The sequence below is a fragment of the Crotalus tigris genome, unplaced genomic scaffold, assembly GCF_016545835.1.
Source record: "Crotalus tigris isolate CLP2741 ecotype Arizona unplaced genomic scaffold, ASM1654583v1 scf7180000024279.507856, whole genome shotgun sequence".
In the NCBI taxonomy this organism is placed as follows: domain Eukaryota; kingdom Metazoa; phylum Chordata; class Lepidosauria; order Squamata; family Viperidae; genus Crotalus; species Crotalus tigris.
In genome coordinates, this window is record NW_024100451.1 from 236,421 (window position 1) to 308,509 (window position 72,089).

Genomic DNA, 72,089 nt, shown 5'->3' on the forward strand with positions numbered 1-72,089 from the left:
CTAGGTAATACAGAAAGTCAAAAATGATACTCCAAATTATTTCATTAATTATAGACAAGTCTGTGTCACAACATCAAAGTGCAGCACATCCTTGAAAAAATGGGAATCCCGAAACAACTCATTGTCCTCATGAAAATTCTATACACAAGACAGAAGACACGGTCTACTACACAACATGGACGAAGAGGATGAACTCAATTATTATAGTGATGGATGCATCGTCCTAAAACCTGAAGGGTCAGATTAGGGATACATCATTCAGAAGAAATTACCCACGTGGATGGCAGCGACTTGATGGCAACTAGTCGAAAAGCGATTAGTGTAGTAAAAACATAGAAATCACGGAAATAGGTGGCAAAGCCTTTAGTTGGCGCCAAGAATTTCGGGGTGGAGGACACGTAAACTCCCTTTCCCATTAGCCAGTTAGCTAAACTATAAACCACGCCTCCCAGCGATCCAGCGGCGGAAAGGCCAACCAATCCCCAAGTTCGCAAAGGGGATTGCAATATCGCTCCGCCCAGAAGCTAACCCATTCTTTCTGATTGGCTAAGCCGGGTCGGAGGGGGAAAAAATCGCAGCGTGCCACATCACTCTTTCTCAGCTAAAGCCCTTCCCTCGCGGTCAACGGCGACAAGCATCTTACGCTGACGTCATTTTTATCCGTCTGCTCTTTGCTCCGGAAGTTTTGGAAGGCGAATCCAAAGACGTTCTCCGTGGAAATGTCACAATGCTTCCTTTCTAACTCTGCCTCCCCTCCGCCCGCGGCCGCCTGTCACACCCTTCGCTCTTAAAGGAAACGCGTCACTCTTTGGACCGAGGAGGAGTTGGGGGAGGCGCTGCGCGGCTTCGCTTTCGGCCCCCGCCCGCGCTCCCCAGGCGCGGAGCGTTCCGAGTACAACTTCCGCGAGAAGTATGCGCGTGAGAGGAGAGCGCGGAGGCTGTGGCGGCTGCGACTCCTCCGACCATGCAATGGCGGTCGTTGGTGTTGGCGCTGCTGGCCCTGAGACTGGCTGGGCAAGCCCTCCTGTGGCTGGCGGGGCCCAGCTTCGGCTTCTACCAGCAGCGCCTCCGGACCTTTTCCTGCGGCAGCCCGGCCAAGGAAGGAGACTCCTCCAACTCGCGGTGCCTCAAAGCTCCTCATTGGGCCTCTTTCTTGGGACGAGTTTGGGGAGGCGATAGCGGCGGAGGCGATGGCGGCCGCGGGGAGAGCCCCAACCCCACTGCTGCTTCTTCCTCGTGGTCCCGCCGCAGTGGCCACGACGAGTACGAGCAGCGCTACAACCGGGCTTTCCCCCCTCAGCTCCGGGCCCAGTTGCGCGACGCCGCCCGCAGCATGTTCTCTTTCGGCTACGACAGCTACATGGCCCACGCTTTCCCTCAAGACGAGCTGAACCCCATCGACTGCCGCGGGCGCGGGCCCGACCTAGCTGACCCGTAAGTTGCCACGCCGGGCTCGGAGGCATTGGAGCGGCCGAGAGGGCAGGGGTTGCCGCCGTGGCTCTCGCCTTCCCCTAGCCCGGTTGTGTTCAGGACATGGGGTGTGGGTTGGCGAGGAGAGGGTGGAAAAACAGGCGTTAGGTTAGCATCCTCAGGGGAGGTAGCTGCTTTGCCTGTAAGTTAAATGGACAGGGAGTGTCTGTGATACGGTAATTTAAGGATTTGGCTTGAGAAAGAAAGCGATTGCTGTGTGATGACTGAGGGGTACATTGAAAGTACATTTTCAAAAGTTAAGAATGGCTTTTATCCTTTTGATTCAGTCCTCACAGTGCTTGATGTGTTTCCAGTTCATTGCTGTTCATTGTATGTATAGGAACAATTAAATGCCACAAATACCCCGATTTAAGAGGCTGACAATAAAAATAAAAGTCCCAGTAATACGTGTGAAAGTAGTGCAAGACTGCAAGATTCGCAGGATATGAACAGATGAAAGAGTAAAATCATGATAGTAATAATAAAATATGATTATTGTTTACTGAAGTCTACCACTTCTTTGAAGCAGCGTGTGGAAGGATTTAGTAGGTGATAACCATGATTTAGCGCAGTCTATTTCAAATTCCTTTTCTTTGTTAGATTTTTATAGTTCAGTGTCTGACAGAATTATGTTGAATTTGGTGATCATATCTTGCATGTTGTTTATACTTCTAAAGATCTTTGACCTTGAAAATTGCATAAGCGTTGCTTCATTCCCCCCAAGAGGAATCTTTCTCAGGTGTAAATACTAAGCTTACTGCTTTGAAAGTATTAATAATTTCTATGTATGCCTCTCTCTTGCAGCCACATATATCAACCTCAGATTGCTTTTGAATAGTTGCATGTGAATGTTGAGGTGCACTTTCTAGATTAACAAATCTAAGAGGACATGTCTCATTATGTATATTTTTGGGCAAGTTGATTTAGAAGTCAGTTTTATGATATCTTAAAAATAGTGTATTGTTTTCTAATTAATGCCAGCCTGAGAATATAATAAAAAGTGTGGTGGATAATTCTTCTATCTAACCTTCTCATAGAATTGCTATCCATAGTAATAAATAATATTTTGGGGAGCAATAGGCCATTCTTTGTGTAGTTCCCAACAATTGGCATTGATATTGGGGAGAGAGTATGTTTATGTGTATAAAATCCATCATAACCAGTAGGGCTGTGTAAGTCACTTGGAATAATTCTATGTAACAAAATCATGAGTAAAGCATTGATGATTTAAGTAGTTGACTTTGCCAGAGGTTGGTGTGTCCACTTTAACAGCTGTTCCTGTGAGAGTACATTCATAGAAGTCATATTTGTTGGAACTGCTGAATTAAAGCAAACTTCTCTAGAAAATGTATATTGCCCTAATGATAAATAGCTATTGATAGTTGCTAGTTCAATATAGGCTTATTTTCCATGACTATGTGATCCTTTTTTAAAGTGATCACACTTTGCACTATTAGATTCTGTAGTTTAACAGGACATAGTGTGATTGTTTTTGACAATTCTGAATGCCTCTGTACTTCATTGGATGCTTTTAAAATTTGCTGGATGACATATGAAAATAGGGCATTCTTTTTTTTTTTACATATATTTTTTACGCATACCCTTTACTTTTTGCAGCTCTAAAATCTCTTTTCCTAATCTTGGTGATTAACATTGCATATAGTATTTCAAATGCAGTTGCATTTTTCATGCATACTGTTATTATACTGCATAAAATATTGGCAGCCTTTTTAGTGTCACTTTTAATCTTCCCTATATAGAATTTATATAGACAGTTGCCCTAATAGTTTCCATTCTGCTATGTAACGCATTCCTAAGGAACTTTAATCAACTTGGTCCTTGTAAGAATATTTATAATGTTAACTTTTTGCTTCCATGTGCATTCCATTTTATTTTGTGACAATGATCTTCATTGCTATTTTATTTTCAGTTTTGAAATATTCTTCTGAAACCACTTGCGTTATTTTTTGCTTTTAGTAATCCTAAAACATTAACTCACCAAATGTAGTCATCTCACTATTAATCCTTAACTCCAGAGATGATTCATGAAGAGCTTAAAAAGCACTGGACCCAATATAGTCTATTGAGAAACACTAGTTATGGTATTTATCTGTAAAAAAAAAATAATGTACAGCTGTTGCTGCTTTTTCCTTCCTGATTAAGCCAGGAGTCCCCAACCTGTGGCCCACTACTGGGCTGTGGCCTAATTGTCACTGGGCCATATGAGTGGCTGGCTGGTGCCTGCATGTGCATGGCCCTTTCCCCACAAGCAGCACTGCTTTGTGGGTGTTCGCAGCCCCACTCGTGCAAGCATCATTGTGGCCCTCTGCAGTCCCACTCACGTGAGTGTCACATAGGCATTTCTAGGCCCACTTGTATGAGCATTGCCAGAAACATAGGTGCTTACACCCACACACACACATGCCTGCCCCCCCCCCAGATCCGGGCCGCCAACCTGAGAAGATTGGGGAACTGATTTAAGCTATGAGTTCTCAGATTGCTACAGATTTTGAATAGTTTCTAAATAGAAAATATTGGAAAATGGCAATTTTTCTAATAAAATATTTTTTATGGAAATAATATATATCTGGAATAAATTGTTATCTGGTAACTGATACATATGGTTACATATAGAAATAATAAATGTGAGGTTGACTTTCAGATTTGATCAGAACAAAGATTCTTGGAGCAAGTGGAAAGCTGTTCATTCAGATTTATACATTTTCATAGTGGACTTAATGTATCTTTATGGGAAAATATTAAAAGTTCTTCAAAAATTTGGCTGTTTATTGGAAGTGCATTTTATCACTATAAATTTGAACTTTTATTAGAAATAAAGTAATATGTGATGTTGGCATTCTCCATGCTATTCTTTTAGAAGTTATAATTGTGGCTATTTTCAAACATATGTGCCATTTAGAAGTATAGTTCTCTGATTTCTGTCATCATTCTTTCCAAATAGCCTAGATTAATCTGATTAAACAATTAGTGTAATTAGCGTAACACATTAGGCAGATAATGTGTGTGTGTGTATGAATATAATTGTCATGGTTCCGACAGATGAAACTTTTCAAAGAACTTCAAGGCATTGTTTACCTTAAAGAATCTTTATGGGAGTAGCATAGCTTCGGCACTAATATAGTTGAAGCCAAAAACTGGATTCCCCTCCCCTGAGCACATAGTATCAAAGCACAATTCCCTCCTTCAATTAACAGTTATAAATCACATTGTCCAATTAGTTTGAAATGTAGGCTTTCCTTCCTGTTCTGCTACTGGCTAGTTCTCCAGCAGGATGGCTGTAGAGTCTAATGGATGGGTTCTATGACAGCCTTCCTGCCCGGCAGACTGGGTAAAAACTTTGGCCACACCCCTTCCTTTGGGCGTGACCCCAGTTTTGACTCAGTCTCGAAGCCTGGTAGAAGTGCGAGAAGCAGCTCTTAGAACACAAAAAAGGAATTTCACTCCAAAAAAAGAGAAAAAATCTTCTCGTCCTTTCGATTTGAAAGCAGGGATTTCTGGCAGCTGATTAGGAACTTTGACGGGTGCAGCCAGGATCGTCGGAGTGGTGAGAGGGGCTTCAGGGCGGCTAGCTGGGGAGGCTTGGACCTGGGCCGGATCGCTCGCCGATATCCGGCCCGCCGAGCAGCTATTTGGCGCAGGGACCGTTCAGACCGGATTGCTAGCCGCTCTCCGGCTCGCCAAACAGCTGAGTGGCCGACTCCGCTCGGCTGACGGAGCCGAGGCGCCGCTCGGCGCTAAACAGCTGAGCGGCGTGGGAAGCAGCAAACCGCGGCGCCGCTCGGCATCGATCAGCTGAGCGGCGCAAGAAGCACGCCCTGACCAGAGCAGAGCTCTAGCGCCGTTCTTTCTCCTCAGCGGAGAGGCGCAGCCCCCTTAAGGCCAAAGGAATTACTGAACCGGGAATCACCTTATTGCTGAATTTAAAGATCCGCCATTGTTTGAGCCTCGTGGCTTCTCTGGCTACTATTGGGAGGCGTGGCTTCCTCCCATTCGCCATTTTGAACGAGCAGATCAACCCGCTGTTTTCCTTTGTGGGTGGGTCTACCATCCGGGCCTTTTTCCCCTGCAGATAAAGAAGTGATCCTTTATACAATTGCCTGACCGAGGTTACCTTAACACATTGGGGCAAGAGGAAGGAAGAGGGAAAAGAAAGAGAACTACCATCAGTTCTGATCGTGGTCTGTTGCCACAGCCACAGATTGGGGGAGAGAGATATTAACTGCATTGAGCCTGGACTTAGGTGAGGAGGTGAGGAGGAATAATTTCTCTAACTGTTCCTATAGTGACCTTTAGTCACTGCCTTGCAGGATCTCCTGTCCAAAGAATCCTGTCTGTCCGGCCATTGTTTGTATAGGCAGAAGAGGGCATCAGCCCCAAGCATCTGCATCTGATCTGCGTATCTTATTCCCCCACTCCAGGCATTGCCTACTCGGGGTGCCTGGCACAATGGCAGACAATGTCTCGTATTCAGTCACACAGGTCCCTCAATTGTCCCCCCCACAGCAGCAACAAAAACGCAGATCTTCTGAACCAGAGGTGGGGGGGAAGAAGAAGGCTAAAACAAAGCACCTTACTCAGAAGGGACAATCTAAAACGGCTGAGCGAGAGGCTTTGAGGAGACATTTGGCTTTAGAACGACAAATTAGCAGAGCACAGAGAACCAATTCCAATGGGACAAGTATGGTTTCCCCTGTCCCAGTGGTGGCACCCAGCTCAGAACCTACTGCCCAGGAAGTTCTCAAAACTTGATCTCCTCCTGGGGAAACTGAACAGTTAGATTCCTCCAATCCCTCCTCACCAGCTTCTTCACCCGACCACACTCCAGCGTGTCACTCCAGCGACAAAGCGCAGGAGAACATATGGTCGGCACAATTTCAGGCATTCATGCAGGATGCCTTTTCCCAGTTCATGGCTTCTAAGGGGCAAGTGGCTTTTCACACACCCCATAAGGGACGAACTAGGCCGCCCCCTACCAACATTTCTGAGACTTCCTCTCAAATAGGAGAGGGTGACTCATTAGACCTTGATATGTCAGACATGCCCCTTTCGGAGGATGAGGAGACCGCACCTGAGCAGGCGACGAGCTCTGGCCTCTTTAACCCAGCGCTCCTAAAATCACTCCTGATAAAGGCAGTCTCCACGGTCAGCCTGACATCAGTATAGGAAGAGAAGCCCTCTACAAGCAAGGAGGCCAATCCTCTATTTGCCAAAAAGGTTCCACAGGATAAGTACATTCCATGTCCGGAGGTCTTCGTGACCACGGTAGAGGAACAATGCTCCTCACTTGCAAGCCCACCGGCACCCAATAGCGTGGAAAGAAAGCTTTTCAATCTCTCTCCCTCCTTCTTGAACAAGTTAGAGGTTCCTACGGTAGATAACCCCTTGATCTCATTATTTTCTACCTCCGCGATTCCAGGGGACATGGCGGAGGCCTTGAAACCTGAAGAAAAGAAATTTGAACACTCCCTCCGTCGTTCCCACATGGCTGCAGCCTGGGCGGCCAAAGCAGCCACTTCATCATCATTCTTCGCGAGGGCCTGTATTATGTGGTTGAGGGAACTGCAAAGCACGGTGCCTCCAGATCAGGTCAGAGTACACCAGACATTGGCCAAGCTCCTCGCGGCCTCTCAGTTCATGGCTGACGCTTCGCTGTACGCAACAAAGTACGCGGCAAGATCCATTGCGGCCACAGTGGCCTCGTGTAGACTACTGTGGCTCAAAAATTGGAAGACAGACCTGAGGTCCAAGTGGCGTCTCTCGACGTCCAAATACAGCGGGGCATTCCTATTTGGGTCCATACTGGACCCGCATGTCAGTGAAGGCAGAGACAAGAGGAAGATCTTAGTACACCCATCAAAGAAGTTTGATAGGAGAAGCAGTCAAGACTTCCGGAGACAGGGCTCCCGCCCAGGAAGCCCCTGGGAATGGAGGCAGCCCTTTCGGTCAGGGCAATCCTGGGACTGGCCCAGAGGCTCGCGATCCTTCTACCCGAGACAGGATCGACCCCAGGATCGCCAAAGCACAGGAGCCAGAGGCCAGTTCCAGCCCAGACGTCCATATAGGGGATCGGGAGGCAGATCCTTTAAGTGCACCAAGTGACGCCAAACAGGACACTCCCATCGGGGGTCGGTTAGGAAATTTCATCGAGGTCTGGGAGCAGACCACTACCGACACCTGGGTCTTGGAGACGATCAGACATGGTCTGACCTTAGACTTTTGTTCTCCCCCATCAAACCGGTTCATCAGATGTCCCATCTCCAGAAAGGTACACAAGGCAAGGTTGTTAACTTTGGCCATAGCTCACCTCCTGTCAATTCAAGCCATAGAGAGGGTACCAAAGGGAGAGGAAGGAAGAGGATTTTATTCCATCCTCTTCGTTATCCCGAAGTCATCAGGAGGATGGAGAGCAATATTGGACCTGAAGGGCCTGAATTATTACATAAAATACAGGAGGTTCAAGATGCACTCCTTGAAATCCATCCTAGCCAGCGTCAGGGAAGACGATCTACTATCCTCAATAGACCTGACAGAGGCGTACCTACACATTCCCATTCATCCCAGTTACCGGAAATTCCTCAGATTTACCTACGCGGGCCGACATTACCAATACAGGGCCCTACCCTTCGGGCTATCCTCAGCGCCAAGGGTATTTACCAAGATCCTAGCTGTAATAGCGGCCCATCTCAGGATGATGCCGGTTCGCGTACAGTTTTATCTGGACGCATCTTGATCCAGTCCAGATCTCAGGAACAAGCAAAGGCAGATCTCAAGACCACAATCCGAACCCTACAGGGGCATGGATTCTCGGTCAATTTGGCCAAGAGTCATCTCACTCCCTCAAGGAGACTGCAACACCTAGGCGCAGTAATAGACTCGTCACAGTGCAGGGTATACCTTTCCCAGGAACGACGAATCAGCATATCCAAGCTAATTCACCAAATTCAGAGAATCAGGAGAGTGCCCTTGATACAGCTCTCGAAACTCCTGGGAAAGATGATATCTTGCATGGGCAATATACCATGGGCAAGGCTCCACTCGAGGGAGTTGCAGTGGTTCCTCCTACCATACCAGAGGAGGAATCTCAGCACCTCCAACAGGAAGGGCTTAGTACCAGTACAGGTGATGAGATCACTGAAATGGTGGATATCTCCCAAGATACTCAAGGGGAGTATATTCAAGGAGCCGAACAGGGTCACGCTCACGACAGACGCGAGCCTGTTCGGATGGGGAGCCCACCTGGGAACCCAGATAGCACAGGGCCACTTGGACCAGAAGGACCTTTCACACAGTATCAATTGGCTAGAGCTCTGGGCCATCCACCTGGCTCTACGTCATTTCTCACACCTAGTAACAAGGAGGCACGTCCTCGTATTAACAGACAATGTAGCAGCCAAGGCACATGTAAACAAGGAAGGAGGAACGCGATCAGTGGAACTAATGAAGGAGGCATTAGCTCTGGCTCGGTGGGCAGAAACCAATGTGAGTTCTATCAGAGCAGAACACATCTCGGGGGAGACAAACACCCAAGCAGACTCCCTGAGCAGAGCCAAGGTGGATCAGGTGGAATGGCGCCTGGATCCGGCTCTCTTCGAGGAGATCTCCCGGAGATTCGGACAACCGCATCTGGACCTATTTGCCAATCACAAGAACACTCAACTTCCCAGGTTCTTCTCCAGATTCCCGTCTCCGGGGTCGGAGGGAACGGATGCCCTCAGGTGTCGGTGGCCGGCGCATCTCCTGTACGCCTTTCCACCGTTGCCCTTGATACCGGCGACCATACGCAAGTTGATTCTGGAAGGCGCAGAGATAGTCTGCATTGCCCCGCATTGGCCACGGCGCCTGTGGTTTGCCGACCTCGTGGACCTTTCGATATCACCCCCGTGGAGGATTCCCCCGGACAGAGTAACTCTCAGCCAGGGCAAGTTTGTACACCCAGAACCCCAGTGGCTACAACTAGCCACTTGGCATTTGAGCGGCAAAGTTTAGCCAAGCAATCTTACTCGGCAGGGGTGATATCGATCATACAAGCTTCACGACGAGCGTCCACGAACAGGATTTACGATGCTACATGGAAAGGCTTTTGTAGGTGGTGCGTTTCTCTGCACCTAGATCCAGCTGCAGTATCTATCCCCAATATTCTAGATTATCTCCTGGAGGATCTTAATAAGGGCCTATCAGTCAACACTATTCGCAGACAGATATCGGCTCTCTCAACTGTACTCTCCTGCGACAACTTAACATCCCTAGCGCAACATCCAGCAATTAGCGCCTTTTTAAAAGGGGCGACCAACACAAAGCCCCCGGTCATACACAGGTACCCGTCTTGGAACTTGCCTAAAGTCCTTCTAGCCTTGACATCAGCACCCTTTGAGCCTCTTGAATCATGTTCCCTTCATCACCTATCGCTGAAGGTAGCCTTCCTTGTGGCAATTACTTCAGCAAGGAGAATTTCAGAACTAGCGGCACTGTCAGTAAGAAAGGATCTGTGTACCTTCTTCAAGGACAAGGTCGTTCTTAGGCCAGACCCGGCCTTCATTCCGAAGGTGAACAGCATCTTTCACAGGTCTCAGGAACTGACTCTTCCTGATTTCTGCCCAAAACCCAAACATAGGGTAGAGCATAGATGGCACAAGCTGGACGTGCGTAGAGCGCTGTGTTTCTACGTGAAACGCACTTCGGCCATCCGCAAGACAGAAGCATTATTTGTTTCCTTCCAACCATCAACTATGGGAAAGAAGGTGTCTTCTTCCACCATAGGTAGGTGGATCAGGGCCTGCATAGCCCAAGCCTACGTCTCGCAGGAACTACCAGTACCCGCACATGTGACTGCACATTCAACACGGAGCGCAGCCACATCTGCGGCGTGGCTAACACAAGCGCCGGTGGAAGAAATTTGCAAGGCAGCAACTTGGTCTTCACCGTCCGTCTTCATTCGGCATTACCGTTTAGACTCCCTTGCCGCAGCAGATGCTGCCTTTGGTAGAAGAGTGCTACAGCAAGTCGTACCTGCTCAGAATTCGGTAGCCTAGACATTCCCTCCCAGGGGGACATGAGGGCTTTGGTATGTCCCATCCATTGGACTCTACAGTCATCCTGCTGGAGAAGGGGCGTTGTCTTACCTGAACGCCTTTTCTCAGCAGGATGATGTAGAGTCCAAGCCCACCCAGGGGTTAGGTCTAGGCAGGTATATAAGAAAGAGCTGCAATATCAATTCCAACAAAGTTTCTCGCCTAAGTCAAAACTGGGGTCACGCCCAAAGGAAGGGGTGTGGCCAAAGTTTTTACCCAGTCTGCCGGGCAGGAAGGCTGTCATAGAACCCATCCATTGGACTCTACATCATCCTGCTGAGAAAAGGCGTTCAGGTAAGACAACGCCCCTTCTTATCATCTCTTATTTCAAGGTCTGAATTCACACACTAATACAATGTCTAACTACTGTATTTTCCGACGTATAAGATGACTGGGCATATAAGATGACCCCCACTTTTCCAGTTAAAATATAGAGTTTGGGCTATACTCGCCGTATAAGACTATCCCTCTTCCAACGCACACCAAATAAAAATTAAAAAACATCAGATTTGATTTCAATATGGTACCGTAATTTTAATTAAAATGCTTATGACATGCACACACACACGCCTCCTTTCCCTCCTCCCTCTCCCTCCAATCCTTCCCCCCCACCCCGATTTGCAGCTCCAAAAGTGCAAAGCAGCAGGGAGACAGATCGAGTTTTGTCGCTAATTTCCCAGGGTGAACATTTACCAGCCTGTGACTTCAAGTCAGCAAAAAGCAGCTGCAAACCACATGCCCGCTAGAGCGAGCCATGGGGACGGTGGCGGCTGACGATGCCTTCGCGACCTTTGTGAGCAGCGGCTGCAGGGCGAGATGAAGGAGGAAGAGAAGGAGCGAGCGGGTCCCTTCTGTTGCCTCCCCCGGTAGCGAGCTCCAGCTTGGAGCAAACAGACTGCGTACCTAGATCTCCGGAGACGGGATCTCCTCCTCTCGGTCTTCCACCCCACAAATCCTCCACAGCCTCCCCGAGCCGAGCTCCCCCCCCCCGAGTTTGGTGGGATGTACTTGCAAAGCTCCCCCCGTTTGAAACGACAGATTGGGATATGGAGCTGGGAGCGAGCAGAAAGCCTGCCTGTTTGTAAGCTGGGAAACTTCGGGGCTCTGCCTTGTCAATCGCACACACACCTTGATGAAAATTGCCCTGCCTGCAAAAGGACTTCTCAGCAGTTTTTTAAAGCAACACCTCCAAGAATGAAATTGGCGACAGCCAGAATGTTTAGGGAGGAAGGAAAGGAAGCTTAAAGTTAATAAACCGAGTAAGAAAGGCATTCGCCCTTCGAAAACTTGCATTTCCACAAATGTGATAAGTTGCCCCCTTTTCAGGTAATGGGGGGGAAGTAAATGCTTTCCTTTTAATTTCGGCTTTCCTTTTAATTTGTTATTAAAACTCAGTGCACTACAGTACTTATTGACGGGAGCCAGATTGACCAGCCAGGATCTGTCATAAATAACACCACAAATGCACCATGCAAGTTTATTTAGGTGGGGGGAAACCGCTGGCATAAGCTCGGTGGAAGTTGACGGGCGAAAGGACCGTGTAGCTGTTTTCTGTCCCCCCCTCCATTCCTGCTTCGTAAATCCAAGAGGAATTTAGCTGACACCCCTACCTCCCCTTCCAGACTCATAGCCTCCTCCTTCCTCCCTACCATGTGGGGCACGAGGAAAGAGGGAACGCCTTGCGCCGCCGCCTGCCTGCCCACCTCCGCAGCCGCCGGTCGCACGCTCAGTATGAGCTGCCACTGCATCCCCCCCATGAGCATCTCCTACTGCCCCGCCTCCTTTAAAGCTCCACCTCCCCCAAGCTACTCCCACCGGGGGTGAGAGGTCAACGCCAAAAAGGCCCGGGATGATGGCGGAAGAAGTGTTGAGAAGTGCCTCGAATGGACGCAGATGCTTAGGTTTGTTTTCATTATTAAAAAAAACCCATCCTACAACTCTTTTCCCCCCCTTCCCCATTACATGGGCCATCTCTTTCTACTTCATTCGAATGAATTAATCACGGGGCGGCCACTACCAATCCACAGTTCTGGAGGGGTGGGCAAGGGATTGGGATGTCGAAGGAGAGGGAAGAAGAGAGAAGGAGGCGGTATGCAATGTAGTATTATAGAATGAGGAATAAACCTCCAGGAAATCTTACCGTCATGACAGCCAGATAATGCCTATCGTACTCCCAGTATAGAGGCCGGAAAGAGATACCTTTAGTTGATCGATTGGTTTTAATAATGATAACCCTAGGACTCTTTTTGAGCGAGGGGGGGGGGAGAGAAAGCCAAACCACATGTGTAAAGGAATAAAATAGAATACCCGTATTTTCTGGCATATAAGACAACTGGGCGTATAAGACGACCCCTGACTTTTGAGAAGATTTTCATGGTTTAGAAAGTCGTCTTATACGCCGGAAAATACGGTAACTCCCACCACATTCTGCCTCCTTCCCCAGCATCATCTAATTCTAAAAGTAAAGCATAAGAAAGAAAAAGGCTGCATCTTCATATGTTGTCAAAGCAAGAACATCCAATGTTAGCAGTGTTAACAATGATATATGCTGAATAGGGAAATATTTGTGTAATCTCAAATTTTCACAGATTAGGTTTATATAATGTTGACGTATCTTTTAACAGTGTTTCTGGTCTTATGTTATTAGAATAATGAAACAATAAATACTAAAATTTTCTAAATAGCAAACTGCCATTTTGGTTATTTTTTCTATGTATGTATAAAATCCCCAGTTCTTGGATGTCTGTTGTTTTTTTAGGGCAGATGTTCTTTCTATATTTTTTCATAGAATTATCACTGATTAACTGTATCTCCATTGTTTTCATCATAGGTAGACCTCTATAATTAATTATAGACCATTTGGTTAAACCCATGGAAGTAAGTTCCATTTCTTGAAAAAGAGAACATTTAACTATGATCTCTACATAGCGTTGTCTATAGATATTTTTCTGCAGAATAGTTATTTCTAATCATTAATATTCTAAAAAGAAAGTGTTTGCTGTATTAAAGTAATAAATGAGGCTTTTTGCAAAAAAAAATTGATATCAGGTTTGTATGGTATTTACAGCAATTTTTACTTTATAAAATTTATTTACCAGGGACAACAGCTTTTTTTCTGTCATTTATAGCACTTCCTGCCCCTGCTCCAAGCTTGAGCAATTACATAAGTATTTCATATTTTCTAAAATCATGCAATGTGCTATATATAATATGGGGCTTAGTTAAGAACAGTATGCAAAAAGTCTTAGGTCAGTTTGTAGAGAAAAACAAATCTCCAGGTTTAGAGGAGCTTAGCATGCATTTTAAAAGGAACTCTTTATTTTAAAATAAAAGTTGAGCAATGGCTTGTTGCTTCAGATAATGCTACAGCAAAAAGATGCTTTATGGATAATAGCTCTGTGCTTTAAGATGAGTCAAATTTGAATCCACTTTTTCCATAAGTCATTTAGCTAAAATCACCTTGTATAGAGTTCAATACTTAATATACTGGGCTACATTAGTTGTGACATAAATAATAGATTATTATTTAAAATATCACTAATATTCAGTTTCTAAAATCAGCCTGGCTGAATCTGCTTTAATTCACTTGAATACTACTTTTAATTATAATTAAAACTTCAGTGGAAATAAGTCCCAGCTATTTTGGTCTCAAAGTTTCATGAATATACAATTCCAAACATACTTTATTTACAAAATAAATAAAGGTGGGATAAAAATCAAATAAATAAATAATAAGCTATGAAAGTGTTGATGTTAAGTTTAAGCTATGTAGCTGCAACTGTAATCTTTTATGCCCTTATCTAAGAATATTTCCCTTATAATTCTTTGGGATGTTTTTCCAGTTAATGGTGCCTGGAATTAGGCTATATCACTTAAAATTTACCTAAGCGAATTAAGTCTTTTTAAATCTGATTGAACTAACTCTAATGAAATTTATTTCAGTTCAAATCTGAATATCAATGATGTCCTGGGAAACTACTCGCTTACTCTGATTGATGCATTGGATACCCTAGCAGTGAGTTAAATCTATTTTTTTAATTGCTGAAAGGAAAAACAAGTGCTATCAGAAAAATATATATCAAATTTCACAAAAACATCATTAATGCAGGGCCTAATTCCTCAGTTTTATAATCTCAATATATTTTTTAAAACTAGTCATGGCTAAAGAAGATTTTTTTGGGCCAATATTGATAACAATCCTGATCTTGCAAGGTTATGAAAAGATCCCTTTCTTTAGCCTGTAATAGGGGGCGGGGTTTTTTTGTTGTTCATTCATGTTTGGCTTGGGAAGTAGGCTTAAGCAAGAAGAGATTCTTTTCTGCATGCCACAGATTTAAGGAGTGGAGAAGTTTGTAGCAACCACAAATATTTACAATTAAAAAGTTTTGGCACAGAGTCTCAAAGGTGCTTTTTTCACAAGGCAATTGGACTTTCTTATTTTTCTTTAAAGATGTTTCGCTTCTCATCCAAGAAGCTTCTTCAGCTCTTCAAAGAAAAACAAGAAAGTCCAGTTACCTTGTGAAAAAGCACCTTTGGGATAACTATGACCTGAATGACTGATAATCTCAATAGACTTGGCACAGAGGTACTGTTCTTATTATTAGGTAGTTTTATACTTTACTATATTATTTTTCTACCCCATGTTATCTTACGTTCCTTGATAGCAGTGGTAGAGGAGAAGTTATTTCAGTTCATATTTTAAGGTAAAGCTAATCAGTTTATATTTATCAAACTAGAAGCCACATTTAGTATTTTACATTAATAGATTTGTGATGGAGCTATATGAACAAAAATATATACTACAATATTTATAATAAAGAAATATGTAGTTGTAACAGCAAAACTATGCAGGTGGCTCTTGGTATTTGTGATTCCATGCCCTATGACTTTGTTTATCTATGATTGCTAAAAAGACACCATATTTTGGAAATTGTGGTAAAAGTTTTCAGTTACCTGGAGTTTTGCTTGTTTTTTGTAACAATCTTCCAATATTTGAGGGACTGTTAACAGAGAAGAAGGAGTCAACCTATTCTCCAAAGCATCTGAGGGCAGGAGAGGAAGTAATGGATGGGAACTTTATCAAAGAGAAGTTCAACCTAGAATTAAGGAGAAATTTCTTAGCAGTAAAAACAATTAATCAGTGGAACAGCTTGCCTCCAGAAGTTGGAGGTTTTAAAGAAGAGATTGGACAGCCATTTGTCCAGAATTGATTAGGGTCTCCTGCTTAAAGAGAGAGTTGGACTAGAAGACGTTCAAGGTCCCTTCCAACTCTATTACATAATTCTGAAAAATGACAGAAAGGCTTTGCATGTACTATATATAAAATAAATTTCTTCAGGGTTCATTATCTGTGGTTCTTTGGCTGGAATAAAACCACAAATAAGAAAAAACATTTAATTATTAAAGGTAATGTTGCTTATAGAAACATTAGGAAAAATATTACACAAAGTTCATATTTTAGGGCAAATGTTTATAACTGCATAATTTTTGTAGATGTGGACTTTTTTTTAAAAAAAAAGCATAATGATGCAGAAATTGAATAGGGGTAGCACTTAAACTGGGAAAGTGAATTGATATTGACAGATTTGTCCAGCTCTTCAATTAAATCATATTGAAATCATTAATTTTATTGCAAGCTGATAATTTGATTTTTTAAACCTCAATGTTGCTAGTAAGCAGAGTCTGTTCTAGCTGTGTGCCTATAACTAAATATTTTAGCATGTTATTAATTTTTTTAGAAATATGTTATGCATTTAATCTTGCTTTCTTTCCCTCCCTCTCTGTCTGTTTCGCTCTGCCCTTCTCTTTGTCACTAGTTAAAAGTGAAACAAAACAGTTTTTGTAAATTAACACTTGATTCCTCTGTTATTTTGTTTTAATCCAGTGGGTCCACTATTATCTATAACAATATCATAAAAGACTTGGTAGAAAATCTTGATAATAGAAATATAGATTGTCCTCGACTTATGACTGGTTGTTTAATGACCATTCAAAGTTATGGTGGAAACGAAAAAGTTATTCATGATACATCCTTGAAGTTACAACTGCTGCATCACACCCCTCTCCCCCCCACACACAGAGCTATATGAATGCATTCTAAGCGCTTCACAACCAGCTCACATTTATGACTGGTTACAACATCCCATTTAGGTGTCATTGTCCACCTAAAAACAATCTGTTGGATAAAGCTGGATTAGGATTTAGTACCCCATGGTTGCTTAATCCTGGAATTTGCTTAATTGTCATGTGATTCCTTTTATTGCCACCGTAAAATAGAGTCCTATCATGTGGTGACTTAACAACCAAAATTCTGGGCTTGTGGTCATAAGATGTGAATTTTAATTGCAGATATTTAAGTTTATTTTTCAAATTGAACAAAAAATTTGGTATAAAGATATGTGGAGTTTTTTTTCAGATCTTCCTTTTTGTTTTTCTTAAAGGTAATGGGAAATTCTTCAGAATTTCGGAAAGCAGTGAAGCTTGTGATAGACACAGTAACATTTGACACAGATTCAACTGTCCAGGTCTTTGAGGCAACAATTAGGTAGGATGTTGCTGAAATTTGACAGCACTGAATGTGAATAATACATTCAAGGAACTCTGAAATAAAATTTCTACATGGAGGGAAGTGTGTAGTGGGGTGCCCCAGGGCTCTGTTCTGGGCCCAGTGCTCTTCAACATCTTCATCAATGATTTGGACGAAGGGATAGATAGGGAACTCATCAAATTTGCAGATGACACCAAGCTGGCAGAAATAGCCAACACTCCAGAAGACAGGCTTAAGATACAGAAGGATCTGGACAGACTTGAACACTGGGCACTATCTAACAAAATGAAATTCAATGGTGAAAAAAGCAAGGTTCTACATTTAGGCAACAAAAACCAAACGCACAAGTACAGCATAGTGCCACCTTGCTCAATAGTAGTAATTGTGAGAGGGACTTCGGAGTCCTAGTAGACAATCACCTAAATATGAGCCAGCAGTGTGCTGCAACTGCCAAAAAGGCCAACACAGTGCTAGGCTGCATTAACAGAGGGATAGAATCAAGATCACGTGAAGTCTTAATACCACTTTACAATGCCTTGGTAAGGCCACACTTGGAATACTGCATCCAGTTTTGGTCACCATGATGTAAAAAAGATGTTGAGACTCTAGAAAGAGTACAGAGAAGAGCAACAAAGATGATTAGGGGACTGGAGGCTAAAACATATAAGGAACGGTTGCTGGAATTGGGTATGTCTAGTTTAACGAAGAGAAGGACAAGGGGGGACATGATAGCAGTATTCAAATATCTCAGGGGCTACCACAAAGAAGAGGGAGTCAAGCTATTTTCCAAAGCGCCTGAAGGCAGGACAAGGAGCAACAGGTGGAAACTAACCAAAGAGAGAAGCAACCAAGAACTAAGGAAAAACTTCCTGACAGTGAGAACAATTAATCAGTGGAACAGCCTGCCTCCAGAAGCGGTAAATGCTCCAACACTGGAAGTTTTTAAGAAGAGACTGGACAGCCATTTGTCCAAAATGGTATAGGGTTTCCTGCCTGAGCAGGGGGTTGGACTAGATGACCTCCAAGGTCCCTTCCAATTTTACTACTACTACTACTACTACTACTACTACTACTACTACTACTACTATTATTAATTCTGCCTGCTGTCTAACTGATGAGATTCACATTATCAGTGTCATAAAATGATGATAAATGTAAAGCAATTCATATAGTTTAATAATTTGGGATTATAATTAATAATTTATAAATTATAATATAAGACTAGTTCTTTCAATCGTAACAAAGTGTTGCTGTCCTATTTGGCTGAGTGTTCTCCAATAAGATGGTTCTACCCGGCAACTATGAAATGCAGGATTAAGGGACAAAGTCAACTTTATGATTAAGAAACACTTAAACTTGTTTTGAATGGATTTAAATCTCCAAGAATGCATGAATTGTATTCCTAAACTGAAGAACCTTGCTGATATTCTGCCTGAACCTTTACGTAATCTTTGAGAAATCTTGGAGAATGAGCAAGGGGAATATAATTCTTACCTTCAAAAAGGTGATAAGGAAACTGGAGAAAAATTCTTGTAGGTGAAATAATATCTGGGCTAGGTTTATAAGGAAGGCTTTAAACTGAATCCTGTAAGGATAGAAGTAGAAACCCTGAGATATGCACCACAGATAAATACTTTTATATTACAGAAATTGGAAGCTGAACTGTCATTTTTAAATGTCGTTTCCCACAAAAAAAGGTAAAGTAAAAAAGAACATGGACTCAGAAGGCGTGAACTGTGAATGGTACAATTTGTAAGACAAAATAATAAAAGGGGAGAGAAATTGCACTGTATGATAAAAATATTGATTCTTGGAAATATGCATTAATGAACATGTAATGCTGTCAAGAGCATTTACATTACAAATAAGAGGAACAAATAAAAGCAATACTGTATTGTCTCTTATCATTTTCCCATCCAAGAAGAAGTGAGTTCTTTCAAAACCAACTTGCAGTTCTTTCAAAAAGGTGTCTTTTGTAGCAATGGGAGATTTAATTGTTCCGACAAGTTAGAGCCAGTTCTGTCAAACATTATCTTTCTAGGAGATTCTTGATTTGTTGATGCTCCTTCAGAAGTTGGAGAACCTTTTGGTTGTTTCTATTGCTTTATTATGCTTTTCTGCCTTTTAAGAAAATCTTATTGCTGCTTTGAGATCTACTGATACGTAGACTGTATATACTTTGTCTTACTGCTAATATGTGTGATCATAATTCTGTTATTTCTGTTGCTATAATATACACATATATTGTCTCATTTAAAATAATAACTAATATAATTTCTTTTAGGGTTTTGGGAAGCCTGCTTTCAGCCCACATAATAATTACAGATGCCAGACAGCCTTTTGGTGATATGACTATTAAGGGATATGACGACGAACTGTTGCATATGGCTCATGACTTGGCAGTAAGGTTATTACCTGCTTTTGAGAATACCAAAACTGGAATTCCTTATCCAAGGGTATGTATAGAACAATTGCCAATTTTCAGGCAAAGGAAATTCAGTCTTTTAACCCAAGGTGTAATGTGTTAAATATTGGAATTTAACTTTGTCTTTAAAAATGTTCTCTGTGTATACTTTTTCTTCTTAGCGTATCTACAAGCTTGAGCTGAATATGCCACTGCCATTTTTTAAAATATATTTTGGAAAGCAGATTCTGTAGTAGATATGCTGAATGAACTCTTGTTTCCTCAAAGATTACAGAGTTCTGGTTTCTTCATGGCGAAATACTGACATACTCTAGATATCCCTTTAAGATCATTTCCCTGTGGAATATGATGCAAGTTTGTGACAGAGCACTGATGAAACCTCTGTCACTAATTTTGAAATTGCAAAAGAGTAATAGAACTGCTTATTCCTTAGTAAGCTTGCTTATAAACCGTCAACTTTGCAGGTGAACTTAAGGACAGGAGTTCCTTCTGGAAGCAATAATGAGACTTGCACTGCAGGGGCTGGATCATTACTGGTGGAATTTGGAATTCTTAGTCGGCTTCTCGGGGATTCAACTTTTGAGTGGGTTGCCCGTCGAGCTGTAAAAGCCCTTTGGAACTTAAGGAGCAATGACACTGGATTATTAGGTACTTACCTTTTTCTCCTGGATATAATTTTTTTGGTTTGTATTCTTGTTCTGATAGCTGATCCTCTGAATTCATATTGTTATGAGAATGGAATCCTTCACCATTGAATTAACTAGATCTCTAGACATTTCCAGTTATTTGGGAATGTTTAACCATTACAGCATGTGCTCTCCTTACTCTTATCATTTATATTAGGTTGCAAATAGTTCTAATCAAATGGAACATCTAATCAAGTGGAACAAGTTCATTCCTGTGATTTGTATTTTCCATTTATTTGAGGAGTTTTGGTGCTGTATTTGAGAGTAATTTAGAAATACCTAAAATCCAGCATGCACTCTTCTTTTTTTAAAGCTCCAGAATAGTAAAAATACTGATACTGTTGCAACCATTTCTGGAACATTACAGAAGTATATTTGTGGATTTATAGAACATGTATGTGTACTTGTTTGAATTGTGAGCCAATATGGTTATTAAGACTGAATCTTTTTATGAGTCTAATCTTTTCTAGAAAAATTAGATGAGTATCCATTATTTACAAAGGTAAGATAAAATGTTTACATTTAGATACAGTTCATATGTTGTGTGGACATTGAAAAATATAAGTTCATATTGCAGTATTGGATATTTTAAAACAGCACAGCTGAAAAACAAGTCAAATGAGTCAACTTCTTTCTCTTATTTGACTTTTGTTGAGAAGCATAAGTAAAAGTTATATGTAAGTAAATATACTTCAAAATTAATTTTTATACCTTATGCTAAAGCCTACAAATTTTAAGATTTCTCTGTTTTTGTTGGAAATTTGAATTCAGAAAGAATCCTTGTTAGAATATATGCTTTTGAATACATTTGAATACTGAGTGATTAAGTAGCAGAAAATTCAATGAAAACGAAAAATATGCTCAACCTACTTGTCTTGGATTCAGAGTTTGTTAATGCTAACAAATCTTCAATATGATACTTCAAAGTAAAGGATTTATTACAGAGTATGATTTGTACTTTTTCATATATGTGTAACCTGATTTATACTGTTGAATTTTATTATGTTCTGATCTTCGATGGCAATAAAAATATAATTACTTTTAGAAATACTCAGGGTAGGAAATCCTCTTTCTACTTAAACTACATCTAGTGTGATGACCCAGGGCCCCGAACAGAGGCAAAACAGTCGGCTGGCAAGAGCAACAGTCTTTTAATCACTACCAATGTTCACCCAAAAGCTCCCAACATATGCTGACACGAGTTCAAACAATACAGCCAAGGAAGTTTACATTGTTCTCAAGGCAAGGCAGATGACAAGAAAATGTAAAGAGTCCTTTTAACTCTCAGCTTGCCTGTGAACTGCAAACTGCAGACTGCAAGGAGAGAGCAGGAATGTAGTCTGTGGTCGTGAAGCAGGAAATAAACTGGTCCAGAATACAAAGTGTTCAGGTTACAAGAGCACAAGTCACAACAATCTCAAGATCCCACGTTTGTTCCCGGCAAATGCCCCACCCCATAGTGTCTCCTTAAATCCTAACCCCCAGGTGTGCCTTGTGGAGTGGGGCAGGACGCTCTCCTCCCGAGCAAGTGAGCCTGCCTCCCTTGTTCTCTCCTCCTCTCTGCTCTCCTTGCTCTAGGATCAGGTGGGGGGGGGGCTTGCTCCTCTCCTGAACTCTGCCTTCCCTGTTCCAAACCTGAAGGGCCCTGGCCTGCCTCAGCCTGCTCCTCCCTACAGTCCTCCGAAGCAACAGACTCCCCCTCCTGGGCCTCAACAGAGAACTCCATGTCTTCCTCGGAGTCAGGCTCTGATGGAGGCATGACATCTAGAAAATAAGAAACGTGAAACAGTGAGAGTGGTTTTTTTTCTCTTAAATACAGACTCATTCAACTAGCAGTATGCCACATGAGAATTGTCTTTTTATGCTCCCTTGAGACTTGTTTAACTGGATTATGATTCAGATATGTGCATTTACATTTAAATAATATTTGCTTTTCTCTTACTTCATAGGTAATGTCGTGAATATTCAAACTGGTCATTGGGTAGGAAAACAAAGTGGCTTAGGAGCAGGGTTAGATTCCTTCTATGAGTATCTTTTGAAATCGTACATCCTCTTTGGAGAAAAAGAAGATTTAGAGATGTTCAGTGATGCTTATCGGAGTATTCAGAACCACTTAAGGCGAGGGTATGTGAATTATGCTATTTTTAAGTTATTAAAACACTGTTTAGACAGCCAGTTTGATGCAGGGGGTAAGGCATCAGACTAGAAACTGGTAGACCATGCATTCTTGTCCTGCCTTAGGTGAGAACCCAACTGGGTGGCTTTGAGCTAGTCACTCACCTTTGGAAGAAGATAATCGCAAACAACATGCAAAAATTGTACCAAGAGAACTGTGAGGATTAGTCAAGTTACTAAGAGCCAACAATAATGATTTGAAGGCAATAAATAAGTCACTACTGAGTGACAGAAAATATGAAATGGGTTGATTCCTTTATGTTATAGATAGTCCTTAAGTTAACCTTTTGTTCAATGACCAAAGCTACAGTGATATTGACTGAATGGTACTTATATCTAGTCTCCAAAATAATAGATGTTTTAAGCATTCCAGTGTTCACATGATCAAAATTTAGGTGCTTGGCAGCTGCCCACACTTGACAACCACAAAAGTGCTTCAACTCAGCTCACCTGTCCATCTTCCCATCTGTGCCTTTTTGGTCGCAACAATCTGTGCCCCCTGCCACCCTGTACTCTTCTGACCCCACTGATCTTTGTCATCTTCTTGCTCCCACTATTGACAAAATGGCCATCATGATCTTTTGCAAGGCAGCTGCTGGCCACCAAAGGCTTTCTTCTTGAGGTTGTACATGGTGGTTTCCTCAACAGATCTCAGGAAAAAGACCTCATGACCTACCACTGCCTCATTAAGGGCCAGATTGGGGATATCCCAGCAGGAGCAGGAATAAAAAGCTGGCAAAGGTCAACTGGAGTGGTGGAGTACAAGGCAGCCGGGAACTTGGAATGGTGTGGGTGGCTGTAGCTGGGCCAGCTGGGGCTTCTTGAGGTGGCTGCAGCTTTAAACCATGTTACGCTGAACCAGACTGAGTTGTCTGCAGTTGCATGTCATGCTGCTTGGCTAGGTTGGTGCAGCTGCAGTTTCAGGTGGCTCAGAGGCTTCTGGCAGGAGCCAAGAAACCACTGAGCTTCAGCCCAAGAGCCATGTGATTCTGGACCAGTTTGCCCTCTTGCAAATGGTGATGGTGGTTGTAGTGGGGAGGAGAGGCAGTTGAGGGCATTGCAGGGGAGGCAGTCCCTCAACTTGTAAGAACCAAAGTTCAGGTTGGGAGGGATCAAGCCAGGGACGGCTTGGATTGGGGTGGGCCCTCAGCTCATGACTGGTAGAATTGGGCTAGTTATGCCAGGATTGCTGTCTCAAAGTGATGCAATCACAAGACGTTGAGGTTTATTATATTGCTTAGCAATGAAAATCCTGGTCCCAATTGCTGTGCTAACTCGAGCATTATTTGTATATTACTTTAGTTTTGGTTTCTGAAGAAAATGTATATATTTTAGAATATTTTTTTAAAAAAATTGTGTGTTAACTTTTCCTTCCAAACCATATTTTTTTGCTCTTGCCTCTCATTGACATTACTTCCCTACAGTTTTCATAGACATATTACATTACACATGTAATAAAATATAGCCCCCAGTCAGATAAAATTGTCCATACTATCTATATACTTAGGTATTGTACTAATAAGGGTACTTATAATATTTAGTAAGTGTACTAATGTTTGTTGGGCTTTTAATTCCCAATAATTTTTTGCCCTATATCAAGTTACAGTTAAGGTACATCTCTGGGGTTGGAACAGTACTGGATACTATTATACTGTATATGTAATGCAACATAAACTTTGATTTTAATGATGCTCAATATTTATTACAATTTTTGATATCCTTGCATTGAGTGGTACAGAATTAAAAGAAATACCATTTGATCACTTCTTCAAACTATTGTATATGTATGCTTGTTGATATAGTGCCCTGGGTTGATGTCCAGTTACCCAGTTTTCAGAATGGAAATTTAATACCTGTTAGGACTATTTATTACACTAATCACAATAATAGTAATTTAACTTGCCTGCCACCTGACTGTCAATAATTCTGGGTGGCTCACACAAATCAAAGAAATTACAATCAAAATAATAAAACATAAAGATGAAGATAAAAGTTAGCACTTACAATGAAACGAGGTCTCTCATTCCTCCTGGGTGATATTTGGGTAATGTTATTTGTAAAGATTGCGCGCCATTTGATCATAGGAACTAAAGTTACGGGTAATTCAAATAATTGTTCCTTGCTTGCCCTCAAATATTAATATGAAATATTGCACATTTTTCACAGGAGGGAAGCCTGCAATGAAGGTGAAGGAGACCCACCTCTTTACGTTAATGTTAATATGTTTAGTGGCCAACTAATGAACACCTGGATTGATTCTCTTCAAGCTTTTTTTCCTGGACTTCAGGTATTCTTTCTGTGGTGGAGAGAAAATAGGAAATTTGAAATATATGTATGGTAGTACATCAGGAATTTCCAATTGGTATGGAAATGTCTAGGGATTGATTAGAACAAACTAAAAGCTTGTGTGGGGAAGAGAATCAGAAGCCCATTTCCTTACCTACTACTTCAAAGTCCTAGTTGTCCCTGGAGAATGTCCCACCAAATTCTTTAACTTTGGGGATGCTCCCACCAATGCAACTAAATCATGTTATTGCTTTGTTTATTTGCATAAAGAAAACAGCATAGTGGATGTCTCAAAGTGTCTGATGGGTATAGTGGTGTTTTCTTGTTTTAGGATGAGATAATTTCTGACTCACAAGAGTATTGTGCATTCCATCTTAATAAAATCAGCAACTATTTAATGTAGAAAATTTTATTTTTGTCATTTTGCTTCAGGTTTTAATAGGTGATGTAGAAGATGCCATTTGCCTTCATGCATTTTATTATGCAATATGGAAACGATATGGTGCTCTTCCAGAGAGATACAATTGGCAGTTACAAGCACCCGATGTTCTCTTTTATCCTCTGAGGCCTGAATTAGTAGAATCTACATATCTCCTGTATCAGGTATTTAACTTTTTTTTTCTAAAGTATGATTTTGAAACATAGTAAGTCCTTCATTAGATATAAAAGTCTGGCTTATTTTTTTCTGCTGAGATGTGACTTTTTGCACATTTTAGAATTGGTTCTCAGCTGCTTTTTTTTTAAAAAAAAAAAAAAATAAGATGGATTATTTTTAGTTGAGATTCAGGCATGGATGTGAAGCTGAAACCGTATTCTTTTCATTAACTTTAGTTGGACTAGGGCAGTGTGAATGCAACTCTCCTGATCCTTTTAGACTTTTCAGTGGTTTTTGATACCACTGTATCCTTTTGAACGCCCTTGAACTGAAAGGGTTGGAAGTGGGTAGCGTTCTTTTGCCAAAGATGTTCCAGTGAATCATTTTGGAGGCCATGTTATGATATTGTTTATAATCAGTTTGTGCAATTTTCTTGCACAAGCTGAATGTATTCTATTGTTTTTTCAGCTTCTTTGAACAGTCTGCACTTCGAATCATTTGGTGATATTCAGTTCTGGCCTCGATTGCGTTAGTTCAGATAGCTTGCTCTTGCACGCCAAAATCAAGCTTCAGTTTCTTTTGTTTTTTAATGTTACTGTTATATAGCACTGTTTCTTACATTTATTTCCTTTCTTTCATTAGGCCACAAGGAACCCTTTTTATCTTCATGTAGGAATGGATATTCTTCAGAGTCTGGAGAAATATACTAAAGCAAAGTAAGTTTTCATTATAAATTACTAAATCCATACAAAACTGAACTGTGTTGCTGTGATATAATTCAAACATATATGCCTTCTTAATGTTGACCTAAAAATTGAGGTTGAAATCCCATTTGTGCTTACATAAGATAAGTCCTATTAATTTAATGTTGAGTGAATATGTAGAATTTCATAAGTGTTTTATTAGAAACACTAATAGTGCTTGGAAGTGTGTTTTCAAATAATTCTAATCATCTAGCTATTCAATTATTGATTGATTGATTGTATTTTGTTTTGTCTAATCAACATTCCTGAGTCAACTTGAATGTATAGAATAGATCAGTTGTATTGATTCAATTTTCCAGCTCTAACTTTGTGGCTAACTTTGGGCCATTGGAAATAACTCTGGCTATAAGTAGTTCACATGGCTGAGTAGGCTATTGTTGTTAATTGCTTTTGAAGCTGAGGAGAGTTCCATGAAAAGTTTAATTTGAAAGCTTTTGTGTTTGAAGAAGAAATATTTTAGTCATACAGTACGTAAACCATTTTTTTCAGTTCTGATCTTCACCTCATAGGAAATCTTCCTTTTTTAAATTTTGTTGAATATAACATATAAATCTAGCAAACAGTGCGTCCCTACACTGGGTTCCTGAACTATTAGAGTTGTTTACAGCTATTTCTGATGCCTACATTTCACCAGAGAATATGAAGTTTTGTGAGATTTTTGTTCATTTTTTTCCCAACTTGGCTAGAAAGTGTTGCTGCCATATACAGTTGGATTTCTGGGAGAAACAAAAAGATGTTTCAGTTGTTGCAATATCTTTATTCTCAAAAGAGGCAATAATTCTGTTTCTTTTCTTTGTTGCTGTTGAATCTCAAGTCGACTTTGTAAAATTATAGATTCAGAGGTAACTGGGAAAAGCTGTTCCATTCAAATTGCAAGTCCTTCATAAAATGACCAGCTTAATTCCTTAGACTTTTGCTATGTTTAAAATTATGATTGAAAGAGATGAAAAAATTCAATTCTGTTTTTCAGATGTGGTTATGCTACTCTTCACCATGTTATAGAGAAATCCAAAGAAGATCGGATGGAAAGTTTTTTTCTCAGTGAAACATGTAAATATTTGTTTTTGGTATGTATCTTTATAGAAGCACTTTTTCTTTAAATCACATTTTATTTACTAGAACTGCAAGTTGTAACATATTTTTGTTGTAGTAAAATAAAGTTTAATACTTCTGTGTATTTTAAATATGTTGTTATTAAGATGGTAAACCAAGAATGTCCATCGTAAATACTTTAAGGGAACTTGGCTGTGATGTACACTGTTTCTTGATGTATAGTCCCTCCATTCAACAACCAGTGAACTATACAACTGATCAATGCCCTGTGCATCCCATATCTGAAACTGTATCCCAATTGCAGAGGATCCAGATAATTTGTTTTCTACCTCAATACCTGCCCTCTACTCATTTTCTCTAAAACCTTTCCTAAAAAGGGAAGGTTGACATGGTTGAATAGAGAGATGACTCTTCAAATATGGGCATACCTTCTAACAAATCCAGCAATCACAACATCTTTGCTGCCTGAAAAAAACAAGGATCCAAGTGGCTGAGATCACAGTGGAGAATTCTCTTCATCAGGTTCCTTGAAACCTGGTCACCTCACAAGATTCTGCCTGAATTACTTGACTTAGAATTACACTAGCAATAATAATATGATAATGCTACAACATACTCATAAAGAATATACATCGAGTAATAGTGTATATCTACTTTTTTAGATTACTCCATAATACTTGACCCAATATTAACACTATCTCTAGGGTTAATGTTTTTATAAAACCTCTGGGAAAAGTAAACTCTTTATTTGGGGGTGAGGTCCCATGAATATGAAGATACCTATATCTACTTTTAAGCTTAACAGGAGTTGCTAAGGTTATTCGGCCTCAGAGGCTGTAAAGCTCTGGATGGGACAAACCATGCTGGAGTGGAAACCCAATAACAGCACAAACTGCTTGTTTGCCTAGAAAACAGCTGGTTGTAACAAATTGAGAGCAGGAAGTGGCTTTGAAAATGAGTAGTTTCAGTACCTTCTCTCTCCCTGGGGAATATGCTGGCTCCTGTATTATGCACTGCATCTGCAGCCCTATCTTTTCACAGAGCAACCCAAAAATCTTTGAAAGAGCATTTGGAGCTAAAGAGCCATTTTGTGTATTGTTTTTTAACTCCAGTGTTGTTGTTGTTATTGCATTTATGAGGTTTTGATCTCCTACAGTCTCTGGAGTGAAGTGAGATATAAATATTGAAAAATAAATAATATTATTGCCACACTTGGGGTATTACATTTATACATTCTGAAATTCTTAAATTTCAGCTATTTGATGAAGAAAATCCTGTGCACAAATCAGGCAATAAGTACATGTTTACCACAGAAGGACACATAGTATCACTGGATAAGCGCCTTCGTGTTTCAGTAGGGCAGAATACCTCCCCTGAGGAGCAGAAGAAACCTGGAAAGATAAAGTCAAATGAACTAAAAGCAAACAACTCCATCTCTAATGTAAGTATAGGCCAGTATCTTACATACTTTGAATCTAGAAATTTGGTACAGCAGTTGTCTGACAAACCCTTTAATAGGCCTAAATATATTCTCTCTCTGCCATTGATCGTGCAGAAACAGTGTGAAAGAGTTAGGATTAGAAAGAACAGGATAATAAAATCACAAATTGATGGAATTGTGAGGGTATACTTAAAACCTAGTTCTTCCCAGAATTAAGACAAGATGGTAGATCACCTAGTGTTCCATCTTTATCCGTACTATATATGGTGTTCAAGTCAGAGGGGTTTAGTGGTTAGACATCAACCAGAAGCTCATTGGTTGACTTGGAGCTAATCATTCTAACCCACTTCACGAGGTAGTTATTGTAGGAAACGCTACATATTCTGCCTTGATTTTGTAAATAAAAAGGTGTAACTTCTCCAAAGTCAGTTAAGTAAGTTATATGAATTAATATTGCTTACTGGCCTAAGCAGGTTTTCCATTATTTTAGTATACAAATTCAACATTGTGCATGTTTTGAGATTATTTAAGATTCTGATACACAGCAGCCTTTTGCTCTTTTTAAAGTGACCCTAATTTTTTCACACTTGTGGAAATTTGCAAAAAGAGACTGCTTTAATGAATAGCAAAGAAGAGGAGTATTTGCATGAAGGGGGAAGTACTGTTTTGGAAACATTCTTAAAGCGTACATAGTTCCAATATTTCCAATATTATTTCTGCTTGAAATACCTGCAGTATTCATGTTCATGGGGCAATTGGTGTGGCAGTCTGAGCTACACAATCCTATCCTGAGGACTGTAGTTGCAAATCTCCAGTTTGCAAGACTGAAAGGGAGGCACTGTATATTTTCTCCCTGTCTCTCTTTATTTTCATTAATTAATTTTCAGTTACCATTCTTTTCTTTCACATTTTTTGGGAGTTCGACTCCCAATACAGTGCTCAAAATGCTAAAGCAATTTTTTCCCTGACTAAAGTTAGTATCTTAATGTAGGTAGAAAAAAGTGCATTCAGCTATTTTCTAATTGGTTTTTAAATATAATTTTCGTTTAGCAAAGTGGGGAACACATACACTTTTCAGGAGAGAATTAATATCTGTACAAGGGTAAGTATAAAGCAGATTAGTCAGGATGATATTCTGTTCAACCAAATACATCCATGTTTAACTATTTTCTTTCTGTATTGCTATATAACTAATAAGCAGTACAGGTATATAGAATTGGTTATTTCCTCTAGATCATTTCAGTTAAATAACATTTATTCCTTGTGAAAGTCAGAATAATTCATTTTGTATTGTTTCAGAGGTAAACCTTTTAGTATTGTGGACTATTTTCCTGATGTATTTCTAAAGATGCAGGTTTCTAACCTGAAAACGTAAAATATCTGCACTTTTGTAAGTTTTGGACACAAAACCTAATCACAAGCAGTACTTGAGCGTCTTGACTTTTTTAGGTAGATTCTTTTTCGATAAGATGGTTTTGCCAAAGTGAACTTTAGAAAATGTGAATATCTCCAATTTCAACTTAAAAATATCTATTTACAGTGTAACCGAGTACCAGATGAGAGAAGATACCTGCTGCCTTTGAAGAGCATTTATATGAGACAGATAGATCAGATGGTGGGTTTGATCTGAATAGCTGTGAAATAATCCTAAGAAGATGCAAGACAACATCTCATTCAAAGATTATGATCCTCTTGAACTACAAGGCTAACAGCAAATGCAGGTGCTTAATTAGTCACTCATTGGAATGAGAGTTTGATCTCATGTTGAAAAGAGCATTCCATGTTAGACTGCAGTTATTGTAACTGAAATGGAGTAAAACATGGCATAATGCAAACTTAAGATCTCATGCATCAAACTTCAGAGCTCATATTGCTGATAGTTAAAGTTAAGGTTGCATTAGTGGCTTGCACCTGAAATGGCGCCCTGCTATCACTTATATGTCTACCAAAAGAGAACATTGGGAAAGAACTTGCAATTTAAATATATTTCTTTAAAAAAAAATGGTGGTCAGAGGAAGAAAAGGGAATGTGCAATTGCTTCCGCCAAGCTGAAAGATTTCACAAGCAATAAATAGTACTAATTATTGCTCAGGTAGGAAAATGGCTGTAGGTTCTGGTTTACCTAAAATATTTTGCTGACTATATTATAATTGAAATGCAGCTTGCATACCAACCAAGCTATTGCAGAACTATGTTCAGGACTAACATCATATTGGTTGATGTTGCAAACAGTGTTCTTAATTTGAATTGCACATCTAAGGGTGTATGGAGTTTACTAGTTTCTGAAACCGGTATTTTTCTTTTTCTTTTTTTTTTCTTTTAATGTGCCTTCTGGTAGATAAAAAAATGCAAAAAAAAGGCATTCAGTTTTGCTCACTGAGTGGCCTTGTGTTGCTGATTTGAAGAATCTTGCTATGTTTTTATGTTTTGTATTTATCTTTCATGCCTTTCCTAGAAATCAGTCTGAATTAATGCAAAATTGAAGTATTCACATTCCATGCAGTCCTAATATGCAAGCTTTTGGAATTAGTGCCTTGTTACTTTATGACTTAGAACAGAACTGAAGAGTTTAATTCAGTCTTTCCTAAAGTAATTTTAGATTCATTGTATTCTGAAACTTAATTAGCTTCAGAAAGAACATTTGGGAGTTTTATACTTTTCAGACTCATTTTGAACTGAGTATTTTACATATGGTCGTAACCTTTAGTCTGGACAAGTATTTTTAATTTGGAGGACATGAAGAGGAACCAATTCTGTAAGAGGTTCTAAACCTTAATTTCAACTTTAATAATTTTGACAAGTTTTCATTTGTCTGAAGGTGATTGTATTGGTGAGTCATTTTTAAGAAGGTTGGGCCGAAAACCAAAATGTCTGTAGCCACAGGCTTTATGTATTTCTGAGGGGTAAAATATGTCATGTTCTCCACCAACATCCCCAAATTATTCTCAGTGGCTAGGAGAGTTAAAAGTGTCTACCTTCCTACAATTATAGAACACAGCTTTAACATTCTTGAGGATTATCTCTCGGTAGACTGAAGCATCATTACTATTATTTCTCATCAAAGGATAAAGTTGGCTTAAATTCCTAATCAGAAGCAAGATAACTTAGATCACAACTTAAATATTCTGCAACATGTAAATATTCTTTTTACTACATAATGCAATTTTATTCCCTATAAAGTATGTTTTGTGTTATAAATCACATTTTAAGTTAATCAGATAACATTGCAAATAATTAGGCTTTGCTAAATCTCTTTGGCAAACAATAAATCTCAGGGATCTCAAAGTAGGGTTTGCCTAATAGATTTTGTTTGTCTCTAAAAGTTCTTTTCCTGTTTCAAAATTGCTATTTTTTTTAAAGTAGGCAGATCAGAATCCACAGAACAGTCTCTGTGACTGAGCCTAGATCTAAATTGTTTCCCTCCTTCCAAAATTATCCCTAGAATGTTTGACTTAAGTACTGATTTAGAAGCCAAACAACACTTTTGTGGTATGTCCAAAATGTATTAGGACAGTGTAGTTGGTAAAAGTGGCAGGTCTGCTAATCATACAGAATTGAACATCCTAACAATAGCTGCATTGGTAGAAGGAGTATCCAGTCCTCAGAAGGTTAGATTCCTTTAGAATCATGGCCTTTTAAAATAGGAAAATTCAAGCCAGTTTAGAGGCATCTCATTCTTTATATTTTCTTAGTAGATTTCTCAGCTTTATCAAAGTGGACTCCATCCCTATTATCTATCAGCTTTTGACTTGAGCAGTTGAGTATGTAGGAAATAAGCTCTTAATGCTTCCTTGGTTTGAGGAATGGGTTTGATGGACCATAATAAGCACTTGGTATGAAGGGAAAAAATGCAAGCCAAAGCAATTTGGTTTACTGCTGTAATCATGTTGTCTAGCCATGTAACTTCTTGCAACAAAACCGCATTAATGTGTATGAGGATAAACCTCTTCTGTTCAAGTTGTTTTGCTACACCACTTTTCAAAGTTTGTGCCTACTAAAATGTTAAGTATCCAAATTTAAATTATTTATTTTTTAAAAGTAAAGTAATAATTTGAGGTGTAGGGTTTTTTAAAAATACAAAACAAAAGAGCTTAAGGTTTGTTTTAGTCAGGTTACTAAAGTTCAAAGTTTTGAAGTTTATGGCACTAACACAACCAAGTGTACCTCAGGAAAAGTGCTACAAGTGATTGAATCAACATAATTCTGTTTGATAAGGATAAACGTAGAAATTGATGAAGTTGTATCTGTAGAGTAGCAGTGGGAATTTGTTGGATTTGTTGACTTTAATTCCCATCAGTCTAGGCGGCATATCCAATAGTGAAGAGTGATGGGAACTGCAATCCAGTTATTTCTGGAGAGCTACATACTACACTATTTTTGAAGTTGATTTCTGATTCTACCCCTGTGTTGTAATAATTTCAGATGGATACATGACAAATTGATCTAAAGTCCTTAAAACTGAAGAGATTATAGAGAGCCAAACTCAAATTTTCAAGTGAAAAATTTGAATCTCTCAGTTCTATTTTGTAAAATCCATGTTTAGTTCATGAAAAATAAGTTTACCATTCTATTGCAAAATTAGTGTTAAGGCCAAATCTAAAATATTGTTCGGGTAATTTGCCAAGTCATAATTTCAGGCTGAATTTTTCACTATAATGTGCAATATGAATTTTTCTAGCCTAGTATGGCATTGTTACAATATGTATGTAATAGTGTGGGAGTTAAGATTGTTTTTTTTTTTTTAAAAAAAAGACTGTTCTGGAAATTGTGAAGATTTAAAAATGAATAAATTTTACATATAATTTGTATTAAAGGATTATTTCTTAACTTGCTGATGTCTGTCATTTCTGAATAGTTATAGACACTAAAATGTTCTAAATTATATTGCAGGGAATAGGAACTTGTTTTTCATATTAGATAAACATGAAGCCCACATAAAAGAACTACTTGAGTCTGCATACAGTTTTGTCCTGGACAGGCTTTTTCCTTTAAACAAGAATTCCCCGTAGGCTGTGATTTCACATCATAGTTTAAAATAGTATAAAATATAAACAAAGTTCTTGTAAAGGGAAAAAATATGCCAACTGTGTTCTCATTTGTCTGCATACAATTTTAAGCTTGCTAATACTCAGGTGCTGCAAGATTGATAGGGAAATGTATTAACCCTAGAACTTAAGAGCCAAGAGCTAGTGCAGGGGTAGGCAACCTTGGCTCTTTTCCACAAGTCATAAAAGAGCCAAGGTTGCCTACCGCTGAGCTAGTGTTATGTTCATGGATTGTGATTTTCTTATATTAAAATTAAAGCATATTTTAAGGATAAGAACTGTGAGGGTCATAAGTACCATAAAAGAACAAAGCTCTTCAGCTGTGTAACATATGCTAATTGTGACTTAAATATTAACTGACTGTATGAAAGCTGTTGTTAAGGAGAATTCATACATTCTACTACATTCCGCAGAAAACTGGGTAATATGCATTCAGTGGGTGGGATCTCATTTGCCTCTGAGAGGCAAGACCAAAGGGAGGAGAAATCCAGTCTTTTAAAAATCTAACCTGTGGCATTGGATTTGGTTTATTATTTACATGCTTAACTTCTATAGAAAGTATGAAGTAGTCAAATAACTTGTTTATTACTATTGTTCCTTGTGTGTATGATTTTTAACCACTAGAGGTCATCCTGGCTGCACTGAATTTTTGGAAAGTCAAATACTGAAACACTTTAATCAGTACGCAAGAGAACCAATTGACCAGTCTTTGATGGAACAGTGATCATAGAGAAAATAGTTTACATCTGTGCACAAATTATCCACAGTGTAGTTTGATATATGTATGAAAATTAGGGGACAAACTTATCAAATTTCATGGGGGGGGGAAGGGTAGTAATTAGAGCATTTCATTAAATTCTACCAGAAAGGAGACAAATTCAACATTTCCTGAGAATGAAGCATACTGTTACCAGTGTTGCTATCACAAGCTTGTTTTTTTCCAAATGTCATTTGTTTGAGCAAATGACATTTGGAGCAGTGGGGCTGGTAGGCTGAGTGGTATTCGTCTTACTGAGGGATTTTCTCCCTCTCTTTCAAACATTAGAATTGGGAGACAACTAATGAAGCTGTTTGAAATGTCCCAAAGATAAATGATAAAAGGGCAGAGAGAAGAGATTTTATAATATGTACCTGTTGCATTTAAGAATGGTGGCCACTAATGTGGATGGCACAACGGAATAATTTCTTTAAGGACAAGTCTGAAAAGCCATTAGTCTTAAGAAAAAATGTTGCAATATTTGAGGTTGAAGTGGGCAAAAGAACTTCAGATCAAACCTCTTTGCTCTACCTACTGTTAGATCCTTGAGGGAATAATCTTTTCGTGGTATTGCAGAATAGTATCGCTGGCATGCCTTTGAGTTAAGGAGGAGCTTACAATGCTTGTTAACAAGCAGAGTGGTGAAGGTGTGGTGAAGACTAGGAGTGAGGAAAGAATGAATAAATTGCTAAACTTACTTAGTCCTGACTAAGTGTGCAACCCCCCCACCCAAAAAAAACTTGGTGTTGTTTGGTATGAGATGAATTAGAGAAAAGCTCTGATAAGCTTTCAAGATTCTATTAATTCTACTCTATAACAGTAAAGAATGTTTCTGAAATCTCTGCCATGGCTCTACCTTGCCCTAATCTACCTTGAAGGGCTGACCATGGAAGATCAGAATAAGCTGCAGGAGCTGACAACAGGTATAGCAAATAAATCCATGCTGGACCTGAAGCATCGCTGTACATTTTCCGATCTGAGGACTTGACAACTCTAATCTCAAGTCAGTGTACCTCGGAGGCAGCAGATTCTAAGTATCACTGGCAGTGGAACAGTGGTGGATGATGGTCTGTCTCCAACTCTTGCTTTTGAGAACCCAGGAAATATCTGACTGCTCACTTTGAGAAACGGAATTGTAAGCTATGGTAGCCCTTGGACTCCTCCAGCAGACCTTTTCTTTTTGTTCAATTGAACTTAACTTTAAATTCAATTTGTTTCAAAACAGTTGTTAAGCACACACACTTTGAAATCATACATGTGGGGCATTCTGCACTGCTAAATAATCTGTTCACACATGTATAGCCATCCCTCCAAGGTGAAGTAAAGATCTTAAAAATCCTCTAACCATATACCAATATACTCCTGAGAGATGACCTTGAATTTGATAACTCCTTCGAAGAGGGAGCAGAGAAAAAAAGGATACATAACAGAGAGAAACCTGCAAAATCCAGCTTCTAGAACTTGCCAACCTAATATTGCCATATCCTGCTGAAAACTACTTCCGCAGTCAGTTGTTTTGTGACATAGGAAGCTCTGTAAATTTGAAAAAGAAAAAAAAAGAAAGAAAAAATGAAAAAGAAAGCTGTTATCCAGTAACAGCTGGATGCATAAATAATCCTATGTATGTAACACTTGCAAATGTTTGTATATCTGTCTTCCAAATGCTGCCCCCCCCCCCAAAAGAAAGAAAAGACAGGACTAGAACAAAAATAATTGAATTAATAACTTCTAATGATAATTAATGACCTGAAAAATAAGGTACCCCATTTATATCAGTAATTGATCTCCCTCTGTTTATGCCACTTTGTTCAATATTTTAGCTTGTTTGGCTGCACGAGTGAAGAGGAATTGTCTTGGGCAGCATATAACGTAGTTGATGTAAATAATTTTCCTTTTTTAGAATATATTTTTATTATCGTGGTGCCACATTACTAGCTGTCAAGGGCCATATTTGGCCCATGGGCTGCAGGTTGGACATGCCTAGTTTATACCAACCATTTTCACCTAACCCACAAATCGCTCTTAATCCCAGAAACAAGTATGGATACACGTTCTCTTTTCTGTAGAAACAGCAAAAAAAAAAAAGTAAAATAACCTACTAGATGAGTTAGTATCAGAGGAATGGGTAACTGCTGGAAAGGGAAAGTGAGGAAAGGGAAATTATCCAGGCAAGGAGGCTGATCTACTACTCTTAAAAATCCTGTTTTTATCAAGGAATGGAATCTGTCTGTCTGTCTGTCTGTCTGTCTATCTATCTATCTATCTATCTATCTATCTATCTATCTATCTATCTATCTATCTATCTATCTAATCTAACCCTGTCCTATCCTATCCTATCCTATCCTATCCCATCCTATCTCATTTTGGAACTGCCCATCTCTGCTATAGATGATTCCCTGTTCTCCATTTCACCAATCATCATTTGGGGAAATTCCTATACATTTCCTATTAAAGCAGACAGAGATGCTGTATCTGAAGGCTGTGAGCTCCATTCCCCTCCCCCCCAAAAAACCCCACTCTTGCATTTCTACCAAGAGCCATCGTTCCTTCCCTGTGTAAGAAGGGAATGGCAGACACTTTTCTTTTTTTTTTCTGCTTTTTAAAAAAATTCCTCCTTTTTATCTGCTTTTACACATACACTAGTAGTTTGTATTTTGTTTTAATTCAAGAATAATAAAGAGGAATATTCCAAGGGAAAAAAAAGCCACATTGGAACAACAGTTGAGAGGCCTGCTTCTATTGACCCACAGACTATGTCTTCAAGCATTATCAGTCGTTCATAAAAACAATTCGATAAAGACAATAGCAAAACAAACTCCCATTGAACAAATGTTAAAACCATGAGAACAGAACAATCAAAACATAATTCATTTTACTTCTTTGTTTTTCTAAAAAAACAAGGTATCATGTCTGTAAATAAAAATACAAACAAAAAAGGAAATAAAACAAAAATGATAAAAAGGAAAAGAAACTACCTATGTAATCGTAAAGAGAAATATAAACATTTTAAGACATTCTTAATATGTGGCCAATATTTTTTTACACAGGTTTCCACACTTTAAAAATGTTTCTTCTGATTAGTCTCAGTGTTTTTCAGTTTGTTATTTTGTTTCATTTTCTGCCTAAAATTGTTCTTTGTCCCCGATTTTGAAAATGTAATATTTACTCTATCTAGAAGTGACAAAAAAGTATTTCAATGGTTTCTACCTTGATCTTCCAAAAAGAGGCAGTCCTTCTGTGTTGACGCTCCATACTCTATGTATCTAGGACAGTGGTTCTCAACCTGTGGGTCGGGACCCCATTTGGGGTTGAATTACCATTTCACGGGGGTCGCCAAACAACACAGTCTGCCATTTTTTTCCCCTTTTCCTTAGCTGTGCTACTCCCTTTTATTCTATTGGCTTTTGAAAGCCAATAGAAGAGACTCTCTTGAATAGGGTCTAATTCTATTGGCTTTCAAAAGCCAATAGGAATTGTCCAGGATGTCTCTGCCCTGCTGAGCCCACCAAAAGTCCCATTCTGCAAACGGTGCTGCACCAGTTGAGTAGTCCTCGACTTACGACCGGTTGAGTAGTCCTCGACGTACGACCGGTTGGGGGGTCGCAGCATTAAAAAGATTGAGAACCACTGATCTAGGAGAAAGAAATACAATTTTGTCAATACAGAATTTAAACTGCAAAAAAGTTCAGTCCACTTTAAAGACAGAGATGTGCATAGCTTCACTTTCCTCATGGCCGATAGCTGCAGAAATGACAGATCCACTGCCTGACAGGCAGCATAGAGAAGACAAATGAAGAATATTGGCTAGGAAGCACCACTTCAAGAGATAACTTCTATAATATTCCTGTCAGCCTGATTTATTGTTATGTTTCAGTTCAAGAATTTTTAGCCTTGCCCAAAACAAGATGGATCATCAGAACAGTTTTATTGCTGTCTATAACAGATGCCAGTCTCTCCCTCCCTCTCATAATGACCAAGTTATCCTAAATCAGGCAAGAGACAAGGCAATGTTTCTCAACCTTGGCATTTTAAGATGTAAATTTCAGTTCCCAGCTTCCATGGCTGGCTGAGGAGTTCTGGGAATTGAAATCCACACATTTTAAAGTTGCCAAGGCTGAGAAACACTGACTCAGAGGCTTATTTTTATATATATATAAAAGGAAATAATATTTCTGACTGTTTTGACAATAATCTATGGTAAGTGCTTAAAGTTATGAATGAAGGTGCCTTTCTAAAACCGACCAGATGTTTTCATGCCAAGATTTTTCTTGAATAATGGCATGTATCTCTTAAAAACTCACAAGGGCTTTCAAAAAAAAGGGGGGTGGTGGAAATGAAGTCAGCATGGGCTGATTTGCACAGACAGAAGCAGAGTAAGATGAGACAACTGAATGAAGAGAGTCTCCTAAACAGAAATGCAAATGGCATACCACAAATATTTATTAAAATGGAACATGTTGCTTCAATTGAGGTAAGACGGTTGTTATGTAATACAGATAAAATCAAGAGCCTTCAGATACCTCAAAGGCAAGCTCATTTATTATGGCATTTGTTTTCCTGAGCAAGATGCATGCTAGTTATCTGTAACTGGTAAAGAGTTGGAGGACAACTGGGTTATATTATACAAGCAATCTAGATTCTATTATACAAACAATGTAAATCATGTATTTCAGCCAGAAATATAACAACTAGATCATCCTCAAAACTTCTAGAATATACAGTCTGATGTAATGATTAAGGCACCAAGCTAGAAACCAGAAGGCTGTGAATTATAGTCCTGTCTTAGGCACAAAGCCAGTAGGGGCAGCCATTTTTTTTCCAGCCGAGGAAGGAAGCATTGGCAAACCATTTCCAAAATCCTGCCCAAAAAAGGGGGGGGGGTGTTTAAGAAAACTTCCATTGTAAAAGGTGACAGAGTCTTGGCTAAGGAGTATCACGTATCAGAAAAAACAACTTGAGTTATTATTTACTTATTCCATTTATATAGCCACCTATTCAACTTGGTTTTGTCAGCAGGCTTGGGAATTGCCTGGAAATAGGATGCCTGTGAAATGACTATATTTCACGTAAGATCTTGAAAGCACTCTCCCATGGTTTTAGTTATATTGATATTTTAATTGTTTAATCAATTCTAAAGTTTTATTTTAGTTGTTCTATTTTTATTGTATACTGCCCAGAGTCAGACTTTTCAGATGGGTAACTATATACATTTGACAAATATATAAAGATAAATAAACAAACAAGTAAAATCATTCACGTGTGAACTTACCCTTTGTGACCATGCCTTCTTCAATGATGTTTGATTCTATTGCGGTGCTGAGATATAGAGGATTGCCATAATATAAAATTGAATGCAGTTAATATTTCATAAACATGGTAACTTACGTGCTTCATATTAATAATTCATGAAAAATGTCATGTTGAAATGCATTTTCTCTATAAATTAACAACTGTAGGGTAAATTTGATCTTAAACCAGTGGTAAACAACCTGTGGCATTCCAGGTGTCACAAACTTACAGTTCTAACAGGAACTAGGAAATATGTCTAGGAAGTTGGCAATTGCACTTTAATGCTGTGTCCTATGGTAACTGTGTTCAAAGGTAAAAGAGCTTGAAATAGTTGCAGGGGATCAAAGCAAATGGTCACCTATCCCGGCAGCAATTTCTCTCTTCCAGTGCCTTAAGGGGAGACTTAAATAGGCTCAGATCATCAAGAAGTTTTGAATCATAGATTGATTTCAACCCAACTCTTCTTTGAGATATTTGACTAGTGTAATGGTGGGATTCAAATACCTAAAAAATCAGTTCTCTTATTAGATGCAGGCCTGGGCCTCCAAGGCCTAGAACGGACTTCTGGAAGTGGCATCCACGCACTTTCGGCGGGCCGTTCTAGGCCTGGGAGGCCTCCTCCAGACCTCCGAGGCCTAGACTGGACTTCCAGAAGCACTGTGCATTAAGCCGGTTCTCCAAACTCAGCAAAATTTAGCTACCGGTTCTGCCGAATCATTGTGAACCGGCTGAATCCCACCACTGGACTAGTGTGATTAAGGTATACTGATAATGGTGTTAGACTGGGATTGGAATGGAATAGACACTATTCTTTCATTGCAAGTTATAATTCGGGTTTAAAGAGCAAATATAAATTGTATGTGAATATCTAGTACGGAAACATATTTACATATCTAGTATGAAAACCCATTTGTACTTGCTAATTAGAGGTCAGTCCTTAGTTAAAACAATGCCATACAGCAGCATTTCACTTTCAATGTACAAGAAACTTGTTTTCTTATCATAGTTGATAGCAAATATTAGTGATTTCATCAGATATCTATATGTCCTTTGCATTCATTTTATTCAAGAAACACTCAAAATGATAGACAGGGTTGTTTGGCATTCTGGATAGCAGAGAAAACTTTCAAACTGTATAACACTTGTAAAAGTGTTTCAGAAAGTAAGGAGAAGTTTCAGATCAACAACTTGAGAGAAAAAATCACCCATTTACAGAACTATTTAGTTTAAGTGCCTGGTTTCCAACGCCCAGGTGTCCATCAGAGGATTTGTGTTAGAACCAACAATGCTATCTACAAGATGATCATTACAGCAGTTGAATAATATCTATGATTTTTCTCAAAAGGGCAGATACCAAGGATTACCCAATGCAGATGTTTTGCTGGTTGAAACCAGAACACTAGTCCAAAGCAGCTATGAAACTTCAGCATTTTAATTATAAATACCGAAACTGAAACTATTGCATTGTCATTTAGATTCCTCAAAGGTAGTTTAAGAGTTTCCTGCCCCTCCTATTTTTAAAAGGCTAAGATTATCAAAAGAATAAATAAAATCTATTATTGGGAAACGCTATGATTACTTGCGAGATCCTAATCACTGGGTTCTTTAGTGCTCTCTGAGCTTGGTGGTTTACCTGCAGATGTTTCTAATTGTTAGCACTGTTGCTAGCACTGATGACCTTGCCTAGTTTGGTAGTGAAACATCTGCAAGAAAACCACCAAGCTCAGAGAGCACTAAGGACCCCACAGCTCAACTTGAGCTATAAATAGTTTCTTATATTGGTATCCTAATCACTGCACTGCCTAACTACAAGCTATATACTGTAATTATGGGCAAGTGGTTACATTGGATGACTAGATACATCCAATATGGCAATCATTTTGTGAATTGTCAGGTGTCTTTCCAAAGCAGCCAATTTTGTGGGCATGGCTGTGACATCTCCAAATTTCATAAGCATGCCCAATCCCCCAAAGATTACTATCTATGTTTTTTTAGCCCATTATTTACTTTATTTTATTTTAATAAGTCTGCTTCCTCTTGTGAAAAAGCCCTATATTCTTATGAAGTTCAATAGTTCTCCTTCAAATATTTTTACTATCTTAATACAGGCAAAATCTCTTTTTAGTTGGACACACACACACACACACACACACGAGCAAAAAATAATATAGCGAACAAATAATCTAATAAAATATTCAATTATAATACAAAAGACACAAAAAAACCCCAACATTCCCAAAATCTTCCCAAGAATTGAGAGTAAATGGCTTAAGGTCAGCCTTTTGGCTCAGTACTGGGTAACCATGAGCCATTTATTCTCAATTCTTGGGAAGATTTTGGGGATGCTGGTTTTCTTTTGTGTCTTTTGTATTATAACTGAATATTTCATTAGATTATCTGTGGCACTAGAAATCACTCCTGGTTTCTAGGCTGGAGCCTTAACCACTAACCAAACCAGCTCTTATTACATATATATTTAACAACAATATATCAAATTACACCAAAGATCAATCTAGGTTTTCTCCCCTGCAAACATCATGTAGTCCCTTTTGATTTCACAAATGGTATGAATCTTTCTCTTGAAATGATTGTAACCCACAAAGGCTACACAAAGACAAACTGACCTAAGCCAAGCCCTAGTATTTGAAGACCATACAGAGTCCTCATTTTGTAATATTTTGTGGTGATGTTACCTTTTAATCTGGTTTGAAGTTTCCTAGTATTATATTCAAAATGGACAGTATTTAATATTTATTTGTTATGTATATGTAGAGGTGTGTCTACATATGTTGTATATAGTATGTTTAGGTGTGTGTGTATGTGTTTCACTTTGAGAGCGGGCAACTAAATTTAATTTTTGATGTGTGCTGTTGTACCCGCAGTAAAAAAAATGTCAGTAAAGGTTATCTCATCTTATCTTTAGGCAACAGTTTGAGAAGTGGTCTACCATTGCCTTCTTCCTAGGGCTGAAAGGGAGTGACTGGCTCACAATCCCCTAGTAGGGCTTTCCTGTTCCTAGTCCAACAATCATTCCTTTAAAGAAGATTTTAGGCATATTTCTGTTTAAAGACCAAGTAGGCAATATTCACAATGATGGTTTTGAATGTCACACTGATCATTTACATTTGTTTCTTCCTGGTTCTCAAGATTGACAGTGAGTGATAATGCCATTACTGTCATCTTAAAAATAAGGTGACAGTTTTATTACAATAGTGAGCATGGACTATTACTAGATTTGTCAGAATCATATTTTACATTCTCTCATTAATAAAATTCAGGAGTGTAACATTTATACCACCCACATTTATAACTGCCCACTTCTTCATCATTCTTTGTGAATCACTACTGCTAATTTATCGGAGCTAAAATTCTCTAGAAAATGCTTTGTGGGAAGAAGATCAAAGCCTATCCCCCTCCTAATGTCACCTTTCCTCTGTTTCCTACCTGACCTTCCGATAAACTCCAGGCCGTAAGACAAAGGATTACTTAAGCCAATTTAAAGCTTGGCTGAAACTGACAATGCACTTTTAACATAAAAGAAATTGGCAAAATGCATCAACTTAACCAAATAAGAAGATCCTCTCAAGTTATTAAAAGTTCCCCCTTACAATAATCAATTTCCTCACAAAAGCCTTTCACTCTTGAGGTCATTACCTTGAGTACAAAAGATAAAAATCATAATCTCTGCAGGACATCAAGTCGCAACAGACCTAGCGCACTTTTCAGGAATCCCTAGAAGATAAGCTGGGTTCTCCAGCTTTCTAGAAACCATAGGCTAACTTCTTCTGTAAAAGAAATCACCTCGAAACCATAATTTATGGCCACCTTCAACAGCTAGACATTAGCACTCTCCCTGTGTCTTGCCTTTGAGTAAACGTCTTCTCTGCTTCAAGTAACTGTCCTGTTTTTGTTTTTCTTTCAAAGCCAGTTTGGAATGGATCAAGATTTTCTTCTAATAGTCTCTTTCCTTGGCCTCTGTTCTAACACGTTAATGTCCCTTACTTCTGCCTCTATTTTCACTCTGATCTAGTTACAGTCTATCTTCTACCACCCATATATCTATATGTGTGTGTGATTCTCACATAAAATTGTATCTGTTCCTAGAGATTGCAGTCTACAAAGATTTGTGACACAAAATGGTTAGTTTGTTTTTCCTTCAACAGCTTAATATGGCTTCTGGTTGGAAAAAGCCTTCCTGGACTTGACTGGATAGGATTAGGTTCTCTGTATATAGTACTGGCAAGTGACCTGAATCTGAATGTATGATCTCAACACAGCAGGGAGCCTCTTGTTGTGCTCTGACACTCCAATCTTTTGCTCTCTACAACCCTGTTATTTATACCTTGTCTGTGGCTGTCCCCAGGTCATGTGCCAGGCAAGGATACTAAAGCCAAATAGAAATAGTCTGATTAAAGATTATGAGATATTGCTGGGTTTCAGGACTTGAGAAATGAAAGTGATATTAAAAATGTTTTATTCATAACAAGGAAACTACTGCTTTCCTCTTGAGTTGACACATGGCTATTATTTCCGGAGGCTTGCTCTACCTATGTCTATTTTGTTAGTACTAGAGCTTCTCTAACTTCAGATATAATTTCAAAATTCAGATCCAGCCATGAAGAAAAAGAGACTTTGTTAGCACAGAATGATCCAAAATAAATACAACTTCAATTTCATGGCTGACCTGAGTCGTAATTTGATACTGGTGCTTTCTCTAACCGAATACACATTTATTACTCTGAATTCCTAGCTGTTAGCAAAATTAGTTCAAGCACTTATCTGTTGGTTAGATGGATTGATGTAAAATAAAAAAAGGTTAAGCTAAATCCTTAAGAGACTTCTTTTTGTGGCCATAACAGTAAAAATTAATGAAAGGCCCCCAGGATTTAAAAAGCTATGATAATTTTTGCTTTAGATCTCCACCAGCTATCTTTATAGATTAGAAAAATATTTTATGTAATCTGAAGTTTCAGGAGAAATACGATCCTGATTCTTGCATTTTATATAGATAGTATAGATAATGAAAGATCACACACTCTGGGTTATATTTTCAATTAGTTTTAGCATAGTTCACTTTAAGATAGTTTGGTTTTCTGGCAGTGACAGTTTTTTCTCTCCAGAAACTTCAAAGTTGGCCAATGGGCAAATAATACATTTGCATATGTCTAAATGAATTAATGTACATTTCCATCCTTTATAAAAATAATTTACCTTATTTTAGTGGGAATTAAGTAGATTAGTATAAGACAGCGGTTCTCAACCTGTGGGTTGCGACCCCATTTGGGGTCAAACGACCATTTCACGGGGGTCGCCAAACAACGCAGTCCGCCATTTTTTTCCCCTTTCCTTAGCTATGCTACTCCCTTTTATTCTATTGGCTTTTGAAAGCCAATAGAATAGACTCTCTTGAATAGAGTCTAATTCTATTGGCTTTCAAAAGCCAATAGGAATTGTCCAGGCTGTCTCTGCCCTGCTGAGCCTGCCAAAAGTCCCATTCTGCAAACGGTGCTGCAAGTTGTCTGCAGCAAAGGCGAGCTGTCTGGAAGTTTCCACCCCTCCCTGCTGAGCAACTACTAAAAATGTAAGTAAAAGAGGGCCAGGGGTGGGAGGTGGGAGGCCGGCAGGCGCAGGGAGGGTTGCTGGCGTGTGTGGGGCTCGGCGGGTGCCTTACCTCCCTTGGGCTGGGCCAGCTGGTGGCCCAGCTGGTGGTTGGCCTGCTCCGTCTCTGCCGCTTGCCAGCTATGCCTCAGCTGGCGCAGGGGGCGGCACCATGCATGCGCAGCACTCCCGGGCAGGGAAAGTCCTCGACTTACGACCGGTTGGGTAGTCCTCGACCTATGACCAGTTGGGTAGTCCTTGGCTTACAACCGGTTGGGGGTCGCGGCATTAAAAAGGTTGAGAACCACTGGTATAAGAGAACCAGTTTGGTGCAGTGGTTAAGGCGTCAGGTTAGAAACCAGGAGACTGTGGGTTCTATTCCTACCTTAGGTATTAAAGCCAGCAGGCTACCCATGGACCAGTCCTTCTGTCTCAGCCCACTTCACTCACAAGGTTGTTGTGGGGAGTATTAGGTATGTTTGCTCCCTGAGTTATTTATTTAATAAATAACAAAGGTGAGATTTAAAAAAAAAACTAAAAAGAAAGGTTACATTATACAATGGAGTCAAGCAAAGAACTGTAGAATCATTAATTGAACTGTAGAGTTGAAAATTGACACGTTGGCAGAATTTAAAAAAAGCTAATCAGGTTTGGATTGGGATGATATTTCAATAGGAAATCACTGAGAAACTCTATAGTTGTGAACTAGATGGGAAAGTAAAAAAAAACTGAAGAAAGCAGTAGTAAATTAATTTTGTACGATTGCCAAGAAAACTATTTGGACCAATCAACTGTCCATCAGGATTTGAATTTGGAAGATTTGAAAGGGGCTCTTCTGAGTGTAGGAAATTTATAGAATCCCATTGACTATACCTAGTTGGATATTGCTTCCTTCTGGTATGGTTCTATTGGTGAAGTTCTCTTTATTTTCAAATGTTTTCTGTAGCATTCAATCAGAATCTGTCTTCCTCTATATAAGTCCAAAATAATTACGTATCTTGCATCTAATGTATTATTCAGTTATACCAATAATTCAAATAGGTAAAAGTCCTTAGAGCAAGTTATCCTAGCCATGATTTCGTCTTGGTTTGACACCCTGCTTTGAAGAATTGATATAGTATCAAGAAATAGATGCAAGCTATGGAGTCATTTGAGCAGATACATTACAAATAATTGTAAGATAGACAGAAAGTAAGATAGCTGCAGGAAGGGAGAAAAGTGAAGCGGTTCACGGATTCCCAATCATCTAGCAACTGCCTTGGCAAATTGTCTGAATGCAACTTTTTCTTGTTTTTGCTAAGACCTTTTGTTAAGGCAACAAATTCAATGATGAGTGTTCTAATAACATTTTCAAACCTCTTTCCTCTGTTCTCCCACTCCATTTCACTTGTCAGTCAAATGTAGATTTCAAATGCTTTGGTATTTGTAACAGAGAAGAAACTGCCTTGTTTATGGATTAATAAAACATAAAGCATATTATAACAGTACAATATAATGGTAGCAACGAGGGTTTGGGTTGCCTTGTTGAACACATTTTCCTTTCCAATTCATATTCAAACTTCTGTGGTTCAGGAACAGGCAATTTGATGGCTTCCAGAGATTTTGAATGACTAAGCCCAGAATCCCTTGCCGCTAGCCACATTGGCTATGTATCATGGGAGTAATGATAAAGATAAAGATTTCCCCTATCCAGTTGTGCCCGACTCTAGGGATAAGTGCTCATCTCTGTTTCTTAGGCAAGGGAGCCAGTGCTGTCTGAAGACATTTCCACGGTCATGTGGCTAGCATGACATCATGCTGCAGTGCAGAGCATGCAGTGAAACATGGAACACTATTACCTTCCCACCTAAGTAGTGCCTATTTATCTACTCACGTGTTCATGCTAGGTGGGTGGGAGCTGGGGCAAGAATAGGAGCTCACCCCATTGTACAGCACTCTGGTCTTGAACACGGGCTGTCCATTTTCAACTGACAAGCTCAGCTTCTTAACCACTGAGCCACTGCGGTCCCCCCCCCCAACATTATGAGAATAGAAATTCAAAATGTGTGAAAGGTTCTTGGTTGCTTACCTTGCTTTATGGTACCACTCAGGAAATTTCAGCTGCTTTCCAAAATAATAGCTATGTTTGACTCCTGTCATTGTGTGTCAATCATAGGAAGGCAGAAAATACTTTGTACCTATTGGTATTGGTCTTCTTTTGAAGGAAAGAAGCAATATGGTATGCAAAGATGGGATTGATCTGGGTGATGTAACTATCAATATCTCGCTGTCTGTATATACGCTTGTGTGTCTCCAGTAATACAAGAAGTCCTCAATTTACAACAGTTCATTTAGTGACCATTCAAAGTTACAAAGGCACTGAAAAAAAGGTACTTATGAATGTTTTTTACAGTTACGACCTTTGCAACATCCCTATCATCATGGGATCAAAATTCAGATGCTTGGCAACTGGCTCATATTTATGACCGTTGCCGTGTCCCAAAGCCATGTGATCACCTTTTGAGACTTTCTGACAAGCAAAGGGGGAAACCAGATTTACTTAACAACTGCAGTGATTCACTTAACAACTGTGACAAGAAAGGTCATAAAATGGGGCAAAACTCACTTAAAAATGTCTCAGCTAGCAACAGAAATTTTGGGCTCCTTTGTGGTCATAATTCATAGTTGTATGAAGTTGGCTTTTTTTCTTTTTTTGGAAATATGGCTTTATAGCTGTGTTTGTAATGAAAAAACTGAAACTGACATTGTATCTTTTTGATCATGGCTTATTGTTAATGCTCAAAAACTGAATTATATGTACCACTGCTCTCACTAAACATAGAATAATATTACACTCCTAGGTGATAGAAAGCATACAGCTCAGTAGGAAGAAATACATGGTGGGGCAGAGCAGTATCTATAAGTAGGTGGCTGCCACTCTAATACATTTAAAATAATTTCAGTAATTATCGTGACTCATTCATTTTTGCTTTACCTTTTCTTATTACTCAACTCAGTAATGGCAAGATAGCTGTGTGAGGTCTCTTTCTCTTTTCATTGAGTGAGAAATGGCTCAATTAGAGGGTTAATTAGCACTGTCGTTTAAACCAAGAGCACAGTCTCATTAAATTAATGCATCTTGTTGGAAATGTTTTAATTAATGAGGTAATAAAGCCACTGCACCAATACATACACAGAGAGACAAGTTTTGCAGGTTAATGAAGCTCATGGATCTATTCATTAAGCTTTAAAAGATTTCTCCTTTTGGTAGTCTCTCTTTCTGCTCTCTTAGGCCTCTTCAAATAATCTTTTCCCCCCTCAAATCCAAAATGCTGCAAAACATAATGAAAGAATTTGTTTCCACAGTTTTTCATCTATTTTATTAAGGATAGGCATTAGTAACCTGAATAGAAAAGGGCTGACACAAATGTGAAACCCTTAAACTATATTATGTGTTTCATGACAGCTATTAACCATACAGTACTTCCTTCTATGAGATTTAGTGCCTTGTTCAACATAATCCTAATTATTTTACAAACCTCAGTGACTGTACACACTAATAAAGCCAACGTGAAACAATATATTAGAGGGAGCTCAACATGTTCCCCTAATGTCAAATATAGACCATAGTCCTTTGGTTATCGTATGAAATATCTAACTTTTACTGGGAGCCCAGCCTTATTTACACATAACTTGAAATAGGTTCCATAAAACTTTGGGGAAGTTAGAAGAAAGTTGTTCCTGGACATCAGTTTAGTTTTTAGATTTTTATCCTGTCTTTATTTTCTGTCCAATCAAGATGGCATATCTAATTAATGCACCAGCCTCCTGTTTCCTGCACAACAACAATCCTGTGAGGTGGGTTGAACTGAGAGAGTGTAAGTAAACCAAAAGCCACCCAGCTGGTTTTCCTACTAATGGGAGGACTACAGCTCATTACCTGCTTGTTTCTAGCTCAGATTTAGTCCCTGCACTACATTGATTCTAATGATTTTTGGTGTGTGATGGTATTACTAGTTTTTCCATGGTGCCCCCATGGTGGCACAATGGTTAGAATGCAGTATTGCAAACTAATTCTGCCAACTGCCAACAGTTCAATTCTCACCGGCTGAAGGTTGACTCAGCCTTCCATCCTTCCAAGGTGGGTAAACTGAGGACCCAGATTGTTGGGGGCAATATGCTGACTCTGTAACCCACTTAAAGAGGGCTGTAAAGCACTGTGAACTGGTATATGAGTCTAAGTGCTACTGCTATATTTAATGTAGTGTAATATAAATACAATAATTATGCATATTGAAATAGCAGTTCAAGTAGCTTGGATATGCAGCTGAGGATGGGAAGAACATGCCTTTTAAATTAATCCAGAGATAAATATTTATTCAAGACTAACATCTGAAAAAACAAGATCCTTTTTGTCACATGTTTTTCAAAATGGGGTCAACCAGTTGGTGCTCATGGATATCTCTACTTGATCCTATTAGGCCCATCTCCTCTCTGCTTTTAATATTTTTTAAAATACTGATTTAATTTTAAAGAGAATTAAAAAGGGGGTAGTAATAAAATCAGCTTCAGCTTGGTGATAATATCAGGTTAACAACAGCAACAACAACACTTTGTATATAGTGAGAGAAAAAGGAATTGGCTTCACTCTCCCTGATGTATTTCTTCCTCAATAGATCATCCTTTGAGAGACGGAGAAGATATTCAGTGTAAGTAATAATCATGAAATCATATTGCAAGCAAGTATTTGTCTGAAAGATCTAAGAGAGCTATAACCACACCACCAATAAAGCAGTTAGTAATATACTCAGAAGGCTCAGACCCCCAATGTCCTCTGGGGCATCAATGCTGTAGCTATTGCTACTTATCCCAATTTATACATCTCCATTTTCCCATGGGCCATTTTTTAGATCTAGAAGCAAATATGTATTATTGAATTTTGTTTTCTCAGGAGGCAGATTCATTGGATTGCTTGGGGGATGTATGAAGGCCAAGCTTTTGTTTCCTGATTAATTGGTTTAATTATTTTCTGTGGCTTTCTGTTCTGTGGATTTTCCTAACAATCCTTCATAGTGCTTTTTTAAAGAAAATACTCCACCAACTTTACAGCTAAGTTTTCCCCTTTTTCTCTATCTGAAAGGACTTCATCCTCCAAAGATTTTCTGAAATTGACCACAGTTAATCTTTTCTCCTTAGCTATCTGAAGCATGATGATTTATTTCCCAAGACCTACTGTTGAACTCTTCCAGATAAGGATTTATTTCTTTGGCTTGTTCATTCACATTTAATGGGAGGTTGAAATAGGCCAGTCTGGCACAGTGATCAGAGCTGTGGTGGCATAGTGCTTAGAATGCAGTATTGCAGGCTAAACTTGCCGACTGACGGGAGTTCAGTCTTGACTGGCTCAAGGTTGACTCAGCCTTCGGTCTTTTCAAGGTCAGTAAAATGAAGACCTTGTTGGGGGCAATATGCTGACTCTGTAAACAGCATAGAGTACTATGTAAAGTACTATGAGGCAGTATATAAGTCTAAATTCTATTGCTATTTGGAATAGGAATGGAGAAAAACATTTTCAAGTCCCACCTTCAGTCATGCAAGTCAATGTACAGTAGCACTGACTTGGTTACTATATCCTACTAAGCCATAATGTGAACCGTATGGGCTTGGTTTAAAGTGATATCTTATCTCCCATTATGTAATATAGAAAGAAGTGGAGAGGGACATGACATCCCAATATGTTCTCAGTGGCAGAAAATAGGGCTACAAATCGGAGAAGCAAAGATCCAACTGACCATTAGATGGCAACAAATAAAGAATATGAACTCCCTGATGACTTTTAAGTGGTTGTCCTGATGTTTGCAACCCACATCTGGTAGCCCTAATAGAAATCTAAGCAATAAATAATAAAGAACCAATATATTCATTTATAATCTTCCTGTATTTCCATAGACTGCTTTTTTTAGACACCATTTTTTTATTCCAGAAAGATGAAAGAGTAATGCAATTTGCAGGCATTTAGAGGTGACTCAGTGCAGCAACATTATTTTTTTTAAATCAGGGGAAAACTTTATACCACATTAAGTATCTTGTTAAAAGTAGATCACTTTCATGATTACAAAAAAAAGCATCACAAAAGAATAAAATGCTGCACTGCTGTATGCCTATATACTGATTGTGTACTGAGGCTATCTCTCTCTCTCTCTCTCTCTCTCTCTCTCTCTCTCTCTCTCTCTCTCTCTCTCTCTGTCTATCTATCTATCTATCTATCTATCTATCTATCTATCTATCTATCTATCTATAGAAATGACTTCTTCCTTCATCACAAGTATAAATGATTTTACTAACTTATCACTTTCTCTTAAAATATAACAAATGATATCTTTTTCCCATATACCTTCTCTTGTCTAAAAATAAACTCTTAAATCCTCCTCGTTACAGTAATAATAATAATAATAATAACAATAATAATAATAATAATAATAATCCCCCAGTGAGGCACTACCTTGACGTGGTTGTGGGGCTTGTGTACTCTGAGGAAGATGAGAGCTATGCCAGAGGTTCAACCATACTGGACAGGTCTCATCAGAGGAGTCAGACAAAGAGTGTCTCTCCCATAAAAAATATGGTGAGACGTAAATTTCAGAATGCCATACCGGCTCGGATGTCGCCCGGGTTAACAAGGTCCGCGCTAGATATTGGAGTTCCTGGATATCTGGTGAAAAATGGGTTACAGGACTCAGGACTGTTGGCTGAGCAACCAGGGCCAGCAGCTGCAGAACTACTGGAAGAAAAGGTGTTTACCCGTCGCAGATACACAGTGATGGAAAACAAAGAAATAATGATCTGTTACTACAGATCAAGTCCAACAAGATGAGGATATCTAAAACGAATGCACCAGTTCTGGAAAGAACAACATCCAGAATCAGAAATAACAGAACAGAGACTAGCAGATCAACGCCGATTTATAACACGAAATAAAGTATTCACAGAAACAGAATTGGACGAACTGCAAAGGTTTACCCAGGGCAAAGAAATCAAAGCCTTACAAGAAGTAATTCAGAATGTAGAGGCAAACCAGGGGGAATTGGCAGTGAAAGAATCCAGTAGAGATATACAACTGTTCTCATTTGGAAACCAGGCACCTCTTCCTCAGGAAGAACAAAACCCTCTAACTAAAGAAATAAAAGAATTGAAACAAAGAATAACTGAGCATCTAGAACAGCACAAAAACAACAGAATAAGGCTGCCTGCATTGAAGCTTGTTCCAAAGAAACAGCTAGCACAAGCATTAAAAGATGCAAATACTGCAATAGCAAGTATAAGCACCAATTCACTGCAAGAAACAAACCAACTAATGTACAGCACAGCTGCAGTTATAACAGAATACCTGGGATGCAAAATCAACAAAGAAGAAAAACAAACAAACAGTGCACCACAAAAATGGAAGGTTAGACTAGAAAATAAGATCAGCAAGTTAAGATCACATGCAAGCAAGCTAGAACAGATGAAAGAAAAGAAGCTGAAGAACAAGAAGACCAAAGAATACCTAATCAAGAAATACCACTTAGAAACAAGGAAGATCAAGGAAGCACTGGAAATAATAAAGCAACAAATAACAGCTATAGCCAGGAAAATCAGTAGATATGAAGCTCGAATTGCAAACTATAGGCAGAACCTCCAATTTCAATCCAATCAGAAACGTTTCTACCAATCCATCAATGGAGAAACTGCAAGGAATCAGTCAGTACCTGACAAGGAAGAAACAGTGCAGTTCTGGAAGCAGATATGGGATAACCCAAAGAAATACAACAAGGATGCGGCTTGGTTAAAAGAGGTGGATGCAAATAAAACAGAAGTTGAAATGAAAGAACTAGTAATAACAACAAAAATGGTAGAAAAAAGAGCAAAGAAAATCAAAAATTGGTCAGCACCAGGTGAAGATGAACTGCATGGGTTTTGGTTGAAACATCTAACTGTTATACACCCACTCATTGCCAAGCAGTTCAACAATATACTACAAGGTGGAGAAATTGAAAAGTGGCTAACAACTGGGAAAACCTACCTAATAATGAAAAATCCAGCAAAAGGGGCAACACCAGGTAACTACAGGCCAATTACCTGCTTACCAACAACTTTCAAATTACTAACTGGTGTGGTAGCTGATGCAGTACAACAGCATCTAGTTGAAAACAATCTCTTTCCACCTGAGCAGAAAGGAAACCGCCCCAATAGCAGAGGAACAAAAGATCAACTCCTAATAGACAAAATGATCTTGGAAAACTGCAAGAGAAGGAAGACCAACCTGAATGTGGCATGGATTGACTACAAAAAGGCATTTGACTCTCTGCCACATGATTGGATAATCAAGTGCCTAGAAATAACAGGAGTCAGTAGAAACATCAGAAAATTTGTGCAAAGATCGATGGCACAATGGAAGACACAGTTGCAGATCAATGGTGAGAAGCTGGGAGAGGTTAATATCAAGAGAGGAATATTTCAAGGAGATTCATTATCACCATTACTATTTGTTATTGCACTGTTTCCTCTGTCAACAATACTGAATAACTCAGGACATGGCTATCAAACATCAAAAACATCTGCAGACTATCCCACCTCCTTTACATGGATGATCTGAAGCTGTATGGAAAAACATCATCTGAAATAGAATCGCTGCTCAACACTGTCCGTATATATAGCCAAGATATTGTAATGGAGTTTGGCTTGGACAAATGTGCCACACTTACTATCAAACAAGGAAAAATAGTGAAAACTGAAGGAATCAAGATGCCCCACGAAAATAACATTAAGAGTCTGGATGAGGAAGAGTACTACAAATACTTGGGTATCCTTCAAGCTGACAACATCAAGCACACTGAAGTCAAGAAAAAGATTAGAAGTGAATACATCAAGAGAGTGAAGAAGATCTTAAAGTCCAAACTCAATGGAGGAAATACCATAAAGGCAATCAACACCTGGGCAATCCCAGTCATTAGGTACACAGCTGGAATAGTGGACTGGACTCAAGCAGAACTAAAAGCAATGGATAGGCAGACCAGAAAAATAATGACAATGAATCATGCCCTTCATCCACGCAGTGACATTGATAGACTTTATCTACCAAGGCAAATAGGTGGGCGTGGAATGCTACAAGTACATCAGATGGTTGAAGAAGAAAAAATGGCTTTGGAAGAATATCTGAAGAACAATGATGAAGATGCACTGAAATTAGTATATCAGGAAGGTTTACTAACTACTGGAGAGACCAAAGTGGCCTACAAGAAGGACCAAATGAAGAACAGAATAGAGGCATGGGAAGACAAAGCACTACATGGCCAATACATGAAAAAAATAGCTGGGAAAGCAGATAATAATAAAACCTGGCAATGGCTAAGAGCAGGAAAATTGAAGAAAGAGACCGAGGGACTAATTCTGGCTGCACAAGACCAAGCCTTAAGGACAAATGCATACAAAGTCAAAATTGAGAAGACAGCAACAGACAGTAAGTGCCGCCTATGCAAAGAAGCTGAAGAAACAGTGGACCACTTGGTAAGCTGTTGCAAGAAGATTGCACAACTGATTACAAGCAGCGGCATGACAAAGTAGCAACAATGGTGCATTGGAAGATCTGCAAAAAATATCATTTGCCTGTAAGCAAAAACTGGTGGGATCATAAAATAGAGAAAGTCATAGAAAATGATAAAATTAAACTGCTCTGGGACTTCAGAATTCAAACAGACAAGCACCTGCAACATAACACCCCAGACTTAACAATTGTCGATAAGAAAGACAAAAAAGTCTGGATAGTGGACGTGGCAGTGCCTGGAGACAGCAGAATAGAAGAGAAAGAACTGGAGAAGATAACAAAATACAAAGACCTACAAATAGAAATAGAAAGACTGTGGCAAAAGCAAGCAAGGGTAGTACCAATAGTCATAGGCTCCTTGGGTGCAATCCCAAAACAACTGGAGCACCACTTGAACACCATTGGCATTGACAAATTCGCTATTAGTCAATTGCAAAAGGCAGCCTTACTAGGAACTGCTTCCATCCTGCGACGATACCTGTAATACCATCAAACATCCACATCTGCCTATCCCAGGTCCTGGGTAAGGACTCGATAAGTAGACAAAATGCCAAATCCAGTCTGAACATCTGGCTGACTGTGCGATGATCCATATATAATAATAATAATAATAATAATAATAATAATAATAATAATAAAAGTTGGAAGGAACCTTGGAGGTCATCGAGTCTAACCCCCTGTTCAGGCAGGAAACCCTACACCATTTCAGACAAATGGCTGTCCAGTCTCTTCTTAAAAACTTCCAGTGTTGGAGCATTTACCGCTTCTGGAGGCAGATTGTTCCACTGGTTAATTGTTCTAACTGTCAGGAAGTTTCTCATTAGTTCTAGGTTGCTTCTCTCTTTGCTTAGTTTCCATCCGTTGCTTCTTGTCCTGCCCTCAGGAGCTTTGGAGAATAGCTTGACTCCAGCAAAAGTCTATTAAGATTTACCAGAGATAACAACATACAGTATATATTTTAACCTTGATCAAATAAACCAACTATATTCCTTCTTTTTACTTTTACCAATCTTTATCTTTAATCCCTTCAAATACTGTGATGTTCTAGAACTTGATTTCCTTTTCTTTTTTTCTTTGTCCCTTCTCACAAAATTCTTCAAAACTTTTAAAAGCTTCTTTTGTAATTCTAATATAGGAAAACTATCTAGGTGAGTCTCTTGGTTCGTATTTGTATATCCCACTTAATTATTAAGACATCAGCCATTTTTATATGTCCAGTGTAGCATCTTTTTCCATACCATTCTTGTAGCCTGTCATTTTAAAATCCACTCTCAGATCACTATCAGTTTTGTCAGGTAAAACTTATTTCTTTTGAACATCATCTTTTAAACACAATCTATCTACCGATAGATTCTATCGATTTATGCTTCTTATTCAGTGTTTGTTTGAAACTGCAGTGCTGAACAAAAGTACTTATGATCTGTGCTCAAAGTTATAGCTGTTGGAGTGCCCCCAAAGTCACATGAACAAAATTTGGGCACTTGGGTGCCTGCCCACACTTATGACTTCAGGGGTGTTGCAATTTCCCTCACCTGCCTATCTCAACCAACCATCCTTTTCAACCACCCAAATGGCCCACTTGGGCATGAAAACCTACCACAGCCTAGGAGTTCTCATCCAGCCATCCCAGCCACCTGCATGCAGCATCCCAGCCACCCTTCACTTACCTTCTTCATTTTTCTTCAGCTGCTGAAAGTCACAACTGGACTTCATGAGGCACAGCCTTCCTACTGGGGCCATTTCATGCCATTCTCCAAGCAGGCTCCATATTGCCCAGTTTGGGCTGGCTTCCGTAGGTCCATGAAGAATACAGCTCCATTCTTGCAATTCTTCGGAATCCTCATTCTATTTCCGTGCTACTCTTTTTTTTTTTTAATTGGGGAAGAACCCTTCTGAAAAAAATAATAGTAATCCTGGACAACAAAAATCCAGTATGAAAAGAAAGTTTATTTAAAACTGAAAGCAAAGCAAAACTCCCAAGCTAAAAGGCAATCTGGTCAAAGAACAGAATTTACCCTATGAAAGTCTTCCTTTTGAAAAGTTAGAAAAGGCTTTCTGGACACAGGAAAGGCAGGCGATTCAGACTTCACTGCTTGCCTTAGAGGCATTTTGCCATTCCCTTCTTATGCATAATTAAAAGTAGCAGCTTTTAGGGTTGAGGTCATTTTTCTAAGCATTAAATTGATTATGCTTGAGCAACACAATATCCCTCGTGGAATTATGTGTGAAGCCACAGGGCTCAATAAAAAGCCTATTAACTCTAACACAAAAGGTGCTTTTCCATGCTGTTAGATTTTGGGGTTAGATTCTTGCTGGACTTGAGCAAATAAGCTTTAAATACTAGTTAAGTTATTAGTGTGTGTTGCTGTCTAAGCAAGCCCATGCCACATGAATAATGGAAAACAACTTGTTCTTCCTATGCAGCTAAAGCTCAGTGTTGCATTAATTCATCTCCCAAAGTGTTCCATTGACAAAGGCAACACAGAAACTGGATTTTAATTGGAAATGCAGTGAAAATGTTTTCAGTTCCACCTATAGTCTCGATTTCTTTCTATCATGCTCACAGAATATACACAGATTCCTTTTATGAAATCTAATTCCTCATGCATACACAGCAAAGAAAAGGTCCTGTGTAGCACTACGCCAGATCGGCTAATATTTTCTATAAGCCTCTCACCATCAGATTGCTGTTGGATCTTAATTAATTAATTAGCCCAAAGTACTGTAGTAATGGGGCAGCATATCTGGGCATTTTGGTTTTTGTGTTCTTGATTATGTATGTTAATATGTAAAATTGTATAAAATTGTATACTGTAAGTAAACAATATTGAGGCAAACTAGAGTTTGACAAACGCAAGTGGTTGTGGAAAATTTTTTGGCTTGGTGTTTTTGCTGTCAGTAAAAAAAAATTGGGTTGGTTCCAAATGTATTACCAGATTTATTGTTCAGATAATGATTACATACATAAAGCAATTATAAACATATCTAAGAACAGTTACAAAGGAGGCAGTAGCTGGAGATATCATATTGCTTGTGGAGAGAATGCCTTCCTGTCAGCTTTTTGAAGTAGACGTGGCTAGGAAGCAGACTCTACAAGTAATCCTAGGACTTTGCTTTATTGATATAAGCCAGTGATGGCGAACCTTTTAAAGACCGAGTGCCCAAAAACTGGCCTCACCCCCACTCCACCCCCCGCCCCACCCCCACTCCTGCCCCACCTCCAGGGCCCGCTGCAGATCACCCTGGCAGCCCAGCAGCGCTATGGTGGTCACGCCCAGTGCCCGCGACCTGCAGCATCAACTGTGCATGATGGGGTGTGAAAGCAGTCTTGTCTACACTGCCTGGCTGCCATGTCCTTGGCTGCACTGCTCTGCGTGGGCCACGCTCAGGGGTGACTCTCCTTCAGGGGGGCTGCTGGAGAGGAGGGGGTCACGGGGGGAGGCGAGGCTGGGGCAATGTGCATGTGTGTGTGTGTGTGTGTGTGTGAGAGGGGGGGGGCTGGATTAAGAAATTGCAGGCTTAGCTGGATGGGAGAGGAGAGAGGTTCAGAGTAGCCACACCCTAAAATCCCTCAGGATTTATCTACTAGGTAAGAAGGTTATGTCTTCAATTTGGCAACATTCTGTCCATTAGGTATAAGCAAATAAAGGATTGAACTCAATTGGATATCTTTGTGTCATCTCTGGACTTGGACCTTACAATAGTTTCTTAAAAGAAAAAAAAGTGGCCATGACCCTGCTTGGTAGAATACCAGAGAGCCATGACCAGGTAGGAAGTTCTAAACTCTAGAGCTAAAAGGTAGCTTCTGAGAAGGCTCTTTCTCATGTCTCAAACAATTAGACCTCTCCCACTGTTAGGACTTAGAGCAGGGGTCTTCAAACTTGGCCCTTTTATGACTTGTGGACTTCAACTCCCAGAATTCCTCTGGGAGTTGAAGTCCACAAGTCTTAAAGTAGCACAGGAATAGATGAAGTACTTTTGGAATAGATGAAGTACTTCAAGTACAGCTGGCTGAGGAATTCTGGGAGTTGAAGTCCACAAGACATAAAAGAGCCAAGTTTGAAGACCCCTGACTTAGAGAAAGATTTTGCTGTCATATCTCAGGGAATGGGCAAGCCAATGTGGGAGGAGGCAACTCATAAGGTATCCTAAATTTGGGTGTGTAGGACTTTAAAGGTTATCACCCACACTTTTAATGTGTCCAGATATAACCAGTACAGCCCTTTCAGGGTGGGCAGAAAATAACCCTGCCTGCAAGTATCCACGGATATCCTTGTAACTGCATTCTAGATTGATTGCAGTTTCTTGAAATTCTTCATAAGTGCTCCCAAGCCTAATGTAAAAAAATAATCTGTATATAGTAGTAACTGTAAGAGGAATCTTGAAGTCCGGGTGGACCAATCATTTACATATGAGCCAGCAGTGTGCTGCAGCTGACAAAAAAGCCAATGCAGTCCTAGGCTGCATTAACAGAGGGATAGAATCAAGATCATGTGAAGTGTTAATTACATTTTATAATGCCTTGATAAGGCCACCCTTGGAATATTGGATCCAGGTTTGGTCACCACAATATAAAAAAGAGATGTTGAGACTTTGGAAAAAGTTCAGAGAAGAGCAACTAAGATGATCAAAGGCTGGAGACTAAAGCATATGAAGAACAGTTGCAGGACTTGGGTTTGGCTAATCTAAAGAAAAGAAGAAATAGGGGAGACATGATAGCAGTATTCCAGTATCTGAGGGGCTGCCACAAAGAAGAGGGGATCAAATTATTCTCCAAAGCACCAGAGGGCAGGACAAGAAACAATGGTTGGAAACTAATCAAAGAGAGAAGCAATCTGGAATTAAGGAGAAACTTCCTAACTGTGAGGACAATTAACCAGCGGAACAGCTTGCTTTCAGAAATCATGGGCACTCCATCACTGGAGGTTTTTAAGAAGAGAATAGACAGTCACTTATCTGAAATTATATAGGTTTTCCTGCTTGAGCAGAGGGCAGGAGTAGAAGAACTCCAAGGTCCCATTCTATTCTGTTCTGTTCTGTTCTGTTCGGAAAACAGCTTTGAAAGCATCTCCAAAGATGTACTGCAGTTGGTTGTAAGTGGATGAAAGTGGAGGAAGACATTATTTGTTCCTACATTTAGTAAATGGTGAGTGGCCTTTATTAATGATGGGCAAGCAGAAGATGAAGATTTGCTCAAAATATGTTTATCTTTTTCATATTATATGTTAGCCAGGCATTGGAGGAAGTTGGCATCCTTCAAAAAATCTTGAATTATATAGCATTTTTAAAAGTTCATTTAGACAATCAAAGTGTTGTTGATCACACAGTATTTGTATCAACAGTATATTTATTTTTGTAAAGCTACTTCTGCAAGACAGTGTCAAAAGCTGAGAATGGAGAGAAACGAAGCTAGACATATATACACACATAACTAGCAAATGTATACAGTGCTGTTTATTGCTATACAAGCTTAGTGCAAAGTGCATTTTTCAGAATTCCAGTGAGCATTTGTATATATTTGTGTGTATGTGTGTGTGCGTGCATATGTATAGTGTTAATGTAAATAGAATAGAATTCTCATAAATATGCACACTAATAAAATATAACTATAAGAGATGAGAATTTTAATGATTAAACAAGAATACTTCTTTTTGTTCCAGCATCAACACTATCTTCATTTTCATCATCGTTATCATGAAGATCATCATTATTAACATCATTATTACTAAATTCTTCCCCAAAGGGATCAATATCACATTGATATATGTTTTCTTTCACCAAAATATTTGATAAACATTATGTTAGACTTTAGATCTGATAACCTTAACAGGGATAGATGAAGTGAATGGGTTCCAATTTTGTAATTAGAAAGATGATGCAAAAGCAAATGTAATTTATTTCTGAGTAGGAGTCCATGAAGGCACAGTAATGAGATTTTAATAGATAGTGGGGAGGATTTTGAAGTGCCTTTATTTATTAAAGATATTTTAATCCACAGCTTAAAAGTTTTATGTGATTTTGGAATACATAAAATATATTCCATAGAAGGTGAGTCTTAACAATAAACATGGAAATACTAAACAATATTAGACTTTGCATTCTACCATTATGTGTTCACATCTATAAATGTACATACATGTAGTCACTGTGAAACATTGATTAAGAAGTTGAAAACTCAGCTTCAAGTACACTCAAGTTGTGGGTAAAATTGAGGGTGGGAGTACTGTATATGCTGCCTTCAGGATCACAGTCTTACATACATTTACATGGGGGAAAAGTTTTATTCAAGATGGTGTCCCATGTTTCTGAATAGACCTCTGTTGGATCATGTAGACCTAAGCATAGTTATTTATAAACAAATCCCATTTTATCAGGAGTGTTATTAGAAGAACAATGGTCCCCTGTATTTTAGACTGCATAGGGAAATCATGAATCAGAGCAAATGCGCTTAAAATCTATTTTATAGCTTAATTATTAATCTTGGATTAAATTCAAAGTTATTTTAATTGAATTCGTTGTGAAATATCAGCCATAAGAGCAGATCTGTGTTAAAGTTGCTGTAATGCCAACATATATATGTAAACCCCATATGGACATTAACAATACATAGACCGCATTTGCTTCCAGATCCATAACACTCAGAAATCTAAAACTGTTAGATCTGCAAAGGAAAGTTGTGTGCTGTTATTTAGTTAGTTATGCAATTTACCAGCTTCCTAAATCTATCTCTAGGCAATTTACACATATCACTTTACACTTTATTTTGTTTGGGAGAATTCATGGATAAATAATTTTTGTTTCTTCCAAAACACAGTCTGAATAGTACTTCTGTAAACAGTAATGCAAATATTCAGTCTCAGAAAAGTATCTGTAGGGGGTGCTAGTAGAACAATAAATCTATATTGTTTGGAATAGGTATTCCAAAAGGAATGATTATAGTATGAATTGCAACAGTAAATTTATGGAAAGGAATAGGTAAATGAATTAAGTTTGTCAATTGGCACCTATATATGCGAGGACCCTCTTACTGTCTTCCAACAGAAGAGTATGTGCAGCTTAGGGCTGAACTGTGGAGTCCTTGGTGCTCTCTGAACTGGTTGTTTGCTTGCAGATGTTTAATGATAACGACGACAATAACAACAACAATAACAATAATAAACAACTTGGAAGAGTTCTTCTTTTGTCAATATTTGCTTACCTAAAGAAATAAACAAAATGGCCACAGGTGGCCACAAAATGTTGTCTAGAAAATTTTAAAAACTCCACAGTTTTAGGTACTATAGCAATTTTAATGTAATGCCTGCTCAAAAGCAAAGAAACACGCCTCAACAGCCTATTCTACCTGCACAATTCATTACAGCAAACAGTAGATAATAGCAACTTTCTGAGCTTAGTTGTAATGTGAATGAGTGTAGGGTTTGCTCCCTGTTTATATACAGTAGCTTGTCCTGCCAGTTGGTTTAGTTTTCTTCTTGGTGTTCCTTGATTAGGGTATTGTTTTCTGCTTGACTAATCCCTGCTTATCTGAGGATTGTCTTTTTGTTTTCTTGTTAGCTTTTTATTGTCTCATGAATGGTGTCTAAATACAGTTTATTTCTATGTGCCTGTTGATGGGTGATTTGTCTGAATGTGAACCTTCCAGGAATTCCTTAGTGCTTTTAAATTTAGATTGGTCTAGGACAGGGGTAGGCAACCTTGTCTCTTTTATGACTCATGGACTTCAATTCCCAGAATTTCTGAGCCAGCATGGCTCAGCTTGGAAACCTCTCCCTTTCTCCTCAGCATGGCTGGCTCAGGAATTCTGGGAGTTGAAGTCCAAGAGTCATAAAAGAGCCAAGGTTGCCTACCCCTGGTCTAGGATGCTCAAAGTTTCCCACTTGAAAGAAGGTTGAGTCAGTCCATGTGCTTGAAATTAAAGAGTTTTCATCTTGTCTCCTGAATTTTAGTTGGTGCTCATGGATGCGCTCGTTTAATCTTATATAACTAAATTATATTTATATCTTTTGGCAGTCCAAGATGACATACATGGCTGTTTTCCCCTCATTTCCCCCCAAACTCATATAGTAATTTGGACTAAAAGAAAGAATGATTGATTGAAAATTGTCCAGGCAGCTCTATTGATTATATAAGGAATTAAACCTGGATATCCTTAGGCACAATGAACAATTTAATCACTAGGTTCAACTAGGACAGAACCACTGCTAGGACATATATAGAAATTCTTTGGCTGCATATTACTTTCCTAAAGACTTATTTTTGTATACTTATTATTTTAAAGAAAGCATTTTCATTTTATCAATTCTGAAATGGTACAGAAAAAAGGTCTAATAGGCATGTATTTGGAGCACACAATTTTCTCTAGGGAAGAGTCTGGGGGTTTCAACTTTTCATGTAACCAGAGAAGCTGGGCAATTCATGGAGAGGTTTTCAAATCACTTTGATTTGGAACTAATTCATAATATATAATACAATCATATATTCATATATATGGTATTCTGAGGTTTTCGCGGGTATTTGTATGTAGGTCTTTGGTTGTTCGGGTTTTCTCCCGCGTAAAATTGGAAGTGTCTTGGCAACGTTTCAACGAAGTCCCATTCGTCATCTTCAGGCTGGTGTTTTCAGCTTCGTGCTTTGAGCAGCAATGTGTGGTCTTAGCTGTTTCTTCCTTTTAACTGCCAGTGGGGGTATGAACTGATTGGGTGGGAGCTTGGCTGTGTTCTGATTGGGTGGAGGTGTGTTCTGAATGGTTAGGGGCTTGGCTGTGCTCTGATTGGCTGGGGGAGTGTTCTGTTTGGTTGTGCTCAGGTTAGTCTGAGTTGCAGAGGGGTTTAAGATTTTGGGCTGCCTTGCTATTTTTTGGCTTCTCGTTCGTGGTGTGTCTCCTCTTCATGGAGGGTGTCAGTTTGCTTCATGTATGGATTGGAGGGGTTTAAAGTGGCTAATGATGCAGCTGTGGTCTGGCTTCTGGTTTGTGGTCGTGCCTCGTCATCGGTGTGGCTTTGGGTTTGTTTTTTGCGTGGATGTGTGGTGGTGACCTCCTGTGTGGTTTTTGTGAGTGTGGGTCTGGTATCATTTTTTGTGTTAGGGAGTCGTTTGTCAATAAGGGCGGGTTTCCAAATGGCTGGTAGGCGGGAGGTATCATCTCGCTTGTTCATGCTGTGTGGGCGTTTTTCTATCTCGATGGCTTCTCTGATTATTCTGTTATTAAAATGTTCACTTTTGGCAATGGTTCTGGTATTTTTAAAGTCAATTTCATGTCCTGTGGCTTTAAGGTGTTGGACCAGGGAAGATGTTGGTTCCTCTTTTTTGACTGAGTTCTTATGTTCTTCAATGCGTGCACTTATTCTTCTGTTGGTTTGTCCGATGTATGTGGTGGGACAAGTGGTGCATGGGATTTCGTATACTCCTTGATTTTCTAATTCAATTTTATCTTTGGGGTTTCTAAGGATGGTGGATATTTTTCTGTTTGTGCAGAATGCTGTTTTGATGTTGTGTTTATGGAGGATCTTACTGATTCTGTCTGTGGTGCCTTTTATGTATGGGAGGAGGGCTTTGCCGTTTTCTTGTTCTTTGTCTTGGATTTTAGTGGGGGTTTCTTTTTGGATTAGGTTTGTAATCTTATTTCTATGGAATCCATTGGATGTTAGTACATTGGTGAGAGTGTGTAGTTCGGGTTTTAGGTGTTGTTCGTCAGTTCTGGAGATGAGTGTCTTGGCTACAGAGTTGATCTGTTGGTTGTGTGCATGAGAGATGCCAAGCCCCTAACCATTCAGAACACACCTCCACCCAATCAGAACACAGCCAAGCTCCCACCCAATCAGTTCATACCCCCACTGGCAGTTAAAAGGAAGAAACAGCTAAGACCACACATTGCTGCTCAAAGCACGAAGCTGAAAACACCAGCCTGAAGATGACGAATGGGACTTCGTCGAAACGTCGCCAAGACACTTCCAATTTTACGTGGGAGAAAACCCGAACAACCAAAGACCTACACACACACACACACACACACACACACACACACACACACACACATATATATATATATATATATATATATATATATATATATATATATATATATATATATATGTTGGATTTCAATCCTTGAAATGTTTCTAGTTCCTGAATCATTTTTCAAAGCTTTGAAATATCTGCAGATCTAGCATTTTTGCAAGTATCTTGTGTAATTGGGGTGATGATTTATTGCTACTTGACATGTAAGTGTATTTTTTAATGGAATACTTTGACCATTCAACTGTATCTTCTTCCCATAGTTAATCTGAACATTTTGCTCCTGGTAATAACACAACTGCTGCTGAATACTTATACTGAACAGAACTGAGTATGTTAGTCCTAAAGCATTATTTTAAGTTTTACTTTCTGAAAATTATTTTTCTAGGAGGATTTAGTAGCTGACAAATGACATATTTTCCTTTTTGGAGGCAATTTGAAACCACAAACTACTTAAACTCTGATTTTAATCATACTGCAAAGACTACCTTTCGGCCACAAAAACACTTCCTTCTGCCATAGCTATTTTATCACTGCAGTGAAGGAAAACTGAAGTTGCCTTACTAAAAATAAAGCCAATGAGCTCTCAAATTAAGTTACCATTAAAAAAAGGAGAAAATCTATTTATGTGATCACTAAGTTGATACTAACTTAATGATTCATAATCAATCAATCAAACTAACAAAAGGGTGACTTTTTAGCATGATTTCAGTTTATGCAAAAGGATGATTGTTTATGAATAATTTGCATGTGTAATCAAGGGATGCAATTATAAACAGAAGGCACTTAAAGGTACCAACAGCAGCAGTGTTAATAAACACCTGGCACACTTAAATTTTCTGGGTCAGAGTAACCTTATATTCAAGTAACTTATAAAACAGAAATATATCCCACTAATGTGTGCTACAGAAATATTTTCAAACATAATATTATTGAAGCAAAATATTTTAGAACTATGACCCTTCTGTACTTGATGAGATAAAGAGAAGAATACACATAGTATATATGTGTGCGGGTATGTATCTTTAATGCTATTCCAGTTCAGGGAAAACTGTGCTATGTCAAGCACAAAAAAGATAGGAGCAATAGTAAGCCAAATAAATTAAGGGCACGAGATAAGGAACAAAATATAGCTATATGTACTAGATTAATTGTATTTATTTTTATTCTTGCAAACCAGCCATCCTTATATCTACAATGTCCATGATCCACTTCATATATTGCCCTTTATTCTTTACATTTCTGACCTCGTGGATTCCATATGATTACAACTTCCTTGGTCTTCCCCCTTTTCCTTACCATTTGCACTCTCTTCATAGATTTGTGTATGGATTGCATTTGATTCAATCTCTTTATATATCTCAACCATTTCATTATACTGGTAGTCCTTAGGTTACGTCCATTTATTCAGTAATTATTCAAAGTTACAATGATGTGAAAAAAATGGACTTACCAATGCAGAAAATATTTAAGATACAAATAATAATGAAAGCTTAAGCTTTTCTTTAGGTATGATGGAAAGGTAAATTGAAAACCAATTTGGAGTGTTATTCCTTCACATGGTGATGGCTGCGAGGATTGTACTTGCCAAACACTGGGGGGGGGGGGGAGGGATGGAAACTGTTGAACAATGGATTTTGAAATTGATTGAGTTAGCAGAGATGGCAAAATTAACTGCTTTGATTAGAGATAATGGACTAAACCGCTTTATAAGAGACTGGAAACTGTTAACAGATGGATTCGAAAATTAGTGTAATGTTTAGCTTAACCGGTTGACTGCCTTATATATATATATTCTCCTCCCCTTTTACACACACACACACACACACACACACACACACACACACGTGTAAAAGGGGAGGAGAATTTACTGTTTATTCTTTGTTTTTTCTGCACCATGTGGATCCTACATGTTAAATGTTAAATTTATTTGGTCACATTTTTTCTTTTTCTTTTGGTACACTTTTTTTCCTTTCTTTGTTGTTGTTAAGATTGAAGTATGCCTTTGTTTTGTTCTGTTTGTTTTTCTGTTTTGTATTTTACTTTTTATGATAAAACAATAAATAATATATAACAAAGAGAGAAAAATGGACTTACAGCTGGTCCTGAAAATTCTGGCCATTGCGGTGTTTCTGCAATCATACGATCAAAATTGGGCCCATATTTATGATTGTCCCGCCATCCATTTTCTACTTCCACTGCATTCTATTTATTTCTATGTTTCTCTGGAGATACACAAGTCTCATTGTCAGATAAGAATGCAAGCAGAAGCCTGCATTTTCAACCATTTTATTTCAATAATATTCATTCTTATGATAGATCTGTAGTGCTCATTTCCTTTCTACCAACACTTTTAGATATGGACCACATAAGAATGTTATCGATAAGCAAATTTTAAAATATGTGCATTTTGTCCTCTCAGACCTATACGGTGAGTAATAAAGACAAACACCATATGGACAATAAAGAAATTATTCTTCAAAGAGATCTAATTATGCCAACTGGCCTTGCCCTCCTTATAACTATCTTAATACAAAACATTAATCATTAAGGAGAAGAAAATTAGCTCGCTTGAATTGATCCTGAAACTGAGCTGAAAAATTAGGCAAAGTAATGGCTACATAAAATTTCTAGCAAAGCAATCGTTCTCCTTGACAAATTTTGCTAAAGGGTGCTGGTTAGTAACTTTCTGAGAAATAAAGAAGCTGATTTTTTCCTTTCACATATTTACTTCTTTTCTATAAGAGAGATAAAAGATGAGGAAGTTTAGGTCAGGCTGAAAATTAGCCAATTCCAGATAGTGATGCCTAGAAATGTTTTTAATGTGTTCCGACCTTTAGCTATAATATTTATTCTTTTTTAGAAATCTAATAATTTCAGTAGTGCCAATTTCTTTATTTGAGCTTGCATATGGATCCCAGAGAACACCACTACCATCAGTGGTCCCACATATCGCAAAAGGCCTTTCTTCTTCACGGCCTTTTTCTTTCAACTTCATGTTGTTCATATTGTTGAGGCAAAGGTATCACAGTTCAGGGACAGAGCTTTGCTGTAAAGGTCCAGTGTTTAATTTGCTCTTTGATATTTCCAGTTAGAAGAATCTCTAATAAAAAGGACGACAAAAGGAGAGCCTCTGCCCAAAATATTGGTGAGCCATTGGACAGATGGTGTCAGTCTCAGTGAACACTAAACCCCTTTTATGCACACTTCTAGTATATAGTGGGTGATGGACAAAATAATAGCCTGACCTAACAAAATGGCTCCATAGATACTTCAATGTTTAGCAAAATAATCTACAAAGGGATTGAAGCTGCAAATTCAGAGGCTAAAGAAGAAATTGACCCCTGACTATTAACTTTGGTTTAAATCAAATTGCTTATTCAGAAGGAGGGCTGAGAAGATATCTGCAGGCCCCTCACATCCTAGTCATAAACTGTTACAACTCCTTCCCTCAGGACAGCGCTGTAGGACATTGCATTCCAAAACAACTAGACACAGAGACAGATTCTTCTCTTGTGCCAATATTTTGTTGAACATCTAATTCTTGCAGTTGAGAAAAATACGACTATTAAGTTTTTTGTCTAATGTGTATGTATTAGCAGTGCTTTTTATGTAAAAAAAAAAAGGTGCCGGAACTCACACATGTCATACAACCCGCCTTGCCTACCCTACAAGGTTCCATCCAAAAAAGATGCCGGCACTCCGTTCTGGGCGTTCTATGACAAAAAAAGCCCTGTGTATTAGAGTGTAGCTGTAGTGTTATTATTTATTCCATTTATTATTTTTGCCTCCCCTTTTATTGGCTGTATACTTATTATTATTATTATTATTATTGATCATCGCACAGTCAGCCAGATGTTCAGACTGGATTTGGCATTTTGTCTACCTATCGAGTCCTTACCCAGGACCTGGGATAGGCAGATGTAGATGTTTGATGGTATGACAGATATCGTCGCAGGATGTAAGCAGTTCCTAATAAGGCCGCCTTTTGCAATTGACTAATAGCGAATTTGTCAATGCCAATTGTGTTCAAGTGGTGCTCCAGTTGTTTTGGGATTGCACCCAAGGAGCCTATGACTATTGGTACTACCTTGCTTGCTTTTGCCACAGTCTTTCTATTTCTATTTGTAGGTCTTTGTATTTTGTTATCTTCTCCAGTTCTTTCTCTTCTATTCTGCTATCTCCAGGCACTGCCACATCCACTATCCAGACTTTTTTGTCTTTCTTATCGACAATTGTTAAGTCGGGGGTGTTATGTTGCAGGTGCTTGTCTGTTTGAATTCTGAAGTCCCAGAGCAGTTTAATTTTATCATTTTCTATGACTTTCTCTATTTTATGATCCCACCAGTTTTTGCTTACAGGCAAATGATATTTTTTGCAGATTTTCCAATGCACCATTGTTGCTACTTTGTCATGCCGCTGCTTGTAATCAGTCTGTGCAATCTTCTTGCAAAAGCTTACCAAGTGGTCCACTGTTTCTTCAGCTTCTTTGCATAGGCGGCACTTACTGTCTGTTGCTGTCTTCTCAATTTTGACTTTGTATGCATTTGTCCTTAAGGCTTGGTCTTGTGCAGCCAGAATTAGTCCCTCGGTCTCTTTCTTCAATTTTCCTGCTCTTAGCCATTGCCAGGGTTTATTATTATCTGCTTTCCCAGCTATTTTTTTCAGGTATTGGCCATGTAGTGCTTTGTCTTCCCATGCCTCTATTCTGTTCTTCATTTGGTCTTTCTTGTAGGCCACTTTGGTCTCTCCAGTAGTTAGTAAGCCTTCCTGATATACTAATTTCAGTGCATCTTCATCATTGTTCTTCAGGTATTCTTCCAAAGCCATTTTTTCTTCTTCAACCATCTGATGTACTTGTAGCATTCCATGCCCACCTATTTGCCTTGGTAGATAAAGTCTATCAATGTCATTGCATGGATGAAGGGCATGATTCATTGTCATTATTTTTCTGGTCTGCCTATCCATTGCTTTTAGTTCTGCTTGAGATTATTATTATTATTATTATTATTATTATTATTATTATTATTATTATAATATTCTGTTTTGCAGGTACACTGAGTACCCGAGACAAATTCCTCATGTTTCTAATCATACTTGGCCAAATATATAAAGTATAAAGTGTATAAACAAATTTTATTTATAATTTTTATTTATTTTATTTTTATGTCACCCATCTCTCCTATAAGGTGATTCTGGAGCTGTTTAGAACCACCTTTCTAAATAGTATCTGCCCATCGTACAAGATCTGGAAGCATGGGTTCCCTCTGGGTCCTATTATTCAGTGAATGCCATTTTGAGGAAATGCTATCACTTGAGGAGTACCGTCTCCAAGGATCACAGAAACAAGCCTTTTAATCACTGCTCCCAATTTTGGAACAAAATTCCCCAAGATATCTAGATGGCCCTTTAACTCCTGGGATTTAGGAAGACCATTAAAACATAGCTATTCCATTATGCATTAAAGGCTGGAATACTGAAATCTTGTTTCCTTTAATAGTGGAAAATCTTTCTGATTTTTGGTTATACTGATCAATATCCCGGTACTATATGTAGTTGTGTAATATTCTTGACTTAGTTTTATTATTTTTCCTCAGTTTGTGAAGGTTGAGATGTATGCTGATTAGAGTTATTTGCAGTTGGAATGGTCTATAAGCCCACCATGATGTAAAAAAGATGCTGAGACTGTAGAAAGAGTACAGAGAAGAGCAACAAAGATGATTAGGGGACTGAGACTAAAACATATAAGGAACGGTTGCTGGAATTGGGTATGTCTAGTTTAACGAAGAGAAGGACGAGGGGGGACATGATAGCAGTGTTCCAATATCTCAGGGCTGCCACAAAGAAGAGGGAGTCAAGCTATTTTCCAAAGCGCCTGAAGGCAGGACAAGAAGCAACGTGTGGAAACTAATCAAGGAGAGAAGCAACCTAGAACTAAGGAGAAACTTCCTGACAGTTAGAACAATTAACCAGTGGAACAACCAGCCTCCAGAAGTGGTGAATGCTCCAACACTGGAAGTTTTTAAGAAGAGACTGGACAGCCATTCGTCCAAAATGGTGTAGGGTTTTCTGCCTGAGCAGGGAGTTGGACTTGATGACCTCCAAGGTCTCTTCCAACTTTTTATTATTATTATTATTATTATTATTATTATTATTATTATTATTATTATCATTATCATCATCATCATCATCATCAAAATTCAGTGGTTCGGTTGATTCCTTCTAGCTGGTTAGTAAGAAGCAACAAAAATTGTGTATTATTAAGATACTAGGTGCATCCACTGCAAAGCTCTCCAATTAATTCCATGTAGATGTTGAAGAATATGTAGGCCAGAACGAATACTATGCAAAACCAAAGAGCTATAGCTTAAATATTAAACTTTATCTCCTAGCACCAACCCTTAGATATGTCTTAATAGGGATTTTATTTATTCATTTTTTTTCTTTGATTTAGACTCTTCTTTTCTGTTCCAATGAGCACTTAATGTAGCTAACAAAACTATATAAGCAAGAACAGATTTTTTAAAAAACTGAAGTTAATAATAAAATACACATTAAATCTTGTACTGGTTTTTATAGGAATAGACTGCATTCCAAAGCTTGGGAGCAATGAAAGAAAAGGCCCCTCCCCCCATGCTGGAAAAATGAACTAGTGATGGTGGGAGCTTCCTGACAAGCCTAATAACTGGACACATTTGTCATGGGAGACTCAGCTTTTAAAATAGTCAGATCCTAAATTGTCGAAGCTTAACTATCAATTCCAACATTTTCAATTATTCCCAATAAGAAATTAGCAATTACTACAGTACTTTCAATAAAAGCATCATATGATCTCTTTAACTTATTCCAGTTGGCAGAGTAGCTGCCAAATTTTCCACCACTTGCCATTTTAGGCACTTTTCAAGAGCAGTTCTGTGAAAATTGCATTGTAGTAGTCAAGATAGGATATCATGAAGGTATGAATCACCAATGCTAAATTTGAACATCACAGGAATGGATGCAACTTTTTTGGGGAGGGGGAAGTACAGATAAGAACAACAAAGATGATTAAGGGCCTGGAGACTGAAACATATGATGAACGGTTGCAGGAATTGGGTATGGCTAGTCTAGTGAAAAGAAGAACCTGGGAAGGTATGAGAACAGTGTTTCAATATTTGAAGGGCTTCTATAAAGAAGAGGGGGGGGGTCAACATATTCTCCAAATCACCTGAAGGCAAGACAAGAAACAATGGATGGAAACTAATCAAAGAAAGAACCAATCTAGAACTAAGAAGAAGTTTCCTAACAGTGAGA

At 38.9% G+C, this 72,089-nt stretch overlaps 1 protein-coding gene across 2 annotated transcripts; it reads left to right on the forward strand.

Annotated features, from left to right (window-relative positions):
- Positions 1-822: 822 nt before the first annotated feature.
- EDEM1 (ER degradation enhancing alpha-mannosidase like protein 1) lies at positions 823-33,358 on the forward strand. 2 transcript variants are annotated; one of them, XM_039323561.1, is made up of 12 exons: positions 823-1,434; positions 14,502-14,574; positions 17,000-17,103; positions 19,391-19,562; positions 19,996-20,179; positions 22,167-22,341; positions 24,559-24,679; positions 25,111-25,281; positions 25,916-25,989; positions 27,008-27,104; positions 28,346-28,531; positions 30,072-33,358. In XM_039323561.1, the coding sequence occupies exons 1-12, from the start codon at positions 965-967 to the stop codon at positions 30,159-30,161; spliced, it is 1,917 nt and encodes a 638-aa protein (XP_039179495.1). In that variant the 5' UTR covers positions 823-964; the 3' UTR covers positions 30,162-33,358. The 2 variants fall into 2 exon arrangements, with proteins under 2 accessions (XP_039179495.1, XP_039179496.1); XM_039323562.1 differs by lacking the exons at positions 14,502-14,574; positions 17,000-17,103.
- The last annotated feature ends 38,731 nt before the right edge of the window (positions 33,359-72,089 follow it).

What these genes read in the sequence shown, in the direction of transcription:
- EDEM1 (XM_039323561.1), top strand. Translation starts at nt 965, where the DNA reads ATGCAATGGCGGTCGTTGGTGTTGGCGCTGCTGGCCCTGAGACTGGCT. An exon ending in GGGCCCGACCTAGCTGACCC is followed by an intron (nt 1,435 to 14,501) that starts GTAAGTTGCCAC and finishes AATTTATTTCAG; the next exon opens with TTCAAATCTGAATATCAATG. An exon ending in CTGGAATTCCTTATCCAAGG is followed by an intron (nt 19,563 to 19,995) that starts GTATGTATAGAA and finishes TCAACTTTGCAG; the next exon opens with GTGAACTTAAGGACAGGAGT.